The sequence below is a fragment of the Coffea arabica genome, chromosome 11c, assembly GCF_036785885.1.
Source record: "Coffea arabica cultivar ET-39 chromosome 11c, Coffea Arabica ET-39 HiFi, whole genome shotgun sequence".
Classification (NCBI taxonomy): domain Eukaryota; kingdom Viridiplantae; phylum Streptophyta; class Magnoliopsida; order Gentianales; family Rubiaceae; genus Coffea; species Coffea arabica.
Window position 1 is genome coordinate 5,340,822 of NC_092330.1, and position 72,089 is coordinate 5,412,910.

The window sequence follows — 72,089 nt, forward strand, 5'->3', positions numbered from 1 at the left end:
CCACCAACCTTATCAAACTCAGAAGAATCAGCAAGCTTTGCTATTTCCTTATACTACTTGCTTGCTGCGAATTGCCAAATATCAATCTGAAGACTTTGTTTGGAAGCCTGGAACTTTGTTCGACATCCTTGAGGACAAGGATTGTTGCGAGGGGGAGGTATTGTGATGGAGTAGAGAAGCTATCTAAAGATGGAAGCAAGACTTAGGCAGCAGGAACAAAGAACGCGTGAATGTCAGAAGTAGAAAGGCGCGATCACTGGGCAAAACAATTACAAAAGGCGTGAGTAAGCAGAAACCAGGAAGCAAGAACACAAAGGCGTGGATACCAAGAGCTGAAGGCGTGGACATTGGTTCAAGAGGTTGTCAAAAGCGTGGCCGACGAATCACGCCTTTCCTGGGGTTTCAGTTGTTCTAACAGAACTTCAAGCGCGGCAACTTGTAGATGCAACTTGCAGATGCAATAAGACACGTGTTTTGCTTTTATTGGCCTAGTTAGTAATCTGTTAGGATTTGTTAGCTTTATAAGGAGGCCTCTCTGCTCAAGTAGCAGGGGGTTTTTGAAAATCATTCGTCCAGATTCATCTGAATTTGCTGAGGAGCATTTCCTCAATTTTCCCTCCCAAATCTTCCTTCAAATTCTTCCACCTTCTTAGCTAAATCCATTATCTCTGTTCTTGTAATACGTTACCAGAATTCAATTAATGAAAGCTGAAGTTCATTCGCTCACTATTTCATTGATTCATTGTTGACTGATTCCATCTCATTAAGCTTGATTTATTCTGCTTCATGCCAATTCTGGTTCCTCTAGTTTCTGGTCCATAACAGTGGTATCAGAGCTAGCTACGAGCCATTGGGAATGACTAAGAATCAGGACGAAATGAGGAAAGAAATCACTGAGCTAGGGAGTGTAGTTAGAGCTTTTGCTAACAGAAGTGATGGACTAGACCAGGCTGTCAGGATCATGGAGCACAGGCAGGAGAGCACTGAGAAGGCTCTCAAAAATCTGGACCAGAAATACGAAGGCATGACGAGCATGATGGCACAAATGCTGGCCAAATTGAACAATAAGGGAAAGGATACAGAAGGCAGCAGCTCAGAGCTGGACTCAGGTCATCAGGAAGGAGGCAGGAGGAAAGAGGTGCAGAAAGGAGTTTTAGATAGATCTGAGCTCAAGGAAAATAGGACATTCACTAGGCTGCCCAAGGTGGACCTGCCACCATTCACAGGGGAGAATCCCAGGGAGTGGATCAGAAAAGCCAACAAGTACTTCAAAATCAATGAAGTAGAGGAGGAAATGAGGTCTGAGGTTGCAGAACTCTATTTCAGAGATAAGGCAGATATCCGGTTCCATGGTGTATTCAGTAGAAGGGAGGATATTCCTTGGGAAGAACTCTGCAATGCTCTCTGTGAGAGATTTGGAGATGGCTCCCCTAAGGAAGCCATAGAGGAGAACCAACATAAGACATCAGCAAGGGACTATCAAGAAGAAAAAGCTATAAACCAAGTGTTTGATAGATTGGCTCACAACGATTGTGTTATCTCTCAAGGGCTTAGCTATGAATTGATTATAGGAGAGCTAGCTTGGCAACAAGGCTCTATAGACAAGGAAATATTTAACTCTGCTTCACCGCTCCATTGTCCCAGAAATTGGTCTTCGGTCAGCCGCGAGGTAAAGCAAAAGTTCACTGAGGTGAAAATCAATTGGAATCAGTTATCCTGTAGTGGTTATCGGTTTGGAAACTGTTCTTCATATCTAAAATCTATGTTAGCATCTAAACTTGTGAAAATGGATAATGATGAGCAAAAGCATGATGTTGCTGTCAATATTGTTCCTTCGCAACAAAATAGACCACTTGATGACTTGATATTTGATCCTGGAGGCGGTACTAAAATAGCAATGAACAAAGACTGTAATGACTCTAAAATTGGTGCAGTTTCGATGCAAGGTATATTTTACATTGCAATAGTTGAACACCTTGTTTGCTTGATCAAAGGGTTGCCTAAATTAAGTAAGGACTGCAATCCTAATGTTGCTGTGAATGAGTACTGCTCTCTGTCTTCATTTTGGATAGTGAAAAACACTGCACTTGGGGTGAAAAAAGATGCAAATGCATTCATTTTCGTGTTCAACCCCGGTGAGGTTATCTTGCTTGAAAACTTCAGCAATGAACAATTGAAATATGTACAGGAGTGCAGCTTCAAATTGCTTGAAAGAAGATGTCCACAGAAAGGAGAAGTAGAGAAGTGTACAACAGTTATCTATGGTGTCCGTATTTCCATTTGGCAACTTTCTACTCTTGCTATATGTGGTCACAAAAGTAAAATTGTGATTATGCAGGTTGGGGAAAGTGAACTTCTTAATGAGATATCTTCCCAATCTTTGTTATGGTGTAGTCAAATTGACTTTAGTAAGGATAATAGCACATTGGTTTACGGCATATTACCAGCAATAGTGTTTCAAGATAGGGATATCATACAGGTACATGCACCAGTAAAAGCTATATCAGTACTTGCTAATTTCTTGGAATTAAAAGAGGGAACAAATAGGTACTTTGGTCTGCAATTTCTGGCTGGCTTGGCCTGTAATGGCTACATAGGAATTCTCCTATCTGTTTCAAATCCAGGAGTAACAGCAGGACTTCTAACCTTGCTTGGTTGTGTTGATGCTAACCTGCAAGACCATTTGAAGGCAGTAGAGAAATCCCTTGGTTTGCATTATCCGGATCAAGCTGCTCTTGAAAGATTATTTATGGTTGGTGGTGCTACTTCTAGAATTTCAGCTCTTGTTGCTCAGCTAAAACTAATTCCAGGGCCTGACTTTGGGAGTGATGGGCAATTTAAAACTTTAAAGGTGGGAAACATTTTGGAGCCACAAGGCCTGGCTGACCACCAACCTTATCAAACTCAGAAGAATCAGCAAGCTTTGCTATTTCCTTATACTACTTGCTTGCTGCGAATTGCCAAATATCAATCTGAAGACTTTGTTTGGAAGCCTGGAACTTTGTTCGACATCCTTGAGGACAAGGATTGTTGCGAGGGGGAGGTATTGTGATGGAGTAGAGAAGCTATCTAAAGATGGAAGCAAGACTTAGGCAGCAGGAACAAAGAACGCGTGAATGTCAGAAGTAGAAAGGCGCGATCACTGGGCAAAACAATTACAAAAGGCGTGAGTAAGCAGAAACCAGGAAGCAAGAACACAAAGGCGTGGATACCAAGAGCTGAAGGCGTGGACATTGGTTCAAGAGGTTGTCAAAAGCGTGGCCGACGAATCACGCCTTTCCTGGGGTTTCAGTTGTTCTAACAGAACTTCAAGCGCGGCAACTTGTAGATGCAACTTGCAGATGCAATAAGACACGTGTTTTGCTTTTATTGGCCTAGTTAGTAATCTGTTAGGATTTGTTAGCTTTATAAGGAGGCCTCTCTGCTCAAGTAGCAGGGGGTTTTTGAAAATCATTCGTCCAGATTCATCTGAATTTGCTGAGGAGCATTTCCTCAATTTTCCCTCCCAAATCTTCCTTCAAATTCTTCCACCTTCTTAGCTAAATCCATTATCTCTGTTCTTGTAATACGTTACCAGAATTCAATTAATGAAAGCTGAAGTTCATTCGCTCACTATTTCATTGATTCATTGTTGACTGATTCCATCTCATTAAGCTTGATTTATTCTGCTTCATGCCAATTCTGGTTCCTCTAGTTTCTGGTCCATAACAGTGGTATCAGAGCTAGCTACGAGCCATTGGGAATGACTAAGAATCAGGACGAAATGAGGAAAGAAATCACTGAGCTAGGGAGTGTAGTTAGAGCTTTTGCTAACAGAAGTGATGGACTAGACCAGGCTGTCAGGATCATGGAGCACAGGCAGGAGAGCACTGAGAAGGCTCTCAAAAATCTGGACCAGAAATACGAAGGCATGACGAGCATGATGGCACAAATGCTGGCCAAATTGAACAATAAGGGAAAGGATACAGAAGGCAGCAGCTCAGAGCTGGACTCAGGTCATCAGGAAGGAGGCAGGAGGAAAGAGGTGCAGAAAGGAGTTTTAGATAGATCTGAGCTCAAGGAAAATAGGACATTCACTAGGCTGCCCAAGGTGGACCTGCCACCATTCACAGGGGAGAATCCCAGGGAGTGGATCAGAAAAGCCAACAAGTACTTCAAAATCAATGAAGTAGAGGAGGAAATGAGGTCTGAGGTTGCAGAACTCTATTTCAGAGATAAGGCAGATATCCGGTTCCATGGTGTATTCAGTAGAAGGGAGGATATTCCTTGGGAAGAACTCTGCAATGCTCTCTGTGAGAGATTTGGAGATGGCTCCCCTAAGGAAGCCATAGAGGAGAACCAACATAAGACATCAGCAAGGGACTATCAAGAAGAAAAAGCTATAAACCAAGTGTTTGATAGATTGGCTCACAACGATTGTGTTATCTCTCAAGGGCTTAGCTATGAATTGATTATAGGAGAGCTAGCTTGGCAACAAGGCTCTATAGACAAGGAAATATTTAACTCTGCTTCACCGCTCCATTGTCCCAGAAATTGGTCTTCGGTCAGCCGCGAGGTAAAGCAAAAGTTCACTGAGGTGAAAATCAATTGGAATCAGTTATCCTGTAGTGGTTATCGGTTTGGAAACTGTTCTTCATATCTAAAATCTATGTTAGCATCTAAACTTGTGAAAATGGATAATGATGAGCAAAAGCATGATGTTGCTGTCAATATTGTTCCTTCGCAACAAAATAGACCACTTGATGACTTGATATTTGATCCTGGAGGCGGTACTAAAATAGCAATGAACAAAGACTGTAATGACTCTAAAATTGGTGCAGTTTCGATGCAAGGTATATTTTACATTGCAATAGTTGAACACCTTGTTTGCTTGATCAAAGGGTTGCCTAAATTAAGTAAGGACTGCAATCCTAATGTTGCTGTGAATGAGTACTGCTCTCTGTCTTCATTTTGGATAGTGAAAAACACTGCACTTGGGGTGAAAAAAGATGCAAATGCATTCATTTTCGTGTTCAACCCCGGTGAGGTTATCTTGCTTGAAAACTTCAGCAATGAACAATTGAAATATGTACAGGAGTGCAGCTTCAAATTGCTTGAAAGAAGATGTCCACAGAAAGGAGAAGTAGAGAAGTGTACAACAGTTATCTATGGTGTCCGTATTTCCATTTGGCAACTTTCTACTCTTGCTATATGTGGTCACAAAAGTAAAATTGTGATTATGCAGGTTGGGGAAAGTGAACTTCTTAATGAGATATCTTCCCAATCTTTGTTATGGTGTAGTCAAATTGACTTTAGTAAGGATAATAGCACATTGGTTTACGGCATATTACCAGCAATAGTGTTTCAAGATAGGGATATCATACAGGTACATGCACCAGTAAAAGCTATATCAGTACTTGCTAATTTCTTGGAATTAAAAGAGGGAACAAATAGGTACTTTGGTCTGCAATTTCTGGCTGGCTTGGCCTGTAATGGCTACATAGGAATTCTCCTATCTGTTTCAAATCCAGGAGTAACAGCAGGACTTCTAACCTTGCTTGGTTGTGTTGATGCTAACCTGCAAGACCATTTGAAGGCAGTAGAGAAATCCCTTGGTTTGCATTATCCGGATCAAGCTGCTCTTGAAAGATTATTTATGGTTGGTGGTGCTACTTCTAGAATTTCAGCTCTTGTTGCTCAGCTAAAACTAATTCCAGGGCCTGACTTTGGGAGTGATGGGCAATTTAAAACTTTAAAGGTGGGAAACATTTTGGAGCCACAAGGCCTGGCTGACCACCAACCTTATCAAACTCAGAAGAATCAGCAAGCTTTGCTATTTCCTTATACTACTTGCTTGCTGCGAATTGCCAAATATCAATCTGAAGACTTTGTTTGGAAGCCTGGAACTTTGTTCGACATCCTTGAGGACAAGGATTGTTGCGAGGGGGAGGTATTGTGATGGAGTAGAGAAGCTATCTAAAGATGGAAGCAAGACTTAGGCAGCAGGAACAAAGAACGCGTGAATGTCAGAAGTAGAAAGGCGCGATCACTGGGCAAAACAATTACAAAAGGCGTGAGTAAGCAGAAACCAGGAAGCAAGAACACAAAGGCGTGGATACCAAGAGCTGAAGGCGTGGACATTGGTTCAAGAGGTTGTCAAAAGCGTGGCCGACGAATCACGCCTTTCCTGGGGTTTCAGTTGTTCTAACAGAACTTCAAGCGCGGCAACTTGTAGATGCAACTTGCAGATGCAATAAGACACGTGTTTTGCTTTTATTGGCCTAGTTAGTAATCTGTTAGGATTTGTTAGCTTTATAAGGAGGCCTCTCTGCTCAAGTAGCAGGGGGTTTTTGAAAATCATTCGTCCAGATTCATCTGAATTTGCTGAGGAGCATTTCCTCAATTTTCCCTCCCAAATCTTCCTTCAAATTCTTCCACCTTCTTAGCTAAATCCATTATCTCTGTTCTTGTAATACGTTACCAGAATTCAATTAATGAAAGCTGAAGTTCATTCGCTCACTATTTCATTGATTCATTGTTGACTGATTCCATCTCATTAAGCTTGATTTATTCTGCTTCATGCCAATTCTGGTTCCTCTAGTTTCTGGTCCATAACAGTGGTATCAGAGCTAGCTACGAGCCATTGGGAATGACTAAGAATCAGGACGAAATGAGGAAAGAAATCACTGAGCTAGGGAGTGTAGTTAGAGCTTTTGCTAACAGAAGTGATGGACTAGACCAGGCTGTCAGGATCATGGAGCACAGGCAGGAGAGCACTGAGAAGGCTCTCAAAAATCTGGACCAGAAATACGAAAGCATGATGAGCATGATGGCACAAATGCTGGCCAAATTGAACAATAAGGGAAAGGATATAGAAGGCAGCAGCTCAGAGCTGGACTCAGGTCATCAGGAAGGAGGCAGGAGGAAAGAGGTGCAGAAAGGAGTTTTAGATAGATCTGAGCTCAAGGAAAATAGGACATTCACTAGGCTGCCCAAGGTGGACCTGCCACCATTCGCAGGGGAGAATCCCAGGGAGTGGATCAGAAAAGCCAACAAGTACTTCAAAATCAATGAAATAGAGGAGGAAATGAGGTCTGAGGTTGCAGAACTCTATTTCAGAGATAAGGCAGATATCCGGTTCCATGGTGTATTCAGTAGAAGGGAGGATATTCCTTGGGAAGAACTCTGCAATGCTCTCTGTGAGAGATTTGGAGATGGCTCCCCTAAGGAAGCCATAGAGGAGAACCAACATAAGACATCAGCAAGGGACTATCAAGAAGAAAAAGCTATAAACCAAGTGTTTGATAGATTGGCTCACAACGATTGTGTTATCTCTCAAGGGCTTAGCTATGAATTGATTATAGGAGAGCTAGCTTGGCAACAAGGCTCTATAGACAAGGAAATATTTAACTCTGCTTCACCGCTCCATTGTCCCAGAAATTGGTCTTCGGTCAGCCGCGAGGTAAAGCAAAAGTTCACTGAGGTGAAAATCAATTGGAATCAGTTATCCTGTAGTGGTTATCGGTTTGGAAACTGTTCTTCATATCTAAAATCTATGTTAGCATCTAAACTTGTGAAAATGGATAATGATGAGCAAAAGCATGATGTTGCTGTCAATATTGTTCCTTCGCAACAAAATAGACCACTTGATGACTTGATATTTGATCCTGGAGGCGGTACTAAAATAGCAATGAACAAAGACTGTAATGACTCTAAAATTGGTGCAGTTTCGATGCAAGGTATATTTTACATTGCAATAGTTGAACACCTTGTTTGCTTGATCAAAGGGTTGCCTAAATTAAGTAAGGACTGCAATCCTAATGTTGCTGTGAATGAGTACTGCTCTCTGTCTTCATTTTGGATAGTGAAAAACACTGCACTTGGGGTGAAAAAAGATGCAAATGCATTCATTTTCGTGTTCAACCCCGGTGAGGTTATCTTGCTTGAAAACTTCAGCAATGAACAATTGAAATATGTACAGGAGTGCAGCTTCAAATTGCTTGAAAGAAGATGTCCACAGAAAGGAGAAGTAGAGAAGTGTACAACAGTTATCTATGGTGTCCGTATTTCCATTTGGCAACTTTCTACTCTTGCTATATGTGGTCACAAAAGTAAAATTGTGATTATGCAGGTTGGGGAAAGTGAACTTCTTAATGAGATATCTTCCCAATCTTTGTTATGGTGTAGTCAAATTGACTTTAGTAAGGATAATAGCACATTGGTTTACGGCATATTACCAGCAATAGTGTTTCAAGATAGGGATATCATACAGGTACATGCACCAGTAAAAGCTATATCAGTACTTGCTAATTTCTTGGAATTAAAAGAGGGAACAAATAGGTACTTTGGTCTGCAATTTCTGGCTGGCTTGGCCTGTAATGGCTACATAGGAATTCTCCTATCTGTTTCAAATCCAGGAGTAACAGCAGGACTTCTAACCTTGCTTGGTTGTGTTGATGCTAACCTGCAAGACCATTTGAAGGCAGTAGAGAAATCCCTTGGTTTGCATTATCCGGATCAAGCTGCTCTTGAAAGATTATTTATGGTTGGTGGTGCTACTTCTAGAATTTCAGCTCTTGTTGCTCAGCTAAAACTAATTCCAGGGCCTGACTTTGGGAGTGATGGGCAATTTAAAACTTTAAAGGTGGGAAACATTTTGGAGCCACAAGGCCTGGCTGACCACCAACCTTATCAAACTCAGAAGAATCAGCAAGCTTTGCTATTTCCTTATACTACTTGCTTGCTGCGAATTGCCAAATATCAATCTGAAGACTTTGTTTGGAAGCCTGGAACTTTGTTCGACATCCTTGAGGACAAGGATTGTTGCGAGGGGGAGGTATTGTGATGGAGTAGAGAAGCTATCTAAAGATGGAAGCAAGACTTAGGCAGCAGGAACAAAGAACGCGTGAATGTCAGAAGTAGAAAGGCGCGATCACTGGGCAAAACAATTACAAAAGGCGTGAGTAAGCAGAAACCAGGAAGCAAGAACACAAAGGCGTGGATACCAAGAGCTGAAGGCGTGGACATTGGTTCAAGAGGTTGTCAAAAGCGTGGCCGACGAATCACGCCTTTCCTGGGGTTTCAGTTGTTCTAACAGAACTTCAAGCGCGGCAACTTGTAGCTGCAACTTGCAGATGCAATAAGACACGTGTTTTGCTTTTATTGGCCTAGTTAGTAATCTGTTAGGATTTGTTAGCTTTATAAGGAGGCCTCTCTGCTCAAGTAGCAGGGGGTTTTTGAAAATCATTCGTCCAGATTCATCTGAATTTGCTGAGGAGCATTTCCTCAATTTTCCCTCCCAAATCTTCCTTCAAATTCTTCCACCTTCTTAGCTAAATCCATTATCTCTGTTCTTGTAATACGTTACCAGAATTCAATTAATGAAAGCTGAAGTTCATTCGCTCACTATTTCATTGATTCATTGTTGACTGATTCCATCTCATTAAGCTTGATTTATTCTGCTTCATGCCAATTCTGGTTCCTCTAGTTTCTGGTCCATAACAGTGGTATCAGAGCTAGCTACGAGCCATTGGGAATGACTAAGAATCAGGACGAAATGAGGAAAGAAATCACTGAGCTAGGGAGTGTAGTTAGAGCTTTTGCTAACAGAAGTGATGGACTAGACCAGGCTGTCAGGATCATGGAGCACAGGCAGGAGAGCACTGAGAAGGCTCTCAAAAATCTGGACCAGAAATACGAAGGCATGATGAGCATGATGGCACAAATGCTGGCCAAATTGAACAATAAGGGAAAGGATACAGAAGGCAGCAGCTCAGAGCTGGACTCAGGTCATCAGGAAGGAGGCAGGAGGAAAGAGGTGCAGAAAGGAGTTTTAGATAGATCTGAGCTCAAGGAAAATAGGACATTCACTAGGCTGCCCAAGGTGGACCTGCCACCATTCACAGGGGAGAATCCCAGGGAGTGGATCAGAAAAGCCAACAAGTACTTCAAAATCAATGAAGTAGAGGAGGAAATGAGGTCTGAGGTTGCAGAACTCTATTTCAGAGATAAGGCAGATATCCGGTTACATGGTGTATTCAGTAGAAGGGAGGATATTCCTTGGGAAGAACTCTGCAATGCTCTCTGTGAGAGATTTGGAGATGGCTCCCCTAAGGAAGCCATAGAGGAGAACCAACATAAGACATCAGCAAGGGACTATCAAGAAGAAAAAGCTATAAACCAAGTGTTTGATAGATTGGCTCACAACGATTGTGTTATCTCTCAAGGGCTTAGCTATGAATTGATTATAGGAGAGCTAGCTTGGCAACAAGGCTCTATAGACAAGGAAATATTTAACTCTGCTTCACCGCTCCATTGTCCCAGAAATTGGTCTTCGGTCAGCCGCGAGGTAAAGCAAAAGTTCACTGAGGTGAAAATCAATTGGAATCAGTTATCCTGTAGTGGTTATCGGTTTGGAAACTGTTCTTCATATCTAAAATCTATGTTAGCATCTAAACTTGTGAAAATGGATAATGATGAGCAAAAGCATGATGTTGCTGTCAATATTGTTCCTTCGCAACAAAATAGACCACTTGATGACTTGATATTTGATCCTGGAGGCGGTACTGAAATAGCAATGAACAAAGACTGTAATGACTCTAAAATTGGTGCAGTTTCGATGCAAGGTATATTTTACATTGCAATAGTTGAACACCTTGTTTGCTTGATCAAAGGGTTGCCTAAATTAAGTAAGGACTGCAATCCTAATGTTGATGTGAATGAGTACTGCTCTCTGTCTTCATTTTGGATAGTGAAAAACACTGCACTTGGGGTGAAAAAAGATGCAAATGCATTCATTTTCGTGTTCAACCCCGGTGAGGTTATCTTGCTTGAAAACTTCAGCAATGAACAATTGAAATATGTACAGGAGTGCAGCTTCAAATTGCTTGAAAGAAGATGTCCACAGAAAGGAGAAGTAGAGAAGTGTACAACAGTTATCTATGGTGTCCGTATTTCCATTTGGCAACTTTCTACTCTTGCTATATGTGGTCACAAAAGTAAAATTGTGATTATGCAGGTTGGGGAAAGTGAACTTCTTAATGAGATATCTTCCCAATCTTTGTTATGGTGTAGTCAAATTGACTTTAGTAAGGATAATAGCACATTGGTTTACGGCATATTACCAGCAATAGTGTTTCAAGATAGGGATATCATACAGGTACATGCACCAGTAAAAGCTATATCAGTACTTGCTAATTTCTTGGAATTAAAAGAGGGAACAAATAGGTACTTTGGTCTGCAATTTCTGGCTGGCTTGGCCTGTAATGGCTACATAGGAATTCTCCTATCTGTTTCAAATCCAGGAGTAACAGCAGGACTTCTAACCTTGCTTGGTTGTGTTGATGCTAACCTGCAAGACCATTTGAAGGCAGTAGAGAAATCCCTTGGTTTGCATTATCCGGATCAAGCTGCTCTTGAAAGATTATTTATGGTTGGTGGTGCTACTTCTAGAATTTCAGCTCTTGTTGCTCAGCTAAAACTAATTCCAGGGCCTGACTTTGGGAGTGATGGGCAATTTAAAACTTTAAAGGTGGGAAACATTTTGGAGCCACAAGGCCTGGCTGACCACCAACCTTATCAAACTCAGAAGAATCAGCAAGCTTTGCTATTTCCTTATACTACTTGCTTGCTGCGAATTGCCAAATATCAATCTGAAGACTTTGTTTGGAAGCCTGGAACTTTGTTCGACATCCTTGAGGACAAGGATTGTTGCGAGGGGGAGGTATTGTGATGGAGTAGAGAAGCTATCTAAAGATGGAAGCAAGACTTAGGCAGCAGGAACAAAGAACGCGTGAATGTCAGAAGTAGAAAGGCGCGATCACTGGGCAAAACAATTACAAAAGGCGTGAGTAAGCAGAAACCAGGAAGCAAGAACACAAAGGCGTGGATACCAAGAGCTGAAGGCGTGGACATTGGTTCAAGAGGTTGTCAAAAGCGTGGCCGACGAATCACGCCTTTCCTGGGGTTTCAGTTGTTCTAACAGAACTTCAAGCGCGGCAACTTGTAGATGCAACTTGCAGATGCAATAAGACACGTGTTTTGCTTTATTGGCCTAGTTAGTAATCTGTTAGGATTTGTTAGCTTTATAAGGAGGCCTCTCTGCTCAAGTAGCAGGGGGTTTTTGAAAATCATTCGTCCAGATTCATCTGAATTTGCTGAGGAGCATTTCCTCAATTTTCCCTCCCAAATCTTCCTTCAAATTCTTCCACCTTCTTAGCTAAATCCATTATCTCTGTTCTTGTAATACGTTACCAGAATTCAATTAATGAAAGCTGAAGTTCATTCGCTCACTATTTCATTGATTCATTGTTGACTGATTCCATCTCATTAAGCTTGATTTATTCTGCTTCATGCCAATTCTGGTTCCTCTGGTTTCTGGTCCATAACATAGAGCCAGTTCAATTTAAGCATCCATTTATTTTGTTTGATTTTGCCTTTCTTTGATTGCAAAATGGCATCGATTAACAATTTTTCATTGGTTTGATGCCATATTTTTCTGTGTTTTGGTCACTTAGTTTCATATCGCATTTCTTTATGTGAAAACATACTTACTTTACTTTTCATTTTCTTGAAAGCAATTTATTTTGGATTCCTTTTCTTTTGAAGTTCTATGAGATTTCCTTTTTCATGATTTTCCATTCATGCTTTTTGGTTTCGTACGCAATTAATTGTCCAAAAGCCCTTTTAAGGAAAATTCTAAGACTTGTACTTTAAATTTTTTCCCCCTACTCTATAAATTCTAATGAATATTTTTTCCGCTCTTGAATACACAGGTTCTCTGTAGTTCTCTTCGAGTCACCTAGAGGGCAGCCCTCTTTTCTCCAGAAAATATTTGCTGATGTTTTAAATAAATGTAATTCCTCTCTTTCAGTTGAATTAGGTAGTAAATTGGCCACTTATTAGGGTGAACCTGCATTGATTTTTGTCTCCTTAGCATTTTGCGTGAACAGTAAAACCTTTCAAAAATACTCTTATTGGAAAATTTTCTCTGGGAAGGCCGTCTATGGAGACATGTTTATTTAAAAAATACTCTTGTTTAAAATTCCTCTTCAAATTTTTAATGATGCATTTTCTTCCTTTTTTTTGCATATGTTTATTGACTTATTCATAGCATTTCATCAGTTTGAGAAAATAATTCATCACATTAAGAATCTACATATTCTTTTTTCTTATTATATTTTCTAATATTTAATAGTCAAAATTAAATTAAGCCCACAACACATTTTGAAGTTCATATGGATTCAAGATTTTCACCATGTTGATCAATTTATGTTACTCCACATCGAAGTCCAACCATCAGAAAGGCAACTACACAGTGTGCAAGTTTGATAAAATACCTGCTATTTGTTGAAATCTCCTACAAGTGTTTTGTTATCGAGAAAAACCAAAACACATTCATCAAAAAGCCCTAATACATAAGTCAAGAATCCAAACTTAGTCCAAAAACTTAAACCGAGCAAATTTTGGGCCCTTTCTTATATATTAAATACTCTTTTTCCGTCTTTCACACTAATTTGGAACATAACTGTTATTCATAAACGTAACCATGTAGTGTCTCCCATTGAACCCAAGTTTCGTGTTTGCATATTGTATCAAGAATTGCTACCGCAACAAATGTCATACATCTTTGGATTGTTACTGGCAACTCTTATAAATGTTGAAAATATTTGTAAATATTTTTTGAATTTCAAATTAGATTTCAATCAAGGATTAGATTAGACTAGATTAGATTAGTTACTAATTTAAATTGGTTTAGATTCAGTGTGTCTTATCTAATTGTAAACATATAAGTATTAGTGTTAAGGCACACTCAATACGTGTGTAATTTAGAAATAATTATTACTTTTCATGAATTTATAAATTTTATTTTTGCACAAATAAATTTTTATAAGAATTTGTTATTAACAAACTTCAGTTTATGAGTAATTTTTTCTTCATAATTTGATAGTTGTGATACTTAGGGTAGTTATGAGGGGTTAGGTTGGCAAATGTGATTAGGTGATTAAGGTAAAAAATTAGTTCTTCAAAATGTAAAATTGTAAGTTCAATAAATAATAGATGATGATTACACCAACTGCCACTGCTTGCCCATTATATATTGTATAGATAGGCATTGAATCATTGTGAACGAATGAAAAATATAGAAATATTTCCCCAAGTAATATTTCTCCAAAAATATTGAGCACTATTTTTGTAGATCAAGACTGAAGAACGGCAACAATATTAGCTTCTCAGTGGCTGACGAGATATCACCAATTATACATCTGGCACATCTATTAAAATGCAGTAATTCATCTAATTGATATTTTTGCAAGCTTTCAAAAGTTTGCTCATGAAAGAGAGACTTTCTGTGTTGATTTACAACAAAACAAAGTGAGACCGTGAAGTATGTTGTAAAGAATTATATAAGTTAAAAACATGGTTTACTTGAATTTTTTTGAACACTTTTAGAGACTAGTAGATGATTGTCTTTATGATGAATTTGTATTAGATTTCATAGGAAGTCAAAGTGCACGGGGGAAGACCATTCCTTGGAAGATCTTATGGCATGCAACAAGTATGCATACACATAGGTTTATGAGAAATAGAAGGACGAATTATGCATAGGGATGGAACGTATATGGCAAATTGATGGTGAATTAGGAAATCTAGTAATTTACAGAGTTATATTATATGTCAAGATTTCCTATCATCTTGTAACTTATAATTTATCTAGAAATTTCATTTCATGTAGTTGTAAGAAATTTCAAATTGCCGAATTTTTTTGTTTTATGCATTAAAGATATCGGTGACTCGGAATATTCTAATTATATCTAATGAATATATATTGAAGAGGTGGATGAAGACAGCTAAAATAAAAGATGTAAGAATTTCTAGTGAAAGTAGTGTCAAAGGCAAGAATCAATTTCCGTTCCAAAAGTTTATCCTATCTATGCATGCAATTGAAGACAAAAGCCTTTAAAAATGAGAAAGCTTATAAAATTGCCAAAGAAAGATTTTGGAAAATGTCAAAAGAAATCGATGCATGTTGTAAAGGGGAAAAGAAAATGAAAGAAGCTCGTTCAGAAGAAAACAAAAGGATCGATGAATTGAGAGCTTGTTATTGTCTTCCATTCACATTATCAATTACTAAGTTTCATTCCTAAACTAAGATGGAATCACTTTGCCTTGTCGGATGAAATGAATTCGGTCTCAATGAATATATATACTCTTTGCAAGTTGTCTAGTATTTTTCATTGTACTGTGTAATTGCAATTAAATTAATTGTAATTATATGAGGCATTGAATGATGTAGCGTAAATAGAAGTTTAATATTAGTATGTAAGAGCGCTCATCCATGGTTATAGACTCACATAGTAAAAAGCTTGTAATTTTATAAAGAGCAAATTATCTGGATGACCGCCAAATTTTTAGAATCGTTGAGTTTTGACCATTGAACAACTAAAAATCTGGTTTTAATCACTGAACTATCTAAAATTTAGATATTGAGCCATTCCCTTAAATTTAATCGTTAAATATAACATATTTGAGTGTTCGCACGATTCACGAGACAAAAGAAAGAGGCATAGTTAAGGATTAAATTTAATGGAATGACTTGAAATTTAAACTTTGGATAGTTCAGTGGTTAAAATCAAACTTTTAATAGTTCAGTGATAAAATCTCAATGATTCCAAAAGTTCAGTGATCATCTGAATAATTTGCTCTTTTATAAAACCTAATGATTCTATAGTAAGATTTATATCACAAAAGTTGTTTTTAAAGTTGCTGTAATTATGGTGGGTGTGTTGGTAGAAGTGGGTATCAAGTATATTAAATTGTTAGGCCATTACTTAATCAGGCAAGTGCTTAGTGGAGAAGCAAACCATAGTATTATATAATAAAGGGGTCGTTAAAATTGGTTAAATTAATTATAAACTTTTCTTTCTTGTGAGATGGACAATCAAATCAACTCTGTACCTGTAGTAGACCCACGCCCAAGCAATAGGAGTATTAAAACTTCACACCAAATTCACAAAATTAGACGCTATTTCATGGATACTGCATATTGTTTGCGAAAGCGTGCACCTTAGTGAATCAAATCTGCACATTTAAGAAAGAGAAGAAAAAGATTATATTTGGCTAATCTGCTCCTTAAAATCCCTAGTAAGGTTAGGGACCTCTACCATCGCTAATGGCAATTGCACCATATAGTTGTAGGAAGTAGCATATAAATGTAGACTCGAAAACAATAAATGTAAATATTAACATAATAACATGTAAGAACATGACAAAATTTTTGAGGCACGAAATTCAAGAAATGAAAAAACTTATTGTATTTTTACAATGGGTTAAATGTACTAAACCGCCCTTAAACTCTACCCTTAGTTGCGCTCTGCCCCCTTGAACTCATTAAATGAGCACTTAACCCCTCTATTTGATATTTCAAGACAAAAGTGCCCTTACTATTGTAATTTGTTTCTTTTTGGTTTATTCATTCCCTTATTTTTCCTTTTTCACTATGTTCTTTTTTTTTAAATTTTTTTTGTTATTTTACTTTTTTTTTTTTCACTTCTCCTATGTCACTATTTGTTTCACTTTCGTATTAGTATTACTAATTTGTATGCTAATTTTACTATTGTAATTGTCTTTACTTATAATTTTATTTATTTACACTATTAGAAAATTCAAGATAAATTGTATAGCATGGAAAACTAATATATGCCCATTACAATTAACAATTAGACTATTTAAAAAGATATTAGCAAACTAGAACTTTAAATTACTTAATATTTAAATGTATATCCAAAAAAATTAAGGTTACTAATATATTTATTTACTTTTTTATATATAGTTTATTAACCACTATGTTGTCATAATTTTAATTTGTTACTATTGCTCTTAAAAATTAATTTATTCTAAATTCTATACATATTGATTTAAATAATATATAAAGTAGTCTATGCACATAGATAATATACTTTGTTATAGCATAGATTTTATGATAATTACACGTACTACTTCCACTAACAAAAAGTAAAAAATATAGAAATAAATGAATAATAACTTTAAGAAGATTAAAATTAATATATAGATAATAATAGTAAAAAGAACAAAGTAGTTGATCACATGGGGGAAATTAAAAATATAAAGAAAAAGGATAAGTAGAAAAAGAGCAAGAAATGAGAAAAAAAGAAATAAAATAATAATTAATATGGAAGCAATACTTTTGTTCTAAAACATACAATAGGGGTAAAAAACTTATTTGCCGAGTTGAAGGGGGGCAAAGTGCAACTGAAAATAAAGTACAGGAAGGTTTAATTCTTTTAATCCTTTTACATATTATTATGTTAATATCTACATTTATTGTTTTAATATATACATATATTTTGCTAATATTCACATTCCACCCTACACGTATAATTGTCATAGAGACCCTGATATTACCACAGCAGGGTCGAATAAGCGGGATTATGGACAGATACGGTTGGCAATTTTATACGGTTGTTCAGTTAATGTACTTTTTATGCTATATGATATATGCTGTACTTTATATAATTTTATTACACTCATAAATTTTATTTATATACATCATATTATAGATACAGCACACTAACTGCGCCTAAAACTCCATTCTCGAATAAGTGAAGCGAGTATTGACTATTGGTAATAGGCCAATTAATCCCGACTGGAATGAGTGCGACTCTCCATTTACTTTATACCCGAATAATTGAAGCCTGTCGCCCTTGACCTCCAAGGCTCCAATCAAGTTCTTTGTGGAAAAACAAGAAGCCACAGTACTTTTTCCCCATGTACGTACGACCACACCTCCTACTGCCTACATCTACAGAAGATGTCCTTTACAATCCAAGCTTTTTGTCACACAGTCGTTAGATTATCCTTACTCTTCAGTCTTCACGGTACATAGCTGTTTCAGGGAAATCCACGCCACAAAGCTTTATTTCTCTGTTTGATCCCTCCACTTGAGCTAAAGCAACCAAGTAAGTTTTTGTGGTTAATCCTGTAAAACATGGAGTTTCTTCCCCGCCCCCCCCCCTTCTTGGAGAAGATTTCCTGTTTGAATTTTAGATATGTTGATATGGGTTTTATGTTGTTCGACATGGTTAATATAAATTTGTAATCAGATGCGATCATCTTCACTGAGGAATCTTTAGGTGAGTTTCAGAGTTCAGATAGTTCTTTTGCAGATTTTTCTATGGTACAAAGCTTATTAGCTTCGATTAATGGACCTCAATTCTTGGAGATTTCATCTTAGCTTAGTAGAGTCATTTTCAGGTACTCATATACTGTGAGAAATGACTAAATACTACGTATATACATGCATGCATGTGCAGATTAATTCTTATACAAAATATGCAGTGGTCTTTCAAGATATAACAATGATGTCTTTAGCAAGACAGATCATATTTTGAAGATTGCAGAAACATAATTTAAAAAATTTGTGCTTGTAAATAAGACTATTGAAATTTTTGGTGGCAAAAGAAAAATGTATGATTGCAATGTCTAATGCATAATGTGTTTTCAAAGTTTTGAAGGCAATGATTTAGTATCCAAATGTTTTCTTGGGTTGAAAATCATGATACAAGTAAGACTTTTACAATTCTTAGGGACAATTGAGACTTTTGACTTGGCCCCCTTGGTTTTCTATTTATTTTCCCCCATTTATTTTGATTTATTTATATCTCAATTATCTGGGAAAACCATCAGTTTTATTTTACTTGGTTATTATACCAAAAAATCAACTCATTTGGATACCGTTAAATCAATATGTAACATGTGGATATGTGTAGAAGCTGGGAAAATTGTGGTCAATCTAAAATTGCATGGCTGAATGGCAAAATGTTGTTCATTTAATTGTTTCTGAGTATAACTTATCCTAAGTATGTAGTAAATTGCTAAAGAAAAAGAAAAAGAAGAAAAATATAGTAATTTATTGGGGTATTTGATTCTTGAAAATAGCTTTTAAATTTTATTTTTCTTAGGTGAATGAAGGTCCATCTGCCATTTTTTACCACCTTCCTGTCCACGTTATAAATATTCTGGCACAGTTTTGACCACATAAACTTCAGCCATGTTCAGCTAAGTATTTTGCATTAGGCTCTGTCTGATAGTCATAGTCAAACACAAAACTTGAAATTTGTGTCGAGATTTAGCTTTTTCAGTAGACATTATGGTATACATATTTGTGTGATCCAACATGTCTTGCATTAGGAGTTTTTGGCAATGTGTTGAGGGATTGGTTCCCTTCTTCCTGTGTTTGTGCATATGGCGTGATACAAGGCTGTAATTGCTGGTTAGAGACTATTAGCTGGTGGTACCTTCAGGTAAGGACAGAGAAAGTACTCTCAGATGGCAGCTTGTTCTTTTTCTCTGTTCTTCTGTAATTCCTTAATTTAGTAACATGTCTATTTATATATTTCTTAGTATTTACATGGACCGCTTTCAGTACAGTGTATGAATATTATGGTAGTGAATTTCTGGTTTTAGAGTTAAATTTTGCAATCCATTCTGGTTCTTATATGCTAAAATCTCACACATAGAGTTTGTCATGTAATCAGAGATGAAACCTCACATGAGTTTAACACGTTATCATTTCTGTTCATAGATGCATTTTGGTGACAAAAATATGGTTTCTGGTTTGCTTTTCGCTTGTTCTGATTAAGTTAATTCAACCTGGCATTTACTCTGCTCTTGTTGATTGACATGCTAAATGTTTATAACATTTCTGAGCAGGACAGCAGTGAGATTTGGGAAAATGCTGGCGTTCCTCATTCATATATTGAAACGAATTTGTTGTGTTGAAGATGAAGAAAGGGAAATCAATCAATACCAGAATCTGAAGCAGAGCCACTATGATTTTCGGAGAGTTCCAATTATTGACTCTTTTCCAGGGTCTTGCAATTCTTTGGTGCAAACAACCACCCCCTCCAGAAGCAACGAAGTCTATAATGTCAACAAATCAAGGTCAACCTTTAATGAATATTTGGTTCCTAGTAAGCTATCTAGAAACGAGGTTAGTAAGTCTGTGACTAGCTCTACAAGTACTGGAATTGGTAACAAGAATCTGATAGTTGCATCTGAATCCACTTCACCTTCTTCCGTACACCATGCCAAGCAACCTTCCATTACTGCCGGGCCGAGTGAAGTACTGAAAAGCCCTGCTGAAATTACTCAGAACCGAAACAATTTATCATCTTCTATGGACCACAATCCTCAAATTTGCAAGAGAGACGCCACTATGCCAACTGAACAGAAATTGTCCCCTGGTGTATCTTCAGCTTCTTATAAATCATTTCCGTCTTCCACAAAATTGCCTCATTTACAATCCTCCAAGCTGTCACCATGTGAATCTGGGACCAAGAAGCTCCACTCATTCCTTGAAACAGATTCACCATCATCTTATACTAAGCTTGCTGACTCTTGCTCTCAAAAACCCCCTCCCTTGTCAACTAAGCCGGTCCTGTCTCTGGTGTCTACAAGCTCTATCAGTCTGCAGACAAAGACTAAGTATGTTTGGGTAGAAAAGGGTGTGTCATCCACATACGTGTTTCCAAAGGGTATTAGAGATTTGATTGAGAAAGACATTGTCCCAGGAGTCCTCAAGCAGCCTTTGTCTATGTCAACATACATGGATTACTTTCAGGCTCTGTTGTATGCTGAGGACTGTCACCTGGAGGTAATGGAATTCAGCAGTTTTCCTACTAAATTTTGAGCTAGTTTTAAATCCTGCTTCTTCTACATACCAATAACTTAGAGGCTGAATGTAGATATTCTTAAAAGATGGCTGTTTAGTACTTTTCTGATTTTGACTGTTGTCACATTCCCTTAGGAATCAAATGCATCTCAAAGGATAAAAATTGAATGACTTTGAAAATGTGTTGCATCTCAAGTATATAGTTTGCGTGGATTCTAAAGGTTCTATACTGCTCCTGTAGATTCACATTCTTTGTGTAGGTTTTTGGAATTTCCAGTAACTAGTAAGAGAATAAATGCTTACAGGCCTTGCAGACCAGATCTGTCAGTTTTAAAAATTTGAGGAAGACATCATAGTTTACAAGCCCTGTAAACAGACCTTGTCAGTTGTAATCCTTTTTGTATCTCAAGTATAGACTTATTATGGTAAATGAACTCTAGTCCTTTCAGCATAGTATGCTTGTTTCTTGGATCTCAAAGTGGGGTACTGTGTTGGACTTTTGTTTCTGGTTGTTGTAATTGCATATGTTGGCAGCTGGCAACTAGCTCTATGATTAGACATTTTTGATAATTCTGCATAAGCTTGCCCACAGTGACCAATTCTGTTTCAGCAATGTTTTAACTTATGCCTGCTTTGTGAATGGGGAATGTTTGTGTTCAGACTTCCACTTTTGACTTGCCTTATAAAGAATTGAGGTGAATAAAATTTTTTACTTACAAAATTTACTTGATTCTGACATCTAAGGTCATAAAAAACTGATGAAATTTTTCCTGTGCGTGTACACAAAGTGGATATCCTAAGAATTTTGAGTTTTAAACCTAACTTCAAAGAGGCACTTTAAATATTAATTTGACCAATCTGTCCAACTTATTTGATCTGCTTGTAGCATAGGTTAGTGATATATATGCTGAAGGTGCTTTTTACAGTTCCAGGGACCATCCCTCTCGGATACACACCAAGATATTATACTTGGCTTTTGAACCTTAGGTTGATTCACCTTCTAAACTTGGGAGAATGTGGCTTTTGCAATTTCAATTTTCTCTGGTTGTAGAGATTAATTTCACACATGTAATGGACATGAAACCTTCTTAATCAACCTTGCTCAAACTTATCTTTGTTACAAAATCCATGCTTAGACAAGTACAAAGCAGGATTCTGAAAATGTACTGCAATGGACCAGGGCAAACTTCAAAGTGCCCTGATACTGACAGAAAGATGGATTCTTGAGAATCAATGAATATCCTATCTGCAAGTCTATTCTTTTCATGCTTTAACAACTTCCAAGTTCCTAGAGAAATATGTTGCTGTAGCACTACAATTTGTCCTCTGACATGCACAAGTATCCACAATAATTTTTTTCAGATCTTTCAAAATGCTATTTACGTGTAGTGGATGTTTCACCATTCTTTGTGGCTTTACTCTCGACCTGGAATTCCTCTTTCAAAAGTTTTATGTCAATTTATACTTCAGGTTTCAGTATGCCATCCATTACTCTTTTGCATGTTTTATTATTAGTTCTTTCTGAAATCACTCAGGTGATTGGGAAGTATATGTATAACACTTTTCGCAAGTATTGTCATTGAAACAGTTTCACCAAGTTTACTGCAAGCTATAGACACTGACGAAAGCCTATTTATGAGGATTTACTTCATTTCTGACACATCAAGTGTCTACTAAAAATGTGGCTTTGCCATTTGTAGCGGAATTTGATTCTTTCTACTCAGTAATAATCTATGAAAGCTTATTCTCAAATATCAGTAAACAATGATCTGATGGAAAACTATAAGAAACATTCTCCTCAAATATCAGTAAACTTTCTACTTTACAGCTACAATGGAAGAAAACTCCCATTCGTATCTTGTATTTTCTTTTTGGACCTCATTAAGCTGAATCATTTGTTTTCTATTGATCAAGTATTTGTTACATTATTCATCATTACTTTATAATTTAGGCTTGCCAATTATATTGTGTGTTGTAAGAATTCAATTTTGCTGATACAGTATACTTTTGCATCATCTCACAGAAATGGGATGGATTTGAGGTGAAGAATGTCAATCTGGAGTTGCATGAAGCGTCAATATACATGAGAAAAAGAAAACATAAAACCTTGGAGGAATCTGACCTGAAAGATGAAAAGACCTTTGTTGCATTTGAAATTGACGAGATACCTGAAAGGAGGCCATTTTTGCTATCAAGAGATTTTGTTTCCGTACAGCCTTGTAGCAGGAAAATCGAGCCATTTCAGGTTAACTTTTAAAACTGCTATTATATTGTGGTGAAAATTCTGACTGCATAGGGCAAGTAGTTTCTGAAATTTTCTTAATGGAAGCTTTGAGTAAGTAGCTTCTTTCTAGTTGGAGTTATATTAAAATTAAAACACACATATTTACGTATACAATTATGTTTATCTGCAGAGTGAGTCGATTATATATGCAACCACCCTTGTTTAGACAAAAGTATGATCATTCAATGCCTACTTGACCATTTCAGAACGCTAAATAATTTGTCATGTTTTTAAGGCAACTCCTTGACAATTTTCACAAGAACCTCAAGTGAATTCAGTAATATCTGTAGTATCTAATTCTCCATGAGAAATAGTGCTGCTCGTAGATAAGCCATTTTTTATATACCATTCTAAGTGGTGATACCATAATAATATGAATTTGACTCTTGATTCTGCATAATTGAGATTTGTATTTTGGTTGTATCAACTCTATTCTAGCATGCATTAGGCCATTCTGTTCTCTCTATCTGCCATCACCATATGATCCTACTTAGGTTGAAGAGAAACAAAGTAAAATTTTGTGGAAAAATGACGGGTCCTTTTTGGCTACTACAAAATGGATAAGAACTTGCATTACATCTTTCAAAACATTGTTTAGATATTGAAGGAGAGAGCATTAGCGGATCTTTTATTAGTTGAGGGAAGGAAATCATAAAGAAAAGAGACTCCAATTCAAATGAATCTTAGTGCAGTGCAAGGTATTGTATCCACCCCGGTTCCGAGACATATATGAGTACACGTCTGACTGGTTTTTCTTCAACCAGGTGGTGTTATGGAAATAACCTACAAAGCTACTTGAATTGGTTAGTTTGACCTTTATATCAAAGAAGACATGCTCTGAAGTACTACTTGGATTGAACGCCTGTTTACTTGTCTTATCAAATTGCTTCTTGTCATCTGGTCATATTTCTTGCTGTAATCATGTTTACTCTGTTATAGGGTGTCATTTATCGTGTGGTAAAGAGCAACCTTGTGTTAGCTGAATTTGGAAAAAGTTTTTACTCTCAGCATCGCCCAGAGTGCAAATATGATGTAAAATTTTCATTTAATAGAGTTTGTTTGAAAAGGGCTCACCAAGCAATTGCAGATGTGTCATCTGCTTCATTCAGGAACTTTCTCTTTCCTGATTTACCACCAGAACATGAAGTTCTTTCTACACAGCGTGTGGACAACAGATATCAGAAAGCTAACTTCGCTGTTCATCAAATATTGAGGCTTCAGGGTGCACCTCCCTATCTCGTGGAGGGACCAATGTGTATTTCTGAAGGTGGTCATTTATCAAGAACTGGAGTGGTAATTGTAGAAGCAGCACGTCAGATTCTTCGCAGTGATCCATCGAAAAAGATTCTTCTGTGTGCACCTGTAAACAAAACATGTGATCTGCTCCTGAGAGGACTCAAGAAAGAGATGTCGGACTCTGATATATTTAGGGCCAATGCTGCATTCAGGGAGGTGGACGGGATTCCTGTGGATATATTACCCTCTTGTCTTTACGAGAGACAAACAGAGTGCTTTTCTTGTCCACCGCTTGAAGAGCTTCGAAAATTCAAGATAATTTTATCCACTTTCATGAGCAGTTTTCGGCTGCATAGTGAAGGAGTAAAGGCGGGACACTTCAGTCACATTTTCCTGGTTGATGCCTCATCTGCCACTGAACCAGAGACAATGATCCCTATAGCTAACTTTGCTAATGATAAAACCATTGTTGTGGTGACTGGTGCACCAAGAAACCGTTCTGGTTGGGTTCGCTCAAAAATTGCGAGACAGAATGGACTGATGATTTCATACTTTGAGAGGCTTCGCGAGAGGGAGCTGTACAAGAAACTTAATCCAGGGGTAATAATGCAGCTGGAAGACAACTCAAATGAAAGATTTAGGTCTCTACCAGCATTTGGGATATAAAATTACTTTGTTAATTGCAGACCAACTGGAGTTGTATATATTATGTTGGTAACGTGTGAAAGTTGTATTTTTACCAAACTGCCTTTTATAGCTAAACTGTTGGATTTCTATAGAATGTGCTAGTTTTTATTGGTCCGAGGAGTTGCATTTTCTTTTGGCTGGATGATAAGCGATAACCCTTTCTTCTACCTGTAAGAAGCAGCTGTTTATGATTACCAAAGTTTATTGGGATAATATCAGAATCCTCCCTTGAGATTTTTCTAATATCACTTGATACCCTTAAAGTTTTAAAAATATCACTTACCTCCTGTATTGATTGTAAAAAGACTATATTAACCATCATTTGATACATAATTCACATATCAAATAAATAGAGTTCAAAAATAAAAAATAAAAGAAATGAAAGTCACTTTCTTATCTTTTCTTTTTCTTCAACATTCTCTCTTATTCATTTTTTGGGTGACTATGCAATATTTCATTTGTAAATTATAACAAATTAGATTTTATTTATCTTTTATTTTTTATGATTTATTTGCTTATTTGAGTTGATTTTTATAATGATCAATACAATTTAAAGGTTTAGACACAAGTTGAGAAGAAATTGGGAAAAAAATATAAAGTTCATAAGAAATCGATTTTGAGCATATAGAGTTAAATTGGTGCAAATGTATTATTTTACAAATATCTTTTTTGTTTTTTAAATTTATATTTTTATGAGCTCTAGCATTATGATGTAGTAATACTACTAGATATTGTTTTTGAGGTGATGGTTTTTTTGAAGTAAACAAAGTGGTTCAGAAATATTTTTATTTAGCAAATAAAAGGGAATTTTAGGATTTTTAAAAATTTTGTTGTACAAATAACAAAAGTAAGGGAGGTAAGTGACATTTTTAAAACCTTAGATGTAGACACCAAATTTTTCTAAAAATTTTTTTTGTAGATTTTTATTGTATCTTTATATTATTGGTTAAGTAATATTTTTTATTTTTTGTGTTATTTTTGTAGGAAAAAGAAGAAGTAATGGGATTTTAAAATATTATTCATATTTTTAGCCCAATCCAAAAGAAAAAACCCAATCCAAAATTTCATCCAAAATCCAACCAAAAATTTCCCAAAATCCAAACAAAAATTCTCCAAAAGCCTAAGAACAAACCCAAGCAAAAAGCCTGAAGCAAAGAGGCCCTTTGGCCTAGTTTCAGTTTTAAAAAAAAAATTTTGTTACGAAACAACTAAAAGTGTGGATGTCCCTTTGTATTCTCAAAAGAATTAATTCATGATTTATGGCTACATTATGTATAGAAGTTACAATCCATAAATCTATTTATGTAGTGGAGAAACTGTTTCATGGGTTTCCTTATATTCTTGTAGTAGTGGGTGTTTAATAGAATTGATGTACCTTTAATCTTGTAGTACCTATATATGGAGGTACACTGACACCCTTTGTGAGTACTTTTATATTTTGTTGGAATATCAGGATATCATTCTCTATTTCTCTACTTCTTTCTCTAATATCTCTATTCATACTATAGTAGTTTATTAGTTTTACAACACGTTATTAGTACGAGTCTCTACTTTTGAGCAAAAGGTGAAAACGGAGACTCTACCTTGAACAAAAGTGAAACACAAGATTTTGCCGAAATTCTACCTGTAATTCTTCAAGTGACTGCTGAGAAGAAATAGATGTCCCCGTGGACTGGGTTAGCCAAAAAAAAAAAAAAAGAGAGAAAAAATGGATGTCAAATATTTGGGATTAAATAATGGTGATGATGACATTTGTCTCACTGATAATGCTACTACACACACTATATTGAAAAATAAAAAATATTTTTTTTATTTAAAAATGGGAGAAACAAATGTTAATACCATCAGTGGTAGTACAAAATTGATTGAAGGCTCCGGAAAAGCCACTCTATTTCTCCCTGAAGGGACTAAAATTATCGTAAATAATGCACTACTTTCTCCCAAGTCTCGAAAAAACTTATTGAGTTTTAAAGATATCCGTAAAAATGGATATCATATCGAGATAATGACTGAAACAAATAGTGAATTTTTATTAATCACGAGTATCATTTCTGGACAAAAATGCGTAGTAGAAAAATTATTTTCTTTTTCTTCTGGCTTATATTATGCACAAATTAGTGCAATTGAAATTCATCACCTAATAGACCAGAAGTCTACTCATCCCAATGATTTTATGGTTTGACATGATCATCGCGGACATCCTGGATCTATAATGATGAGACGAATAATTGATAATTCATATGGCCACTCATTGAAAAATCAAAAAGTATTAAAAACCAATGAATTCTCTTGTGTTGCTTGTTCTCAAGGGAAATTAGTTATTAGACCATCACAAGTTAAAGTTGGGAATGAATCCCCTACATTTCTAGAACGGATTCATGGTGATATATGTGGGTCTGTAGATCCATCATGTGAACCACTCTATTTCTCTTTTAAGGGAATAAAATTGTCGTAAATACTGCACTACTCTCTTCCAAATCTCGAAGAAACTTATTGAGTTTTAAAGATATCCGCGAAAATGGATATCATATCGAAACAATGACTGAGACAAATAATAAATTTTTATTCATCACGAGTATCATTTCTGGGCAAAAGTGCGTAGTAGAAAAATTATCTTCTTTTTCTTCTGGCTTATATTATGCACAAATTAGTGCAATTGAAATTCATCACCTAATAGACTAGAAGTCTACTCATCCCAATGATTTTATGGTTTGACATGATCATTTCGGACATCCTGGATCTATAATGATGAAACGAATAATTGAGAATTCACATGGCGACTCATTGAAAAATCAAAAAGTGTTAAAAATCAATGAATTCTCTTGTGTTGCTTGTTCTCAAGGGAAATTAGTTATTAGACCATCACAAGTTAAAGTTGAGACTGAATCCCCTACATTTCTAGAACGGATTCATGGTGATATATGTGGGCCTGCAGATCCACCATGTGAACCATTTCGATATTTTATGGTACTAATTGATGCATTAACTAGATGGTCACATGTATATTTATTATCTACTCGCAATCTGGCGTTTGCGAGATTGCTTGCTCAAATAATTAAATTACGAACACAATTTTCAGATTATCCAATAAAGAAAATTCGTCTAGATAATGCTGGTGAATATTCGTCACATGCTTTTGACAATTATTGTATGTCCATTAGAATAACTGTTGAACATCCTGTAATTTATATTCACACACAAAATGGTCTAGCCAAATCATTCATTAAATGATTACAATTAATTGCTAGACCATTGTTGATGAAATCTAAACTTCCTTCATCTGCTTGGGAACATGCTATATTACATGCAGCAACACTTGTGAGAATTAAACCGACAAGTTATTACTTATTCTCCCCTACAATTAACTTTTGGTTATGAGCTCAATATTTCTCATTTACAGATATTTGATTGTGCGGTTTATGTTCCAATTGCACCGCCCCAACGTCGTAAATTGGGCCCCCAAAGAAGATTAGAGATATATGTCAGCTATGAATCACCTTCAATCATTAAGTATATGGAACCATTAACAGGTGATTTATTTACTGCGAGATTTGTAGATTGTCATTTTGATGAATCACATTTTTTGACATTAGGGGAAGATAAAAATCAACCGAAAAAGGAAATTACTTGAAAAATATCATTGAATTTCCTTGATTCTCTTACTAAAGAATGTGAATTAGAAATTCAAAAGATTATACATTTGCAAAAAATTATAAATCAATTACCGAATGCATTTAATGACTCCAGAAGAGTTACTAATTCACATATAACTGCTGAAAATGCTCCGATTAAAATCAATGTCCTTGAAGGACAAATTACAAGTGCTAATGAGTGTAAACCATGCCTGAAACGTGGGAGATCTCTTAGTTCCAAAGATAAAAATTCTCGAAAGAAAAGAGAAGTAGATGAATCAACAATTAGTGACAAAATTCAACCTCCTAAAGAGGTTGCTCCTAAAGAGCCAATTCTTGAAAAAAATGAAATTATAGAAAATTCAATAAATTTTGTCACTTCAAGGAAAAATTGGAAACGAAAAGAAATAATTATTGATAGTATTTTTGCATATAATGTAGCATTTGATATTATGGCAGAGGACGAGGATCATGAGCCTAGATCGGTTGATGAATGTTGACGGAGAAATGATTGGCCAAAATGGAAAGATGTGATCCAATCTGAATTGGACTCACTGGATAAAAGAAAAGTTTTTGGACCTGTAGTCCAAATACCTAAAGGTATAAAATCAGAAGGATATAAATGAGTATTTGTGAGAAAAAAATGAGAAAAATAAAATTGTAAAATATAAAGCAAGACTTGTAGCCCAAGAATTTTCACAAAGGTCTGGATTTGATTACGATGAAACGTATTCACCTGTAGTGGATACTATCACATTTAGATATCTTGTGAGTTTTGCAGTACATGAAAAACTAGATATGCGTCTAATGAACGTCGTTACTGCATATTTATATGAAAATCTTGAAAATGATATTTATATGAGAATCTCCGAAGGATTCAACATGCCTGAAGCATGCAAATCAAATCTTAAAAATATTTATTCTATTAAATTACAAAGGTTTTTGTATGGGTTCAAACAATCTGAACGTATATGGTATAACCGTCTCAATGAATATCTAACTAAAGAAGGTTATACCAATGATTCAATATGTCCATGTGTTTTTGTCAAGAAAAATAGATCAAATTTTGTGATAATTGCTGTATATGTTGATGATCTAAATTTGATTGAAACTCCTGAAAAGATTCAAAATAGTGTTGAATATATAAAGAAAGAATTTGAGATCAAAGATTTTAGAAAGACAAATTCTACCTTAATTTACAAATTGAGCATTTGAAAGGTGGAATTTTTGTCTACCAAACTGCTTATACCCGGAAGGCATTAAAGCGATTTTATATGGATAAGGCACATACATTAAGTACTCCAATGGTCGTCAGATCATTAGATCCTAATAAGAATCCTTTTAGATCACGAGAGAAAAATGAAGAGATGTTTAGTCCTGAAATACCATATCTCGGTGCAATTGGTGCACTAATGTATCTTGCTAATTGTACAAGACTTGATATATCATTTGCAGCAAATTTATTAGTAAGATTTAGTTCCTCGCCCACAAGACGACATTGAAATGGTATTAAACATATTTTTTGCTATCTCCAAGAAACAATTGATTTTGGTTTATTTTATTCAAATAAATTCAAACCTGAATTGGTTGGTTATGTTGATGCTGGGTATTTATCTAACCCGCATAAAGCAAGATTTCAGACTGGTTATCTATTTACATATGGATGTACAGCTATTTCTTGGCGATCTACAAAACAATCGTTAGCTGCCACTTCATCGAATCATGTTGAAATAATAGCAATTCATGAAGCCAGTCGAGAATATGTTTGGTTAAGATCAATGACCCACTATATTCGGAAGAGTTGTGGGTTATCCTCCGAAAAAAAAATCCTCCAACTATATTATATGAAAATAATGCAGCTTGTATAGCCCAATTGAAAGGAAAATATATTAAAGGAGATAGAACGAAACATATTTCACCAAAATTCTTTTTTACTCATGATTTGCAAAAGAATGGTGAAATTGACGTGCAACAAATTTGATCAGATAATAATTTGACAGATTTATTTACTAAAGCATTGCCAACTACAATATTCGAGAAATTAGTGAACAATATTGGAATGCGACGATTAAAAGATCTCAAATGATATTTGTATCAGAGGGAGAAATTAATACACAAGAATAGTGTACTTTTTTTCCTTCACAAGGGTTTTTGTCTCGATGGATTTTTCCCTGGTAAGGTTTTAACGAGGCATATTCTTTGTGTAATGGACGTCCAAGGGGGAATGTTATGAAACAACTAAAAGTGTTTATGTCCCTTTGTATTCTCAAGAGGATTAATTCATGATTTATGGTTATATTATGTATAGAAATTACAATCTATAAATCTATTTATGTATTGAAGAAACCGTTTAATAAGTTTTTTCATATTCTTGTAATAGTGGGTGTTTAATAGAATTGATATACCTTTAATCTTGTAAAACCTATATATAGAGGTACATTGACACCCTTTGTGAGTACTTTTGTATTTTGTTGGAATATCAGGATATCATTCTCTATTTCTCTACTTTTTTCTCTAATATCTTCATTCATACTATAGTAGTTTATTAGTTTTACAACATTTTTTGCTGCTTTACGCACGCATGCTGCGAACCAACATGCAGTACAGAGGGGCAGCTGGTTATTTGGCAACCTAAATTCGATTTTGCTTCTTATTTTCTGTCCCCTCCCCCCCCCCCCCCCCCCTCACAAAGATTAGCAAGTATTTGGACACATCATCATCAAGAAACCATCAAGAAATAGATGGAAAAATGGATCCAATGAACCAAAAAAGCCACATAACCCATTTTCTTTAAAATCTCAACCATTCATCTTAGGTTATAGGCTTTTTTGTCCCATATAAATAGAAGATAATGCAGCTTTAAGGAGGAGGGAGGAAGGAAAAACAACAAAAAAAGAGAAAAATAAAAAAGAAAAACAAAGGAAAGAAAGAAAATTTTTTTTGGGAAAATTTTTAGAAACAGGCTGGTTTTTCAGCCCCCTTTAGATGGGATTTTCTCCGTCGATTAGGCTTCATTTTGGGGAGATTTTGATTTCTGCACAAACTAGGATATTAATAGAGCAAGTTTCATTTAGAAAAGTTTCGAAAAAAAACCTCAAAAAATCCATAGAATTAAGCCCTCAAAGTTGCTACTTTACTTCACCGGCGTTTTCTACAAATTCCATTCGAAGCTTCATCAAATCCGCTTCCATTCCCGTTTCCTGGCTTCAATCCTGTCCAAAATCATCTTCAGGTACTTCCACGAATTTTCCTTGTTTGATTCGATGTTTAAGCAAAAGATTTGAGGCTGTTCATGCAAGTTTCTGTTCAAGAAAGCTAGATCTTTATCTTACATGATTTTTTAACTTTTTGGACCTTGTTTGATGTTTGATTGAATCCAGAACATTTCCACTTTCCAGCGGGTCAACCCACCGAAAGTTTCTTGCTATTTTCTCTTCTGTTTTTGCTCCAATTATTTTGGTTTTGTTTTATTATGTTTGATTTATTAGGGAATAAATTGGGTGTGTGTTTTTGGATCTAGAAACCCACTTGGGATTTTCGGTGACATGTTTCTATGCCAACCCAATGCCACCAATAATATTGCGTCAAGTGTCTTGTTATTATTTACACTTGTGTTAAACCAAACCAAGTTGAATTATTAGAAAATTAAAGTGTAAATAATAACAAAACACTTGGCGCAATACTATTGGTGACATTGGGTTGGCATAGAAAACATGTTACCGAGAATCCCAAGTGCTAGAAACCACGCCAACAATTTATTTTTGTTTGGGTTTGTATATGGGCTTAGATCCTTAAACCAACTTTTTTTTTTATTTGGTTTGATAAAATTAGTGGGCTAGCCTTTTTGTTAATAGAAATAATCTCTTTTTGTTGTTTTTGGCCCAATGGGTTAAGGCCCCAAAAGAAAATAGAACTGGCCCAAGACTTGTTTTCTGATAAAATCAGAAACGAAATTTTGCAATTTGGTCCTTAATCTTTTAAGTAGTTCCATTGTGACCCTAAAATTTTGAATTTCTTTCAATTAGATTCTTAATTTAATTACATTTCGATCCACAAACTTTATCTTTATTCAATTTTGACATCTAATTTTTTAAAAATTATAATTTAATACCAAAAACTTCTCAATTTTTTTGCAATTAGGTCCCTAATTTTTTATCTCTTAATTACAATCGTTTATCTCCTTTAATTGTTAATCATGCTTTATTTAATTAGTGAATTTTAGAAATTTTATGTTTAGTTATATTTCTTTAAAATAATAAAATGAATTTGCTATATATTTATATTTTCTTTTAAATTATTAATTAAATTGGTGTCTTAACTATTTTGTTAGTTTTGAAGTGTAAATAAGATAAACTCTACTGCATTTAGCCATTACTTCAAGGGAGGTACCCTCTATTATTTTTTGTTAATATCTTTTTTATGTGCTTCTATTGCATGTTTTAAATACTTTTTCTTTTATTTACTCATTTTATTCATTTTAAGCTTTCAATTATTTAAGTTTGATATTTATTTGGGAGGCATTTAAATGTGAAGTTGTAATAGATAGGTCTTCCCTTTTTGCCCAAGAAAATGTATTTAAATAGACAAATGTAATAGATAGGTTTATTATTCTCAAAAATTCCCCTTCTAGATTGTAGTTAGGGTCCCCAATATAATAGTTAGTTTTTATTTGCTTGCATGCTTGTGTGTTTATGTGTTTATTCGCTTTCTCTAGGGTTTTGCATCTAGATATAATGCCTATGTACTATGTGCTCTACATGCTTTATGTGTCTATTCGCTTTAATTATGTTTTACATACTTTATTTATTTATAATAAATGCATGATGTCACTACACTAGTCCAATACTAGTTGTGACTTTTCTCCTCAATTTCTTACTAGTCCAATGTTAGTGAAAACTTGTAGAAATGGACTAATCCAATACTAGACTCTTTAGACCATCGATATGCTAGATTCATGATTTTGTGTGACATTTATCGCTTCTCACATATATTTTTTTTATTTTTAGGATTTTTTTCATCATTTGCATGATATTTTTCCTACTATTATTCTCTTACCCTCTATGTGTTTAAACCATATCATTTAAAATTGCATCTCATTTTAGGAAATTAGAAGTAAACTAGTTCATTTGCTTGTTTAGAATAGAAGAGTCACCCTTCGAATATGGGAAATGAACGAGCATGACTTTTTAATCTTAGCACGCTATCACCCCTTTATAAGAAAGAAAATTAAGTCACGAATTTTAGTCTCTCATACTTGTTATATTGCATTCCCTCTTCTAGTCATATATATTTATCTATATATTATAATTTTTTTTGAGTCTCATCTTTTGCAAATTCATGACCTCTTCAAGAGATCATTTTTGAGATTCACAATGAATGTAATTTGTACCAATTAAACTTTAAAGAGCTATTTCGTCTCTCTCGATATCCTCTAAGTTTAAGTTTGCATCCATATAGAAGAATCTAAAATGTGATAAGTTTTATAGATTAGATTAGGAAAATTTTTGACAAAATTTTACAACTCACTTTGGTTAAGTTGAAAGTGTGCCTTAGATCAAAATCTTTGCTTTCCCTTTTTTCAACCGTGACTCGCAAACTCTTTTCTTTTATTTTCGGAAACCTGGAGTCGTCTAAAAAGGTTTTATTTACTTCTTTTCATTTTCAAAAATTTTGGATGACTTAGTATACCTAAACTCGATACCAAATGGTGACTCTATTTTTTTCTAAAAACCCATTTTAGACTACTATTTTGGATCCAAAACGTCTCCATTTATATGTCCCATTTTTATGCCCTTTTTCATTATTTTCAAAAATAAAATCAAAAATTCATTTTTAACTTTCATTCATTTTTATTTCAAAAATAGGGTGCGACATTAGGGGTGCCCAGTGATATTAAGAGAAATCTCAAGAGAGGCTTCTGATATTATCCAAAGTTTTGCTTCTGGCTAGAACTATTTCAACTTGCTTGTGTGTGTGTGTGTTTTAAATATATAGTTCAGTTGAGCGTATTAATGTGTAGCACATGTATGATTAGATCCGTATTCCCTCACAGTCCCCCCCCCCTCCCACAACAACCCTCCTCTTCCCCTTCCCCTTTATACTCCTCCAGAATAATAATCAAGAACCAATTCAATGTTAAGTATCCATTTATTGTTTGATTTTGCTTTTCTTTGATAGCAATAGCATCAGTTAACAATTTTTTTTTGTTTTCGATAAAATGTTTTTCTCTTTTTTTTTTTGTTACTTAGCTTATATCTTTACGTGAAAAACAAATTTACTTTGGTTTTCATTTTCTTGAAAAGAAAGAACAGTGGATTCCTTTTCTTTTGAAGTTGTATAAAATTTCCTTACTTTCATGATTTTCAATTTATGCCTTTTGGTTACATTTGCAATTAGTTACCCAAAAATCCTTTAAGGAAAATTATAAGACTTTAATACTTCAAAATTTTTGTCTTATTCTTTAGATTCTAATGAAGTATTTTTTTTTTCAATATTTTGAATACTCCGGTTTACTTTCTTCTCCTTCTTTTTTTTTTTTTTTGGTCAAACACCGGTTAACTTTCTTTGCTTCTGATTCAAGGCGTGTCGACAAGGACGTGATAACGTACAGCCCAAACTCCTAAGGCTTTTGAAAACTTCTAGAAGGTCCTGGAAAAGCTTTTACTCGTTTGCTGGGGAGCAGCAAGAAATATTAGGCTGCTGCTGACCTTTATTCGTCGTGCATGATGCATGGTCGCTAATTAAGTGGATGTGAACTATAACCGTTTAATTCGGGGAAATTTCTAAATTCTACCTGGTGCATCATTAATCTTGGTCGTTGGCCAATTAATTCTTCATCTTCATTTATGCTATGTTTTCATACTCGAACCGGCTATCAACTCAGTCGAACTCAGGCGCATCAGGATCAAAGGGTTGAATCGGATTCGATCGAGGGTCAAATTAGATAACGTCATAAATACATACATACATATATATATATATATATATATATATATATATATATATATATATTCATTTCTCTGCAAACCAAATTTACAAAATATAACAAAATACCCATCTACAACTCATTAACAACGATCCAAATTCATATCCAATTCACCAAATTCATCCTTAACTCTCAAAATTCACAAAATAAAAATCTCATACATGTTCGATCCATGACACATATAAATCTAAATAAATCCAAAATAGACCTTGATGTTGATTCTTCATTTGTTGGCGTGGAACGTGAATCCAAACCTTTCATTGTCCTGTAAGTCCATAAACATTGAAACAGTCCAGTGACTTTAAAAAAAAAAAAAAAAAGTAAAGTAATGTAGGAAAATTTAGAAGGCAAATGTGTGTCGAGATGTAGAAGAAAAAAATCTCAGTTACTGTGCAATCTAAAGAGTCTCTTGGCTTGAAAATCAGTGAGAAAGGAAGAAATCAGGCTCAAAAGTCATACCAGCTCACACCCCCAGGTTAACGATGAACCTAACTAAATATGAAGTCCGAACCCCCCATGTTTGATCAGCACAACATCTGATTTCTATCCTTTTAATCAATGAGCTGAATTTTCTTCTTAAAAGGCATCTAAACTTTAAATGCCAAATCACGAAAGTTAACAATTTCTTCATACTGCATGACCATCATACATAGGAGAAAGATATTAACCAAACACTGTCACAATTTCATCATATTGTCTCTTTCCTACGCATAAATTTTTTACCCAACATGCCTAATTTATTGACCAAACACTGTCACTTCATAATTCCATGAATATACAACAAAAACATGACTCAGATCCCATTTGGGGTTGTACTAGCTTTTTAAAAAGTACTTCCATAGTAGATTTTTAATAAAAGTACTTTTCAATTACTTATGTGCTTTTAAATATATTGTTTGGAGACGTAGTTCAATAAGTACTTATTGTATTGAATAATGTGTAATTTAAAAATTTTTGAAAGTATTTATCTCTTTAATTGATTCATAATATCTAATAAAATGATTAAATTTGATGTTTTATTTTTTAAATCACAAAAGCTACTCTAAGACCACATTTGGGGTTGCAGTGTTTTTGGTAGAAAAGTACTTTTAAATGATAAAAGTACCTTTAAAGCATTTGGTAAACATCATCCCATAAAATTAGGAGTAGAGTTTTTAGTGTTTAAAACACTTTTAGCAAAAGTTTAATTTTGGTGCTTTTAGAGTAGTTTTTGTGATTTAAAAAATAAAATATCAAATTTAATCATCTTATCTAATTTTATGAATCAAATAAAGAGATAAACACTTTTAAAAATTTTCAAATTACATATTATCTAATACAATAAGTACTTATTAAATTATATCTCCAAACAATATATTTAAAGCATTTAAACAGTTAAAAAGTACTTTTATTAAAAACTCTACTATGGAAGTACTTTTTAATAAGCTAGTACAACCCCAAACGGGCCCTACAAGTATCAAATTTGATCTTTTGCTAAAAGTACTTTTAACACTAAAAACTCTACTTTGAATTTTATAGGATGATGTTCACTAAACACTTTAAAAGTATTTTTACTACCTAAAAGTATTTTTTTATCAAAAGTACCGCAACCCCAAATGCGGCCTTAGTCATTTTTTCCCATCATTCTTGTTACATGACGTATCTTGTTTGCATGTTTATGTTAATTCAATTAAGCCTAGAGTTGTAAATGAGTTGAATCGAATAAAGTATCTTATGTTTGAATTCTACTCGTTAAACGATTCGAACAAGGTTCGTGTTCATTCGCTAACTTTCGAACTCCAAACCTGTGTTTGTGTTCGGCTGATTAAGCAAAATTCGAGTTTATGTTCGACTTGTTTAACATAAATGATCCGTCTGCAGACAGGTTCGAAAAGCTCGTATCTAGATCGATTTTTTAAAGCCCTAAATATGCCATACAAATCATTAATCATTCTCAAAAATAATTAAAGCACTAAATGGCTAAATTCCATTATTCACTAACTACATAATCAACATTCACATAAAAACAACAAATAAAACAAAGCAATTTGTCCTCCAAATATAAAAGTCCAGTCATAAGACAAGTACAAATTAGCATCCACTTCACAATTTAACTGCTACTACATCCAATTTATCTATCCACCTGAATGCTTCAGCCACGGCAAAGAACATGGAGTAGCAGGACCAAATTCATTGCAGTTGAAAGACTTAGGTGGCATAAGGCATGCGAATTTTTCAATAGATTAAGGGTGCACGGTTGCATTCATTCTATTTTGGCGGCTAATTGACTTCTACTTGAGCCTGAGAGCCTCCCCTCAACAGGAATATTTTGCTTTTAGCTCGTTCAAATAAGACTTTTTTTCTAAAATTATTGGTCGACATCTCAAATAAAGATTAAGTAGCTACTTTACTCCGTGCTCTCAAAAACCTGCTTTACAGAAAAATAGCATGTGAATTCATAATTTCATGGTGACAAACATATGTACTATGAATTACATCAAGTAAAAGGTAAATACGAAGTATTTGTAAGAAACAGGATGGCAAGGACTGAGCAATAAACTTTTTCCTTGTTACACTATGTAAAAACGGAATGTCAAGGACCAAGCGAGAAACATTTTCCTTTCACATTTTTGTGAGAACGAGATGACAAGGACTAGACCAAAACTATTTTCCTTTTACAAATTGTAAAATGGTTTGGAAAGGGCATATTATTTTTTAACGAAGTGCTGTTGCTTTTCTCCTACACACTAGCTTCTTAAAGACTGAATGTGTGGATTACATTGATTAATTAGCCAACTTTTCCTATAAGTAAATCAATTCTTAAAGAATGAGTATTTTCTCCACTGTCTTCGGATTTGATTCTCGTACTTTACGATTGGAGGCTTGAAAATTGAAACTCAGATCATCACAAAAAAACGTGTCAAATTGTGCATGCGACCAAACATGCTGTCCCCCACTGTCGGTAGTCAGAGGACGGTTTCGTCTAGGAAATGGTGCAACCGTCCCTGAACGATTAATGGCCCTGATTTGGCCTCAAAAATTTGTGCGGCTGAAATTACAAGTTGTAACTCGATTTCCACGCCATGTGTGGATCCCACAAAAATTTGCTCTAAAGTTACGCGATGTGCAAAAAAAATAACACGATGTACAAAGAAAGTTACGCGCAGTTAATAATGACCAAAACTGCTTGGGACGGTTGCACCGTGCCCCGAGTCCGTTACGTCTACGGTAGAAAGTTCACTTTTCTGCCCATAGTAGGCAGAAGCAATGCAAGGAGGCCAACTGTGCTTTGTGGGAGCGCAAAAAGCAGGATATCTGGGCACAGTGGCAAAGTCGGTGAAAAATATAATATATTTTAAAATCACAATAAAAGTCTTTTTAAAAATTTGTTCATCATCTAATGCCCAATACTTATATTTGATAAATTAAAATAGTTAATTAAATATTATAACATAAGATAAACAACTATATGTGATTGAGTTGATTGAATAATATTTTCTTTTTCTTTTTTTTGGCATTTCAACTAGTTGTCAATTAAGTTTCAATTGAAATAAAAATTTTATAATTATTTAAATTATTCAATAAAATTATCAATTTAAGATGAACACAAAAATAAATACATTAAGTTGTATTATTGAAATATTTGATTTACTATGAAGGAAAGACAAGAAGAAATAGCAAGAAATTTTTTAAAATTCATGTGAATCCTTTATATTGTTAATCGCCTTTATTTGTTATTGTAATCACAATGCCTAACCATAACCGATTGAAATTCATATCCACAAGTCGTACAACAATTTGTGTTATACTGTTTACAATTAAATTTACTATATACTCAAATTAAAATTCTCTTTTTTTTTTACTAAATTTTCTTTTACATATGATTTATGTGTTATCATTTATTTGTAATTAATTTAACGAAAAGATGCTCTTTAGGCTAAATAATATGTTTTGACAATGTGGGTTACTTTTAAGTATTTTAATGAGATTTAGAACACATTTTTTATGCATTTAATCTAATTCACATTTATTAATGATCCACGACCATACATATTGATAGATCGAATTGCTATTTATTTGCTGAATAGACAGATTGATTGAAAAAATCATGACTATAGTTAACAATAAAACACTCTGAAAAGACCACATACGACGAAGCGTATAACTTGTACAAATCTTTCCATTTTCTAAGTCGATCCGATCCATTCATTCGTAGAGCTATTCACTCGATCGCAGACATTTCTGGAACACCTCTAACAGAGGGACAAGTAGTCAATTTTTATTTCATTTGAAATATAATTATTTAAAACTTAAGGGACCGTATTGATTAAATTTTCAAATATTAGGAAAAAAAAATAAAAAGTCAAACTTTTGACTAATTCTAACTTGATTTTGACCGTTAGGAGTTTTCTATTAGTTGCCTTAAATTTGCACTAAAATAAAAATTTTGGGACATTTATTTTGGTCAAAATATCAGAAACTAGTTTAACTCATAGACCAAATCATGGGGAACCAAAATTGCACATCTTCCTTTATTTTAATCATGTTTGATATCCCAACTCTTCCTTTTATATTTATGCTTCAATTATTTCAAATATCAAACTAAATTAAAAAGTAAAAACTACCACAATATTTATTTGGACATGTACAAAATTTAGTAAAATAATGTTGAAAATTTCACCAAATTTCTGTTACAACAATTTCATCTATCTTTCTGTACCTTTGTTTTCCACATTTATTTGACATTCACTTTTTCGCTCTTCACTTTTCATTGGGATCCACATCTTCATTGGAGTGTTCACAGAATATTTTCTAAGTAATGAATATTAGATGATGAACAAATTTTTAAGAAAGCTTTTATTATAATTTTAAAATGTATTGCAGTGCCCGGTACATTATTTCTCTTTCGATCTTTGTGCGTCCCCACAGAACACAGTTGGCCTCGTTGCATTGCTCTGCCCACGGCTTTCCACCGTAGACGTAACCGTCAGGGGACCAACGTCGATGTACACCTTTTTCCGTTACTTAGGTTATGATAAAAGTGGGAATATTCCGTATTGATTTGCTCCATGCACATCACTAATGCCCAATCATCAGGTAATACACAAATAGAAAAGTTCTTAGATATTGCGCTTTACCTTTGTCCGGAAAAGGTATCAAATCAAAGTCGAATTATTTGCTTGAGAACTGAAAAATAATAACTTAATGTCGACATTTTCAATAAAAGTCAAAACATATTACTCTATCGATCGATGGCAAGTGTCATTCATTCTATTTTATAATATTTCAAAATTCAAACACTAGCTTACTTAAATCAGATGGGGGGCTTCTGCAGTCACTCTATTTTTTTTCAAGTCTACGAGTCTCATGTCCGAGTGATGAAGATCGTTTTCAACTTGTTTGACTTGATGGTTCGTTCTCTTCTCAATTCCTTCGCAGATTCTGTTATGGTCTCCCAATTGTGCAGCTACCCAAATTAAAGAATATTAATGGTTGGCACAAATTGACACGGAGGGAGTTAAAAAAAAAAAAGGAATAAACAATTCAAAGACAAACTTTTGTAAAACAACTTGACTCTTTTATCTCTGAATCCGCCAACCTGCCGCCAAATCTTGTCTGTGGATGGATGTTCAGGTGTCTCGACCACAAGTTGGCAGCAGCCCTGCACTCCTATGACCTGTTTCAGAATTCACATATAACTATATATATCCACAAAAGCTTAAGAAAACCCATCAAAATAAACTAAAAATTTCCAAAAGAAAGAAAGAAGTACAAGTCTTGAGCGGAAGGACTTTTATGACGAGCCCTCCAAAGATGAAGAGGGCGATAAATATCAGCTTGGATCGGTAATCAACAGGAAAGACCAACACAACCGGAATAACGGCGAAGAAAATTGAGACTTGGCCCATGAAACTAGATGCCTCGGGGTGATGGCGTTGTAGTATAATAGATGCCCAATAAGCACAAAACATCAGCAGGATAGCCATGCATGACAACGGGAAGGTTGCAGGTACTGGTGCAAGGGTTTGAAAATATTGCAAGGCTATGCCAATGCTAATGGTGGTAAAACAAGGTCCAATCACCGCCGGCAGCCACTGCAAGTTCGTCATGTTATTGTCATCAAGATCATCACCATCATCAGGTTGCCGGTCGTCTGCAGGCAGGTGCTGCTGCCCCTCTATATCAAATCCTGCACTAGGCTCCGGTTGGGTGGTGGGCAACTCTAGTTGAACTGGCCTGTCCGGGATCAGCCGCTTGGGCAGCTTGATCATACTGAAGAAGAAGTAGAGAACGTAGCTGAATATTGGCCACATTTTTTATCAGGGAAATGTTTATAAACTGTATGATCAAAACTTCGGCGCTTTTTTTTTATAGGGGTATGGGAATGGCTGGTGAATGGTGACAATGTCCGCTGTCTTTTTCGATAGGGCAAATTCGTAAAATTTAGGCAATTGTCGTCGCCTCGTCGGGGACTGGACTGGCTCACACCGTCAACAAACGATGTGGGACCCAGATAAAGGAATAGGAAGCCTCTACTAAATACTAACTAGCATTCACTCATTCTATTTTTAATCTCGCCACGTGTCTTTTTTCTTTTGACAAGAAGTTCATCAGCAACACCTAAATTAACCCCACAAGATATAACCAAAAGGCAATTGCTGACTTCTGGTTGCACCCATGGAACTTAAGTACTACTCACTCACATTCTCAACAAACGATGTGGGACTCAGGAAAAGAAACAGGGGAACTTCTACTGAGTACTAACTAGCACTCACTCACTTTGTTTTTAATCTCGCTACATGTCTTTTTTCTTTTGACAAGAAGTTCATCAGCAACACCTAAATTAACCCTACAAGATACAATCAAAAGGCAATTGCTGACTTCTGATTATACACATGGAACTTAAGTACTATTCACTCACACCCTCAACAAACGATGTGGGATTCAGGAAAAGGAATAGGAGAGGTTCTACTAAGCACTAATTAGCACTCGCTCACTCTATTTTTAAACTCGCCACAAGTCTTTTTTCTTGATGGATAGTTATTGACTCATTGTCGCTAACTCTACTTTATCGAGTCGGCTCGGCTTACGGCTCTGTTGCTCGGGGCTCTGTTGCTCGGGACTTTACGGCTCTGTTGTCATAAAAAAGATCGAATACGTGTAGTTTCCGTGTGAGCATGTTGACCAGGACTTTAACATTTTTGGATAATATCCTTTTAACTTCCTTGAAAGAAATATATATTCCCTCGGTCCGGTTGCTAAACTGCTGAGAAATGCTAAAAACTGAGGCGCTCTTTTTTAATAGGGGGATGGGAGTGGTTGGTGACAATGTCGGCCTGTAGCACTGCACTAATGTATGAGCATCCTCTAGAACAACATCATTGATCACTCACTAGCCAAAGTCAATAAACAGATTTTCCAGTCAATATACAAAGTCAAGTTGATCACTCAATGATAGTGTTACACAAATGAATGAACATGCTCCACAAACAACATAATTGATCACTGATTAACCAAATTCAATAATCATATTTTCCAATCAATATACAAATTCATCCATTCAATATAATTGATCACTCATTAATAGGGATATTAATTCTTCGTTTTTAATTCTCTTTTACATTATTAAATCCTCATCCTTTACCGTATTCTATGCTATCCTTACCAATGACTCCAATTTAACTGTGTACTTACCGTTGTTTTCCTATCATCATCTATTTTTTTCATCATATTGTCTCCTTCCTACGGTAAAATTTTCTCACCCAACATGCCTAGTTTATTAACCAAACACTGTCACTTCTTAATTCCATGAATGCGCAACAAAAACATGACTTAGAGCTCGTTTAAGGTTGCAGTAACTTGTTGAAAAATACTTCCCTATTAGAGTTTTTAACAAAAGTACTTATCGACTATTTAAATATTTTTAAATATATTATTTGGAAACATAGTTCAATAAGTATTTATTGTATCGAATAACGTGTAATTTAAAATTTTTTAAAAGTATTTATCTTTTTATTTGGTTCATAATATAGGATAAAATGATCAAAATTTGATATTTTATTTTTTAAATTACAAAAACTACTGTAAAAGTACCAAAATAAGTTTGCTAAATGAACTTTTAACACCAAAAACTCTACTCTTAATTTTATGAAATAATATTTACCAAACATTTTAACAGTACTTTTACCACCTAAAAGTACTCTTGTACTAAAAGCACCGCAGCGTCAAACAACGAGGCCTTAATCACTTTCTTCCAATCATTCTCCTTACATGACGTATCTTGTTTCCTTTCTTCACTCGTCTAGCATCACAATTAAACACAAGGCATTTATGTTAATTCAATTAATAAGACTAACACCCATAATTACAGTACAAACATTAACTTTCCGTTTGCAATTTTATCGTCCATACAACATTCTACATTGTTCACGATCTATTTGCTAGTAGGAGGTGCATTGCGCGGTAGAGATAAAAATGTGTATGCCTAGTTTAGTATAAATAGGTGTGAAATACTATACTAAGGAAATACCTTTATATCCAAGGACATTACTACTATTTTAAAGATAAGGAAACAGGAGTAAAAAAAATGTAACACAAGGCCAGAAGAATCAAGAGATTACTGCTAGCGCACTTAGCAAACAATCTACCCGTAATTAAAGTTTACAAAAGAAAGAGCCAATGTCTTGAAGGACAGGTTTAATTAAAGTTCCCAAAGAAAAAAAAAAGGCTCATGAATTGAAGAGGTTGCCCTCTCCAGTAGGCAACTCTGAATCTCATCCAACAATCCTTTAACATAAGCAACCAAAAGTGAAGAATCCATTGATATCCCGAAATCTTTTCCTTGTTTTCCAGGAATATCTCTTCTGGAAATGACTACAGTCCCACTAGACACATCACGAGGTCCAATCTCAATTCTTAGAGGTACTCCATGCAAAGAAAAGCTAGGTAAATTTCAAAGCACAATTGTATTACATTCAACTGTAAAATAGTATTCTTGAGATCCACACACATAACTTTCAAATATGGAATTGTTAATAGCAACAGTAGACGTTTCAAAATTGAAACTTCATTCCCTTCCAGAAAACAAAGCCAACAATCACTGAAATAGCTCTCGTTGAGCTGGCCTTCAATAGATATCACTTCACTTGTTAATTATTCAAGCCAGTCTTCCAAAAGCTTTGGTTGAGCAAATCACAAATGGAACCTAACCACTCAAGTTGATTTTTTTTTTCAAACTAATTTTAAACAATACCTCTAGATGCTCAAGCGAAGTGAAGTAAGGTGACAAGTCTTAAAAGTAACCATGTTTGGTGAGATTTTTTAGAATTAACCTTCAGGAATATTAAAGCTCCAAGGAAGTTAGTTACTTGTGCCCTATGCTTGTTTGTTTAGACGTAGTTCTGCACCCGTTAACATTCTAAGAAAGAAAAATCATTTGAAATGTTTACATGGCCATGTATTTGGAATTTTCCTCTTCCTAAATTTCTCTTATTTTTACTCATTCTTTGGTGGGAGAAGTCCAGTGGCAAGCTAGATACCAGGCAAGATACAGAACATCTACAGAAGCAGGCAAACCTTGATCTTCCAAAAGTTGTATTTCCATCCAGGTGTTCTCTGATCAAAGTCATCGACCTTGACCTTTATTCCAGCTGCTTGCAGAGTTTCTTTCACTGATGATGTAGCATTAAGAACTCCAGTTCTGTCATTGCTTTCTTCCATATTGGGGCAATCAAAACCTGAAATCAGTTAATAATAAGAGCTATTCCATCTCAAGAAAGACAATTTTTAATGCACATAGCAAGGAAAATGGAAGGGCTAACAAAGCAGAAAGTTGTTACTTCACTGCACTGATAAGTCCAATTTCTGGACCAAAATCAAAACAAAAGTTGCAGAACTAATGTAAAATGATAGAAATACAAAATCTGTTGAAGTTTAGGAAACCAAATAAGGATCGAAAAAATCAGCTTTGCGAAAATTAATCAGTCCATTGAGTTAAAAACACTGCATCTATCCCCAGCCTCCATTCATTCTTATCTTCTGGGCATACACATTAGCTAATATTAGTAAAACAACCAAAAACAAGCAATACGCTTAGAAACAATTAATCAGTCTCTATCAGAAGAAGATTCTTCTCTCCATGTATGTAATGAATATGAAAATTAATAAAAAGAGAAGCTCTTGTGCAACAAAGATTTGAAAAAAGTTCAAGTCCAACTTAGGCATTTGATAAATCACAGTTAGCACTCAAGACCAGTACAAAGTCACATAAACTGGTAACGCTAAAAGCAAAACAAGCAAAGGCTAACGTAAAGCAGATCACAGGCAAACATTAGTATAAGAGAAATAAAATGAAAAACCAGTAAAAGACCTTTTTGAATACCTGTACAGGTGCCACCCTAGGTGGAAGCATTAAGCCAAGGTCATCCCCATGAGTCATGATAATACCTCCAACAAATAGCGTTCTAATAGCCCATGATGTCTGCCACACATGTTGCCTTTGTCCATTTTCATCTGTAAATAAACTAAACAAGCAAACAGACTGTTTAGGGAATTGCACCTTTCATATTTCAAATACCAAAAACAGAACAGAAAAAAATTGATGCAAAACAACTATATCTGTAGGATATTTTGCAAAAGTGTTCAGCAATGAAAAAAGCTCAATAAATTTTAAAATCATCATCAATTACACCAATTGCACAGCTTATAGAAAATCACAGAAAAGGTAAAATGGCAAACAAAAATTTTCTCAATACACAATACAAAACGATGACAATCAACTTTTTAAGTTGCATACAAGCAATCATCTGGAGAAACGAAGCAACAAGGTCAAAAACATTCTGTTTTTAAAATATAAAAAGAAGAACACCCCAAGGGATCCTTTTGGGGTTCCTGAAACATACACCAGAAAACCACTTAATGCATAGCATTTTTGGCGAAGAAAATCAAATCTTCAGACCAAATTACACAGACTAAACTAAGTTTAGGAAACACCGTACCTGAGTCTAAAGACTTAGACTGGTGTTTCACTAAAAAGAATGGTCTTGTCATCCTTAACCTTAATCTCATGATGTTTCCATTGTCCATGGATAGTATTATACTTGAACATATATGTCTACAATTTGTGCATGGCAAAGGATCACACAGTTCATAAAAGCACATAACTACAGATCCAGACCAAACTTGATCAACAACTACACTTTTTTTACTATCCCGACGAACTTTTACGCATCTCCTAATTCCTAAAGAAGAATCGCATAAAATTTCAATCTTGACTCATAATTAACTGCAATAACAAGTGGTTGTTGAACTTGCCATGTAATCAATGGTGATAAATGGATCATTAACAGCAACAAGTTCTACATCCAATCTTCCGACCGAATTACACAGACTAAACTAAGTTCAGGAAACACTGTACCTGAGTCTAAAGACTTAGACTGGTGTTTCACTGAAAAGAACGGTCTTGTCATCCTTAACCTTAATCTCATGATGTTTCCATTGTCCATGGATAGTATCATACTTGAACATATATGTCTACAATTTGTGCATGGCAAAGGATCACACAGTTCATAAAAGCACATAACTACAGATCCAGACCAAACTTGATCAACAACTACACTTTTTTTACTGTCAAAGCGACGAACTTTTACGCATCTCCTAATTCCTAAAGAAGAATTGCGTAAAATTTCAATCTTGACTCATAATTAACTGCAATAACAAGTGGTTGTTGAACTTGCCATGTAATCAGTGGTGATAAATGGATCATTAACAGCAACAAGTTCTACATCATCCCTCTGCAAGATGACTCTAGCAACCAAACGTCCAGTTCTTCCAAAGCCTGTTAGACAAGTTCTACATCATCTATGGCTTTAATTGAGATTAATTTTTTGAGAAAAAAATTATGTAGAAAATCGGAGAAGTATGGAAGAAATATTGGTCGGCCGGTAAATTTGATGAGAGAAGAGACGGAGGGATAGGGAAGGGGAGCGTTTACCAAGCCCTAACCCCCAATGGTGCAAAAATCAGAGGAGGAACAGAAATCAGAGAAGGAAAAAGATGAAGACTTTGATGGTTGTAATCCTCGAGCCACAAGCCAACCTTCAATTGATGTGATTTTCTCTGCTTCTGCACATCTTAGACTGGATCCGAAGAATAAAGAACCTCTGGATCTGGCGGAAAAAAGAACAAATGGAAAGAAGAACCGGTAGGCTGTCGAATTGCTAAGGAAAGCAGCCAGTTTCCCGAGCCAATTGAAATGCGGTGGTAGTGGCATGTTGACAAGATACCCGCATACTCAGCAAAATATTACTAACGAATAAAGAGAGACCAAGGGAAGCAAACACCCAAAAACCTTTAGCGCAAATGAGTAATTTCACGGTTAGCAAAATCACAACACCTACCTCTGCTGCTGTGATAGAGCGTTACTAACAACTATCATTACCAACCCTCAAACTCACAAGTAACAACTCGCATTTTTTTTTTCCAAACAAAGAAAAAGAAAAAGACAGAGGGCCCATCACCAGCTCCACCTCAGCATTGGCCAATCTCCAGCCGCCACATGGAGGACGACCATGTTGAGGTGTGAGGGTGGTGTTCATGCTTATATTATATGTTTATGATGATGATGATGATCAATGAGCCTTTTTTCCCCTTTCCTTCGTTGCCATTTTCTTTACATAAAATACAATCTATTGAACTAAAAAATCTGTAAGGCAAATTAAGTACTTTTTTTTCCTCACCACCTCTTAGTTTTTCTCGATCAATATTCAATAAGCCATCTAGCTTCCAATGCCCTCTATTTATCTCCCAAAATTTACACGTGCAGTTCTTCAAAACATAGCACTCTAATACTAGTCGTTGAGTTGCTCCCACCCATGGTCGGTATACTTTATTTCCACATTGATTGGTCTCGTTATTTCCATCATCAACTAACACTAAAATTTAATTCTCGAATTGTAACCCAGCTTTCACCTAAATGACCAATGATTGATGATATCTTGTCATTCAATCATTTTCAACTGATTACATTCGCGAGGAGGACGAGATAGATTGAATGGCTCGAGAAAGGGAGTGTAAGTGCGGAATCTCGAATTTGAACCCTTTCGCTTATACTATTGAAAAATAATAATATTCCCTCGATCTCATATATTTAGTCATGTTTGAATATATATGTTTTTTATGTATAATACACTCCATCAAAAAATTTTTATTTTATTTCACTTTTGCCGTTAATCATGTGTTGGTCAAAGTAAAAAGTAAAAAACAATCACATCACATTTGTCTTTATGCATCATTAATGAAGGGCATAAGAAAAATTTTAAAATATAAAATAATTTAAAATGTCAAATATAACAAATATTTTGGGACAGAAAAAAAAAAGAAAAAGTACGACACTCTCAATGGAACAGGGTAATATATCAAACAAACGTGGGTCCCACTACATGTCACATGTATACCTGTACAACCTACTAACCGTATTGGCTTTCGTGTGATCCCACGTGTGGTTTTTAGCCAATACTTCCGTACTCCTTTACCGATCCACCGGCCCACACCAGGATATTCCAACTACCAAAGTTAGAAAATTCTAAACTACCCACGTTGGAAAGTTCCAAAAGTAGTGGATAAACAGTACCAGATGCAAGATGTGACAGTCATGAGTTAACATCCGACAAAAGTACAAGAAATTAAGTAAAAGTCAACATACAAGAAAGTCCATCCCCAAGAAAACAACCAAGAAAGTGACCACGTTTCAAGAAGTCCAACCCGAGAGAGTATCTCCCCTTCCCAAATTAAATTTGCCTTCTGCAAGATAATTTGAACAATAGCAGGAATTGTCAAACTTAGCAATAGCATCAATGTTCTATAAGACATGCTCAATGTTCTATATTTTGCTCGAATTATAAATATATTTTTTAATTTATATTTTATATTTTTAACTACATTTTATCTTACATACATTACATCACAAAAAGTGTTACAGTAATTATTTCAAATAATATTTCAAATTTTGGATAGGGAATTATTTGAAATATTATTTGAAATAATTACTGTAGCACTTTTTGTGATATGATGTATATGAAATAAAAAGGTGAATGAAAATATAAAAATGTGAGTTGAAAAATATATTTATAATACAAGCGAAATATCATTTGAGATATTGGAACTATCCAAACAAACAATACTAGTATTGTATCCAAACACATTTAATATGCTGAACAAGCCATTGTTTGCAGAGAAAACGAAGATGAAGACGAACAGCTTCCCCTCAAAACTAATTTACACTAAAAGGAAACACCTTTAATTGATTAATTATTTAGCATGTGAATTGAGAACCCAAACCAAGAACTTATATTGGGGATGGCTCCGGATTGTTGCAGGATTAGTTTAGTAATTTGGTATTTCTTTTAGTAATTGATTTTAATCAGTGTCTTAGTGTTTGTATAGTGCATTGCTTACTAGTGTTTTATATGATGTAGTAGGAGTTGGGAAACTCCAGAGTAATGCTTTCTTGTAAACTTCATAAAAAGTGTCATTCTGCACCACCCCCCCAGATTGAAAAAGAAGAAAAAGACAAAGAATGTGTTAAAATACAAATATTAATATTCCTGACATAAATATGATAACCCAATATATTCGTGCCAAGATTAGTAAAATTTGATTTGCAAAATTATGATTCAAGATGTTGCGAAATAAAAGGAGAACAGAAAAATAGACAATTTTGTTATTTAAAAAAAAAAAAAGCATTAGCATGTGAAATTTATGTCGAAGTATAACTTCTTTCACAGTTTGTGCTGTGCTAAAAATGGAGAAACATGTGGTTTGTTTGGATACCTCAATTATCCCAAATAATATTTCGCTTGCATCATAGACACATTTTTCAACCTACCTTTTTATATTTCCAACCACCTTTTTATCTCACATACATCACATCACAAAAAGTGCTACAGTAATTATTTCAAATAATATTCCAAATAATACACTATCCAAATAATATGATGAATTGGTTTTTAGAGCTTTTCGGGACAATTTTTTTTTAAATTTATCTACTATAGTGAGTTTTTCTTTTTTTTTAACAGTTCAAAGCAATGGCATTTTAGTCTCATTTAATAAATTGAACTGTAGAACAGTAGAAGGGATCAAAGTGCAAAAAAAAAAAAAAAAGAGCACAGTTAAAAAGTAAAGTGAAAAATATGGTAAGCTTAACTTGCAGGATCAAGTTGCTATTAGCCCTCGACAAATAGCAACTTGAGTTCTGACAAAGTCGGTAAAGAGAGTTGGAATCTACGGGGAAGTTTCCTCGAGTAGCAAGTGGGTCAAGAGGGTCCGAAAGGAAACTACAGGGAAGGTTCCTCTTTCCAATGCTCGTTTAAATTCCATACTTCCCACGCTACCAATAGTTGGCCCCTTCCCCCGTGAAAATATTGTCTGGATCACAAAGAAATTCCCCGCCCCATTAATGCTAGTGTCGGTAAATGTTTACTTAGATTTCCATCCTTGCCGTTGATTTTATATTCGCCTCTTCATTATCATTCTATAAAATTCATTCATTTTATGTTGGCCTTTAATAATCATTCTTTTTTTTTTTAAATCAAAGCAATAAAATTTCATTAACTTTTTAACAAATTCGCCGTTAGAAATGGTACAGTAAAGTCCGAAGAAGCTCTTCTCCAGAAAACACGATGACGTATGAATTTTGTATTCTTAATTAACATACAGCAATTTTCTTATGACTCTTACTCACCCATGAAATACTAAATACCTCTAGATTAGTTTCGTGCCCCGTCTTGTTCTCAATGGCAGAGCCTAAGCTAGATAAATCAGCATCTATACTTGAATTCCTAATTCGATTTATGACAGTTTGCATATCCCCTTCAAACTCGAAATCTTGGGTGTGTTTGGATTGGTAATTTTTTTTAAAAAATTGTTACGTTTTTCGTGGACACATTTTTCAATTATTTTTTTATTTTACATATATTAAATCGCTATATATATATATATATTACAAAATGTTTAAAAAAATGCAATCCAAACAAAGCTTGGTTTCCAACTGATAGCCCAACTAATAATTTCAGCTTCTTCTAGCCAAAAGACCTCATCAACCAATTGATCATTCCATGTGCCCGACGTCAACAAACTAGAAACTTTTGCATCATGGTCCAACCTATTTTGTGATGAATATGAACTTTATTTAAAAGTAGGTAGGTGGTCTAGGAATCGATGGACTCTTCCATATACCAGTTGACCTCCAAAACGCACTCTTATTCTACATCCCCAACTTAAGAAGTGCCTTCTTACCCTCCACTAAACCTCTCCAATTGAAGGAATGTCTAGAGTGTAGATCTTCTTCAAGAAAATCTTGATCAGGGAAATATTTATTAGACTTTAAAACTTGAAATAAAATAGAGTTTTGGTTGGTTACCAATCTCCAGGCTTATTTAGCCAGCAATGCTAAATTAAAAGCTTTAAGAATATTCCTAAAACCAAGAGCCCCTTACTGCTTACCTACACATAAATTATCCACTTGGGATCCTCGGTTATAAGTTTCCTGTGCCAATCTAATGTCACCTCTAGCATTGTGCCAAATGTCCTGTTATTATTTGTACTTTAATTTTCTAATAATTCAAATTGGTTTGGTTTAACAAAATTTTTCTCTACCTCTGCAACTTTAAACCAAAATTAACCGACCGGTCTAATTTCACTTGGGATACTTTTGCACGCCAACCACTCAAGATCGGTTGCTTTGGGTAAGGAAAAAGTAAAAGATAACCCTAAACAAAATTGCCGCACCGATGTCCAATAAGTTGAAAGTTGAAGAGAGGTCTTGAATGTTGTGTCACCACTCCAATAACGTCATCTTGGTCTCTGCACCTATTCTTGCAGAAAGTTTGGTCTGAATTGTGGCAGCGTTCCTTTTCCCTACGTCCCCGAGTTAAACTGCATCCCGATCTTCAGATCCTCTGCACTTCCCGGTTTTCAGATATCCGTGGAGGCCGACCAGATGAGGATCAAGAATTTTTGTTAAACCAAACTAATTTGAATTATTAAAAAATTAAAGTATAAATAATAACAAGACATTAGGCGCAATGCTAGAGGTAGCAATTAGGTTGGCACAGGAAACTTGTAACAGAGAATCTCAAGTGTAAATTATCCCAACCAGTCCAATGAATAAGTACTCTTCTATCCTCCTTATCCCCTCACCAAAAATCTAGCCCTCATTTGTTGACTTATCCCAACAAGTCCAGTGAATAACTCTTCCATCCTCCTTGTCCCCTCACCAAAATCTAGCCATCATTTGTTGAATATCCAGCAGGCCATTATCCGAGAAACTGAAGAATGACATCGCATGAGCAGGAATTGCTGCTTGAATCACAGCCTTCAATAAAATTTCTTTTCTTGCTTGAGATAATTGCTGCTTTTTCCAACCATTAATCCATTGCAGAACCCTTTCTTTGGTAGAGAATTAAAGACCTCGCGTTTAGATCTCCCAACTATATATAGCAGGCAACCCCAGGTACTTTTCATGTGGTTATATATGATTCATTGATTTATATCCTTATCATACTAAAATTAATGCTAATATCGATCAGTGTTTACTTCCCATGCCAATGCCTTTTACTTTTGACCATTATTGTTCTAATCTACATGATATATTTCCTCCGTGAAAAATTTGAGAGGCTCTAATTATCATCTGCAATCCCTTAGAAAAATTAAAAGTTGAACAAGCATTTCAGTACCCATTGTTACGAAGAAGTAAAATTCAGATCAAAATAGGCTGGGGTGTGACTGTGCTTAGCCTGACCTGGTAATAAACATATGGGAGAAAAAGTAGAGCATGCTCTTATTGGTACAGTGTGAAGACTTGATCGCCTTTTGATTAATTTGGAAACGGCCAGTAAACTACTTGAGTCATCTACTTTTGCTCACTGAATTTATTCTTAATCATCCATTTAACTTTTGAAATGGTATACTTTTAGTTATGTCAAATCTAATTTTAGGGTTCCATTTTTGAGGGAGGTGAGGTAATCTCATGCTCGCGATGGGGATGTGATGGTTAAAGTTAACCTCTAAATTCAACAAAAGGCCAAAAGTATATATATATTTTTTTCTAAAATTAAATAAGTCGACATTTCAAATAAAGATTAAGTAGCTACTTTACTCAGTGCTCTCAAAAACCTGCTTTTATAGAAAAATTGCATGTTAATTCATAATTTCACCGTGACAAACATATGTACGATGAATTACATCAAGTAAAAGGTAATTAAATACGAATTATTTGTAAGAAACAGGATGGGAAAGACTGAGCAATAAACTTTTCTTCTTTATTGCACTAGGTAAAAACGGGATGGCAACTAAGGACCAAGGGACAAACATTTTCCTTCCTTTCATTTTTTGTGAAAACGAGATGACAAGGACTGGACCAAAACAATTTTCTTTTTTACAAATTGTAAAATGGTTTGGAAAGGGCATTTTATTTTTAACGAAATGCTGTTGCTTTTCTCCTACATACTAGCTTCTTAAAGAATGAATGTGTGGATTAACATTGATTAATTAGCCAAGTTGTCCTATTAGTAAATCAATTCTTAAAGAATCAGACTTTGTTTGGATAGGAGTTTATTTAGATGATTTATTTGAAATAATTACTGTGACATTTTTTGTGATATGATATATGTGAGATAAAAAGGTGATTGAAATTTGTGAAATAAATTATTTTTTTCAATCATCTCAATTCAAACACACTCTAGCAGTGTCTTCTCCACTATCTGTCAGATTTAAGATTCGATTTCCAAACCTTACAATAGGAGTGGAAAAGATGTGAAGAAGAGTGAAAGGATTAAAAAGAAAAATACAGAAAAAAAAGATTGTTTATGTTGGCTAATACCTCTGTTCACTTTAGGGGGATAGATATTCAATAATGAGACTCGACTTAATTCACAGGCGACAAGCAGCAGCTTATGAGGTCTACAACTGGTACACGTAGCGACAGGTTGAAAATTAAAACTCAGATAATCACAAAAAACGGGTCAAGTTTTGCATGTGACCAAAACATACTGTTGTCCCCACTAGTTGGGATCCACTGGTGTCAAATTCAGTGTTAATTTTATTAATCATGTGATAGTAGAAGAAATTTAAATAAATAATATATAATAAATTAAATAAATAGAACACTTGACATAAATATAAAAATGACACTGAATTATCATTGAAAAAATGACATTGAATATCCCGTGTGTGCCGTCCCCACGGTGGCTAGTTAAAGGAACGTCGACCACGTTTACTTTTTGAGTCAAAGGATACGACAAAAGTGGGAACATTCTGTATTGCTTTGCGCATCACTAATGGCTAATCATCAAGTAATACAGACAGAGATATAAGTTCTAGGTATTGCGCTTTTGACCTATGTCAGTAAAAGAACAATGCCATCAAATCAAATCCAATTATTTGCTTGAGAAGAGAAAAATAATAATAACATAATGTCAACATTTCCATAAAAGTCCAAACATATTATTATTATTCTGTCGATCCCAAGTGTCGTACTTGCTATATTTTATAATATTTTAAAATGTTATTTTGTCGAGAAACTTAAAAAATGCCCTTTAATGTCTTTTTTCAATGTAGTACATTCATTTAATTATATGTACGTTGTTATTTAAATTTGAAATTAAATCTATAAAAGTAAAATTGAAAAAAATATAAATATTGCAATTAAATCACTATTTTTATAAAGTTGAATTTCTGAAACATAATAAACAAATTGACACGGAGGAAATAAAGAAAAAAAAATAAACATTTCAAAGACAAACTTTATACTGCAAAACAACGTGACACTTTTATCTCTGAATCCGCCACCCTGCCCCCAAATCTTGGCTGTGGATGGATGTTCAAAGCACTCCTATGACCTGTTTCAGAATTCACATATAACTATATATCAACAAAAGCATAAGAAAGCCACCAAAATAACTAAAAATTCCCAAAAGAAAGAAAGAAGCACCAGTCTCGCGCGGAAGGACTTTTATGGCTAGCCCTCCAAAGATGAAGACGCCAATAAATATCAGCTTGGCTCGGTAGTCAACAGGGAAGACCAACACAACCGGAATAACGGCGAAGAAAATTGAGACTTCGCCCATGAAACTAGATGCCTTGGGGTAATGGCGTTGTAGGTTAATAGATGCCCAATAAGCACAAAACATCAGCAGGATAGCCATGCATGACAACGGGAAGGTTGCAGGTACGGGTGCAAGCTTTTGAAAAGATTGCAAGGCTATGCCAATGCTAATGGCGGTAAAACAAGGTCCAATCACCGCCGACAGCGACTGCAAGTTCGTCATGTTATTGTTATCAACGGTGACTCGATCATGAGGATCATCACCATCATCAGGTCGCCGATCGGCAGTAGGCAGGTACTGCTGCCCTTCTATATCAAATCCTGCACTACGCTCGCGTTGGGCGGGGGGCAACTCAGGTTGAATTGACTTCTCCCTCTTCCACAGGCGGAGAAGGTGTCCAATGACTGTCGACAGCAACGGCAAGTTCGTCATGCTATTGTTATCAACGGGGACTCGATCACGAGGATCATCACCATCATCAGGTTGCAAATCGGTTGTAGGCTGGAGCTTCTGCTCCTCTATATCAGATCTTGAACTAGGCTCGATTTGGGAGGTGGGCAACTTTAGTTGGGCCGGCCTTTCCGGGACCAGCCGCTTGGCTGGTTCGATCATAGTGAAGAAGAAATAGAGAACGTAGCTGAATATTGGCCAAGTTTTTTTCTTTTTTTTTTTTAAATCAGGGAAATATGTTTTAGCTGCTGAGAAATGATCAGAACTTATGAGAGTATTTATAGGGAGGGATTTCAATTTTGATAGAGGGGGATGGGAATGGTTGGTGACAATGTCGACTTTCCCACCAAACAGTCGCGGAACAGGGTCTGTCTTTTTTGTGGGAAGGGGGGTGGGTGGTGTTGGGGGAGTGGTGGGAAGGGTGGAAGGGAGGGGAGTGGTGGCGCGGAACAGGATCTGGCTTTTGGAGAGGGGGCAAGGTAGGCTTAAAAGTTAGGGACATGGGCTTTCCTAGCAAATGGTGGCCGAGCAAGGATCTATTTATCGAGAGGAAAGTGGTGCATGCCCGCTGCTGTTCAGCTCCTTCCTCTGCCATTGCCACCAATTTACTGTTTCTTTTAGAAATTTAGACGCTTGCCAAATTACCGTTCTTCTAGAAATTTGACTGCCAAATTACGGCCACACCACATGGGTTGGATTACGCAGAAAAATGCATTCAAAAAGCTCCGTTAATTTGGACATGCATAATGCGAATTACAAAATATGTCTTCATTTATGATATTGGTTGGGAATATTTTCTGCTACATGTTGTTCTGCACCTGCAGTTGGGCGTGCAATCTGAATTTTGTTGTGACCCGGCAAGTTGCAAGTGGCCAGTTAGACTGTGAAAGCAAAATACAGTCTACTTTGTTGACTTTGGTTACCGCTGCGTGGCTTGGGACTTCTTTTTTTCCGGAGACGAGAGGAAAGTGGTGCATGCCCGCTGCTGTTCAGCCCCTTCCTCTGCCATTGCCACCAAATTACTGTTTCTTCTAGAAATTTAGACGCTTGCCAAATTACCGTTCTTCTAGAAATTTGCCTGCCAAATTACGGCCACACCACATGGGTTGGATTACGCAGAAAAATGCATTCAAAAAGCTCCGTTAATTTGGACATGCATAATGCGAATTACAAAATATGTCTTCATTTATGATATTGGTTGGGAATATTTTCTGCTACCCGTTGTTCTGCATCTGCAGTTGGGCGTGCAATCTGAATTTTGTTGTGATTCGGAGGGGACTGAACCATCACCGGATCAAACGGATATACAACACACCCGCTTAAATTTTTTGAAACAAACCACTTAAATGTGACATTTTGGTGGGAGGCAAGGCCCACCAAACTAAGTGGTGGCCACCAGCCTTTGGGCTGGTGGTTGCGTGGCTTGGGACTTCAAAGAGGTCGAATTCGCGTAGATTCCTAGTGCAGCAACGTTGACGATGACTAACGTTTTTGGATAATATCCTTTTAACTCCCTTGAAATGACTTTTATATATATATATATATATATATATATATATATATATATATATTTAGGGATAATTTTAGAAACCTCCCTTGAGGTTTTCGGCAATTACAGAGAGATCTCCTCAAGTTTCAAAAATTACACCTACTTTTCTTGATTTTAAGGTTTATGTAACAATATAGACCCAATAGCCTATAATTTTTTACAAATATCCTAAAATACCCTTCTTCTAAAGAACAAGACAAAATAAAATAAGGTTTTAATTTTTAACTTCTTGTACATGGCATACTCATTAAAGCAAACAGAGTGTAGTGACTCCAACTTATCTCAAAATTCATTACTTGTTAATTCTTGCCTAATGCAACTCACTACTACCACTAGGTCCACTACCAATACTAAACCAAAAAATGCCTCTATGTCCCTAAGAACATAATTCATCATTGCTTTAGCACTCTTAAAAATAGAAACAAAATTCTACCTTCATAGTAAAATCACAACCAATAGGTAAATAAAAAAGGGAACCAATGAGTTTTTTTAATTGCTAGATTTTTTTTTGCTTAACAAACATAATAGTCACTTCTTTATCTTCCAACTCTCAATTTCATTTTTTTCCCTATATCACTGCCACTTTTTTCATCTTTCCCCAGTTTGACAATAAAATTCATAGTCTACACCTTGTTAATTTGGTAACTTCAATTGACTAACATTTGTAAAGAGTAAAACTATTAAAAAAAAGAAAGGGTCTAAAATTTTTGTTGTAAGAGAGAGACAAAAAGACAAAAAAAAATACAAATAAATTTTGAAAATGGTAAAAAAGTGATAGTGGTGTGATTAGTAACAATGGAGTGCGGTATTTGGTGAGAGGGAGAAGCACTTGTAGGCAATGTTTTAAAACTCGGACCGTCAATTGAACTGGTGAAGTGAAAGGGTCGAGGTTCAACCGGTCGAACCGATTCAACATCGGTTCAATGAATTTTTTTAAAAATAATTTATATAAATATATATATGCACAAAATAAGACATGCAATAGACTAATTTAAAACTTTATATGATGAAAAGTTTACTATTTTTGAATAACTTGGATTTTCAAAAATAATTTTTTAAATTATAAGTTAAAACAAATAAATTTCATTTTAATTTCAATTATATCTACCAAAATAATCTTAAATCTAACCCAAAAATATCACAATATTTTGAAATTATACAAAATTCACGTCTATGAGAATTTGACATTGTGAACTTAAATTTTAATTTACGTCTTTGGGATTTAGAGATTGCAATTAAAAAAAGAAAGTTTGGAGTTCGAAGGAAGTCAAGAGAATCGAAATAGAAATGCAAACTTGATAAGAAACAAAAAATGAGATAAAAGTGAGTGGTTGTAGCATTAAATAATTTGGGTTAAAGAACAATAATTCTTTTTTAACTTTTTTCAATTTAATGGACAAAAACAAAATTAAAAAGATGGAAGAAAACATCAATAAATTAAAACTAAAGAGGTTTGATTAAAAAAGGAGTGACAAAAAAAAGAGGAGAGAGAGAGAGTGTGTGTGTTGAAGATTAAAAAGAAAGAGTAATGAGAGAATGAGATTTTGTAAGAAAAATGAAAAAAAAAGAAATATGAATGTTTGTTTTATATATATAAGTTATCAAAAAAAATAAATAAGATATGATGGTGCAATGGTTACTATATTGGTCTTCTTTTACAAAAGTCTTGAGTTCGAATCTTGATAGAAGCATTCCCCAAAAAGGGGAAACTTGAAAGCCGGTTCGATCCGGTTCAACAGTTTTCACGGTTTTGATCGGGTTTGACCGATTTTCTGACAAATTCAACACTACCATAGAACCCGGACCGGTGCCATGGCCAGTTCGCGGTTGAACTGGTTGAACCGCCCGGTCCGATCTGGTTTTCAAAACAGTGGTTGTAGGAGTAAAAGAGAGAATAGTATGAAAGTGGAATGGAGGGAGGGAGAAAGAGATGAAAATTAGAAAATTGATGGAGATTGTTCTTTGAGATTAGAAAATTACAAGTAGGATAATAAGGAGTATTTTTCGACTTTAAATGTCCCTTTATGAATTAACTATTAAGTGGGGGACATATTAGTATTTTGATTGGACCAAGGGAGGTCTATGTAATTATTGGAACTTCGGGGGAGCTAAGTGAAATTGTCAAAAACTTCAAGGGAGGTTTCTGAAATTATCCCATATATATATATATATATATATATATATATATAAACACATATATTAGTCGTTCCATTCATAAAGAGATGACTTATATTTTCTTTTTATTTTTTTTAGCACAGGAGGGATTGAATTTAAGAAATGAAGATGAAACATGTTGAAAGAGGTTAAATTCATGTAGTTTCCCACCACGTTGATGAGGATTAACATTTTTGGATTAGGATTTAAGAAATGGGGAAGGAATAAAAGGAATTGCATCTAAACCTCTAACTTCAGAAATCTCAACCTTAACCATTAAATGAAGGCCTTATCAGCAAGAAATGACATCTAAGTTTTATCAAGCATAATCAACAAAATATTATGGCAGGAATAACAAAGTATATTACGTATGCATATTACATGAAACTTATCACAGAAGCCCAATTAAAGATTTAGTAAAAAAAATAAGTTTGGAAAAATTAGGCATTAAATCATGTTGTAGTGGTACATGTCCTTGACAAAATTATGGAATTACAATTCCAGGTTTCACCTATATTGAAAATTAATTTTAAGTTAGACATTTGAATATCGCGTATTAGACTAATTATAATTTTATCAACTTATTGATATTACATGCATGTATGTGAAAGTAGTATAATATAAGTTACTTTCAGCGACTCATAAAATACATATTAATCTGAATAAAAATCTTAAAACTTTAACATAAATTGAATCATTACTCGTGAAGTATAATACATTAAAAAATTTTAGTTTGACTATTTTTGATATATTTAAAAAAACATACATGACAGAGGAGTTCTTTTTTAATTATAATCGCTGAGGTGTAATATAAGTTTTTACTACATATGTTGTCAAATACTATTGAATACATAGCATATTAACGAAAAAAAGTTTTAGAAAAGCTTAGCAATATTAAAGTATTCTTATTTCCAATATCTGTAGCCAAATTTCTAAACATATTTCAATTATAGGTATGATTTTGTATGCATAATTTTGCTAAACTTGTACTTTTTTGCAGAATATGTAAACTCAGCCAAGGAAAGAGAAGAAAAATTGCCTCTTTCTTCTTTCTCTAGTTTGAAATTCTCCTAGCTCGTTAGTCAATTAGGATTTTTCTTGTCAATTTATGTGTTGAGATCTTGACTATAAGTTAGCACTTTTTTTAATTTAAGCAGTTTCGCATTTGAAGGTTCGGGTTAAAGGAGCGCGTGTGGATCACTATTAGAGGCCGAGCACGTATGCAGGTTCAATGCATCTCTTAAAATTTTCCCTACATTAAATCTCCATCAATTTAAGAACATTTTCGCTTATTGAGATAGTCTTAGTTATGTGAAATTAATCACGATCTACTTCAAAGAATCAAGCTCTTAGTTATAGGAAATTATTATTTTTCTGCTGCAGAGGGATCTGATGTGAATTAAGGATGAACCTGTTCGGCTTTGGAATTAAACTCCGAGCCCCAGTCCAAGAAACCATTATAGGGTTATTATTTCATATCATTTCTTTAATAATTTTATATATTTTTATAATTATTTTCAAGTTGGTTTATCCACGCTTGTTGATAAACTTTAACGACATATTATTGTTGGTTTATCCACGGTTTCTGGAGCTAGTTCGAGGGTTTTCTTGGTTCTTTTCTTTCTGTTTTTTCAATCTCATCTAGAACGTCTACTGTTTTCTTGATATCGCTTCAATGTCGTAATAAAACACCAAATGTTAAATCTAAAAATTACCAAAAACTTGAATCTTTTTTGGACGGTGGTATACTGCCAAGTACCTATGGTCGTCGGTTAGATGCCAAATCGAATCAACAGCCAACATCACTATCCACAGCCCCCCGCCTCTCCCCCTTCCCCTATTCCCCATCCAACAAGTGAACAAATTAAAAAGATTCAAATTTCGTGCTCCTGTAGGTCCATCTAGTACAGAAATGTTATCAAAAATTGATGCGCATTCTAGCCCATTCTAGTGGCTGAAAAACGCTGGTTTGATCTGTAATATTCCGCCTCACATTAAGAAGTTAAATGCCATGAAACAAATCTATGTGCTGTGTCTGAACACTCCATTCTTTGGTCTAACGATGACAAAATCCAGAAACAAATGTATAAGTTGTGTCCGAACACTCAAATTCTTATTTAGAATATCCATTTTGATCCAACGATGACAAAATTCAAATAGTTGGATTTAGTTGCTGAAACCAAGCATAAAATTCAAATAATTAAGGGCAAATTACACTTTATCCCCTGTGATTTAGTATTTTTGTACATAACCCCCTATGGTTTTAAAAGTTATACATAACCCCTCATAGTTTGGATTAAAGTGCTAAAGTAACGGAATTTGTAATCCATAACCGAGTCACCTAAAATATAAAAAATACCCCTATGTAAAGTTGAAAATTATTTATTAACCACAGGGAGGTTATGTGTATATTTTGAAAATAATAAGAGATTATATGGTAAAGTATTAAATCATAAGGGGGTTATATAGTAAAATATAAAATCATACGGGGCTAGTGCGTCATGTATATTATGTTTATATTTTTTGATCATTTCAGTCATTTTAATTTTTAAACAAGGGCAATTCCTATATTTTTAAAGATTCCATTACGAATAATCATTTTCGTTATTTTGATATTTTAATCCAAATCATGAGAAGGTTATGTATAACTTTTGAAATTATAGGAGATTTATATACAAAAAAATATAATTTAGGGGTAAAATGTAATTTGCCCAATCATTAAACTTAGTTGTTGAGACTGTGATCGTGTCTTGGACATGTGAGTACACTTCTCTAAATTGCGTTAACGAAATGCATGAAAACTCCCTCCTTAGAGATTACGGTTTTCTCACTTGCAAGGCAGTCATCGCGCCCCCAAAACACGAGCAACATCGTGCCTGAAAAGAAATAGCACGTGCTATGCTACGATGGTTAATCGAACATCACAGTCGTATGATGTACGAGCATTAATAAAATTTTGCATTTTATTTGAGACAGTAAGAAATCCCTTATTAAAATGGCAAGCGCAGCTGAACAAAAGAAAAATAAATGGGCCGACGTTTGGTTCGGCCCAATTGACTAATTAGATGGGGGGCTTCACTCCGAACTTGAAAGTACCGTGAGGCTGGGCCTTGTTTGTGGACATAACTGTTGAAATTGATTGGGCCACGACTTGGCCCAACTGCTCCACAGAGATATTGTAGCCCACTTGGGATGCAGATGGGCCTGGGTCAGATCCTGGATCTGATCCATCATCATGACGGCCCATTCCAATTTCGGAGATTGAATTACGGATCTGGCCCAAGGACGTTCCAGGCCCAATTAAGAGATGATTGGTGCTGGGTCTGACTATTGCAGACGTGGAACGACAAAGTGCAGGCTGCTTCAGTGCATAGTTGCAATGCCACATGTCCACGTCTTCTTCGGTGAAGAGATCGGAGAGTATGTGCACTCTCGGTGATCGGAACTGAACCTTGTCTGGTACTTTTGCGGTTGCGAGCTTCATGTACGCCTTTATCTTGCAGAAATTGACTCCACTCTTGATGTTGGAATCTTCGAGCTTGTACTTGGCCACCCACGGACACTTGTCATCGTTCAGTGACGAATACGAAGTGCCGTAGTAATGGAGTATGATCGGGCATGTGACCGGAAATACGTATTCGGCCTGCAACTGATCCTCCCCTTCGACTCTCGTGTCGAAGATGAGCACCCGCACCTTGCCGGTGCTGTTGATCGGAATCTGGGGAGTATACCTGATTTCGCAGTGGTCGATTAGCATGGAGAGCCTACGCACCCTTTGGATAATTGTCGAGGAGAACGCAGGGAAGGAGATCCTTATGGTCTGAGCATCTGATGATGCTCGTGCTTCCATGACATCTGATTTGTAGTATCCAACAATGGATTGATCTGTTGGTATCTCCATTGAAATGTTCACGTGTTCCTGAAGTTGATGGAGGATAGATGATGAGGAAGGAAGTGTTTGTGTTGTGTTGGTTAAACGATGTCGTTTATATAGAAGGATGTGTGTTGGAACTGTTGAGGACCTCTACCCAGATGACGTCAGCCAACCCAATAGAATGACATCACTCAACCCATTACAAAGTATCTGTTGTATTGGGTAGACTGGGTTGAGTGGGACCCTTTAATCGGACGGTCCGAGCGTCTTATAATATTACCACAATGCCATTGGGTTGAGCTGATCTCAACCGTCCAGTTTACTCTTGGGGGGTGACGTGGCCCCTCCATCCGCCGTCCACGTGTCCGCCTCGAGCGTCTTTGTAATATTATAAGACGCTCGGAAGACCCCTATATAAGCCAACCCATTCTACCCAATACTAGGGATACTTTGCATTGGGTTGGGTGACGTCATCAGGTTGGGGTGAGATTCAAGATGCCGAGAGCACCTTCTTCCTTCTTCATAAACGCAAAGAACATATTCCTGACCTATCCCAGATGTGTTCTTCCCAAACAACAAGCATTAGATGCAATTAGGAACATGCAGTTTCCTACTTCCCCCATTTACATACGGGTTGCTCAAGAAACACATGAGGATGGTTCTCCTCATCTACATTGCCTCATCCAATTTGAAGGTAAATTTCGCACTGAATCTGCTAGGTTCTTCGATATCATATCTCCCTCCTCAAATTCGATGTTCCATCCGAATGTTCAAGGTGCCAGGAATTCATCAGCAGTTAGGGATTACATATCCAAATACGGTGATTTCGTCGAATGGGGAGAGTTCCGGCCAGATGGCCGGAGCAGATTCTCATCTGACAAAGCAGATGAGGTATATGCCGCTGCGCTTGCCGGGCAAGATAAGGGAATGACCCTCAATATCATCAAGAGGGGCGATCCTCGATCGTTCATTATCCATTACGACAAGTTGTCCAGCAATCTGGATAGAATATTCCAGAAGCCACCAGAACCATACGTGGCTCATTTCCAACAGTTTGAACGCGTTCCTTCTTTCTTGACCCATTGGGCCGATGCGAATGTTACTGGGCCTGGTAACAGACCACACAGGCCCATGTCCATAATAATAGAAGGCCCAAGTCGGACTGGTAAAACATGCTGGGCAAGAAGTCTCAATTCTCAGGCCCACAATTACTACGCAGGCCATATTGATCTGGCCCATCACTCTGATGATACATGGTACAACGTCATAGATGACGTAAATCCTCAATTCCTCAAACACTGGAAAGAATTCCTGGGTGCACAACGAGATTGGTCGTCCAATTGCAAATATGCCAAACCCAGGAAAATCAAAGGGGGAATTCCAACAATTGTGTTATGCAATCCTGGTCTCAATTCTTCATATGACGTCTACTTAAGTGCACCAGACCGTCAGGATCTTCTTAACTGGACGAAGGAGAATGCCGCATTCTACTTCCTACAACAACCTCTCTTTGCACTCACAAACCAAGAGCAGGCACCAATTGTCCAAGAAGTCGAAGAATTGGACAACAACAATTGAGTTCCCGTTGGACTGCACACTCAGCATTTCTTGATCAGATGGGTCGTTCAGATGCTAACTGGGCCAATTAATTTCTAGTGGGCCTCACACCAGGCCCACGTCAATGTAATCGAAAATGTTCTCAACTTCTTCATCCAGTGGGCCGTTAACACTGGCATTGGGCCTCGCACCAGACCCAATAAATAATTTCTCAATGTATGGCACAAAATGTAATATCTCAATATGTAACCATTAATATTAGGATCAGGGCATGTCTAGTTTGTACGCATATTGTTTAAGGATGAAATCAATTGAAGCGGAGCATTTCATTTCATTCATGCGCATCTGTTACACGTGTCACTGCTGCATTGAATCCCTATGCATTACATACGTACGCATACTAGCATGCTATACGGTATTCTACGTTACATTTATACGTATCTTCCTGTGCATGTGGGCCCCACTTCGTCCCCCAATGGAGGGGGTTTCACCGGATCCGGGCTTCAGTCCATCCTCCTCAGCTGCTCCCGGTGGAGCTGCCTTCATCCGCGGCCTTGTCCGAATCCGACAGGGTTCCCCTGAGATTCTCGACCGCCCTGAACAGCAGGTCCAGTTCGCAGATGAAGCGATGGCTCCCCATGCGAAGTGCGAAGTACATGCCCAGGAGCACCATGTGCTCCATGCCGCAGTCCCTCACGACCCTGAAGAATCCCCCCATGTCCCTCATGTTGGCCATTTTATTTCGTCGGCCCATTTATTTTTCTTTTGTTCAGCTGCACTTGCCATTTTAATAAGGGATTTCTTATTCTGACGAGGTCACACAAAACATAAAATGACAGATATCGATATTTATTAACCAGTGAGCAGCCACGGACAAGGGATTCAAGTCCCTCTTTGAACGATGAATTGGAGGTTCAAATCTCATCTACAATAAAAAAAAATTCAAAAATAGTGTCAGAACACTCCTTGATCTAGTCAGATATATATATAATTGTACCTCGAAATGAAAAGGACATAGCCCATAAGGTAGACACAAGAGGCTGATCTTACTACCTCTAATGATGAGTGGTTTTTTTTTTTTTGTTGACATGTACATTTAAATAATAACTAACTTACCATGTAAATACCATATCATAATTATTTTTTTCTGCATTTAGACACTTCTTAAGTTAAACTTGACATTTAAAAAAAAATTTAATAGCTAGTATCCATTTAGCACCCTTTCGTGTACACTTTGTTTGGATGTTACATTACTTTTCTCCACTAAAATCTAGAAAAGAAAAAGTCATACTAGTACTATTTATTTCTACAAGTAACCTTTTAAGGTCAAAAGTAGACCATATTGCTTCGCTAGAATTTTATTGTTCCACAGGTCCAGTTCATGGCTAGTTGTCTACGGGCACTCTCTTTCTTTTCTTTCTTGGTCAGCAGTTTTACTTTTCTCATTAGTATCGAGTTCAAACGTAAGTGACTCTACCAGAGAAAATATGTGCTACGCTGAATTTTTTCCCCTCTGGTATAGCTGACAGCTGTCGATTTCTTTCCTCTACCTACCTATTATTATATCATATATATATATATATATATATATATATATATATAATAAAGTCGTATTCTCATACTTATCCCTTCATATTTTCTCTTTCTTACGTGGTTTAACGAGACGGCAAGTAGTTTCCTACGTGGCTTGCTCCTTTTTTGTTTGGATATATATCAATTCTTATTTCCTATAAAAAATTTTAATATTATATGATTCTTATTTTCTATCCAAAAAAGGAACTGGAAGGTAATACGATATAAATAAATGAGACATAAATCTCTTCTATTAGATATATAGGAATAAATGATAATATATTTTTTATAATGTCCTATTTTTTTTTTAACAGTTTCATCATAGATCCTTTTTATTTTAAGATAATCTACCCATATATAAAACAACATATAAACAATCTAGACATGGAAATTAAAGAAAGTTAGCCCGAGAAAGTTTTTACAAGACTCACAGTCCCCATGCATAATTGATGTACAAAGCGAAATGGCACTTCATCTGATTGAAAAATTCTGAAAAAGTCCATAAAGAAAATAGAGTGTCATCAACCAAAAAAATAAAATCCCATTATCATAGCTAAAGAAAGATGAGATAAAACATTAGATATTTGTTGAAGTTTTGCACCCCGAAAACCCCTACCCGACTCTCCGTCCGTAGTGTCCTCCAATCCAAGAGAAAGGCCTCCGTCCATAGTGTCCTCCGCCGTCTTTTTTTTTTTTAATATATTTCTGCTAATAATTCCTTAGTCACAATACATCTCTGCCCAGACGGTGGGGAGTATTTCGTGCGTGGACCCATATCATAGGAGTCCATACATTTAAAGGACTCGATATAGTGGAGGTGGTCTTTTAAGATCGGTAAAATCTATCCTGATAATGCATTTGTAAATTTATACGTACAGGTTCATATACGTGCATAATACGGGTCACATAAGGTCATATTTCATACCCAAAGTTATTTGGACGATTATGGTTTTATTTCCTATAAGAATTCTTAATATTATAGGATTCTTATTTCCACCTAAAGTTACGTACTTTAAGCAACTTAAATTAAGATAAACATATTTTTAATGCTCTTATCAATATCTCTTTGTATTCTTATCAATTCTTATTTCCTATGTCTACACTGCATATAGCCTCTAATATATTGATTTCAAACATCAAATTCATAGTTAGGTATTTCCAGTGCAAGCGGTTGGCATATTAAAGTATCGATTTTGGATTTTCACTCCTCTTAATTATCAGGTACATCTTCTTTCAATATATATATATATATATATATATATTTAAAAAGGCATGTTGATCTTCAATTGTAAGAGCTTAATAACATATTTTGAATTTTGTTTTTTTTGTTTTATTTTCTATTTGTTTTGTATGAAGACATAGGATTTAAACAAGTACTTTCATTGTTATTTTTGTAGGATTTTTCTAACATGTTTGTTAATTGATTTTTGTGATCATATACTACGATGTTTGTTAATATGCCTTCAGGAAAAACAACCAAAAACAAAAGGTACTGAAAAGTTATGCGATATAAATACAAGAGACATAAATATCTCTATTAGATATATCTGCAAATTCATTAATTAATTAAAAGACTCTGGCCGTTTGTTTAATTATAATCTTTACGTATTGTTATACACAAACTTGAATGCGATAAATCATTTATTTTTTTATACTTAGTTATCCTACTTTGCTATCATGCAGTGATAATAGAAAATCAATAAATGCTGATTTGCACGGGCAAATCGAGGAGAATGTTCAAACAGAAAAAAAATAAAAACAAGTTTCTGAATAGTAGAATATTATTTGATACTATTTACTGCACTTTTTATTTATTTTCAAGTTTTTGAATGTTATGGTATTGTTGAATGTTATTTTTTCTATTTTTGAAATATTATTCACTGAATTAGATGTTCAAATTTATATTATAAGAATACTTTACATTACAACGCGCACATAGTAATATACTTAAGACAAGTTATAATAGATTATACATTAAATATGTATTTTATATCGACAATTTTATAAATTAACTAAAATTTATTATTTTTTGACGATTCCCGTTCAACGAACGGGTATAAAACTAGTTATTATATAAAAGAACAACTTAAGTTGTCCATGTATTGGCAAGTGTCAAGCTCTTATTGGAGGAAGGAACTTTGTTTTATTTATTTTGGACCTTAAAGAATGATAAATGTCTATTTGAGACTTAAGTTGTCCATGTATTGGCAAGTGTCAAGCTCTTATTGGAGGAAGGAACTTTTTTTTATTTATTTTGGACCTTAAAGAATGATAAATGTCTATTTGAGACTTGATCTTACAATTGAGAATTTCCACTTTTTTGATATAAGCAGTTTCGCATTTGAAGGTTCGGGTTAAAGGAGTTGCGTGTAGATCATTATTAGAGGCCGAGCACACATGCAGGTTCAATGCATCTCTTAAATTTTTCCCTACATCAAATCTCCATATCAATTCAAGAAGGTTTTCGCTAATTGAGATAGTCTTAGTTATGTGAAATTAATCATGATCTACTTTAAAGAATCAAGCTCTTAGTTACAGGAAATTTTTATTTTTCCGCTGGAGAGGGATCTAATGTAAATTAAGGATGAACCTGTTCGGCTTTGGAATTAAACTACGAGCCTCAGTCCAAGAACACATCATAGGGTTCTTATTTTATTTTATTTCTTTAATATTTATATATATATATATATATATATATATATATATATATATATATATATATTTATACCTATTTTCAAATTGTCATCGTGTCAATAAGGGAACACATGAATAGGCCAAAGAAAAGTAGCTCGAGCGTTGGCTAACTCAAGAGCTCACGCGTAATGCAAGTTGGTTGGGTGTTCACATCTCCATGGCTAAACCTGCGGCAAAAGAGAGCCTTAATGATTTGTTTCAATCTGACGCAGATTAGCCTTGGATCCAGCACTGGGTCCTATGGCTGCCTGGATGCAAATTTTGACCAAATGTTTTACTTGTTGATTTGTTTCCTTTTTGAATTTAGATACTTTTATCTACGAATAGACGTAGCCTAGCGTCTTATTGATAAACTTTAACGACATATTATTGTTGGTTTATCCACGCTTTCTTGAGCTAGTTCGAGGGTTATCGAAGGCTCTTTTCTTTTCTTTCTGTTTTTTCAATCTCATCTAGAAAGTCTACTGTTTTCTTGATATCGCTTCAATGTCGTAACAAAACACCAAATGTTAAATCTAAAAATTACCAAAAACTTGACTCTTTTTTTGGACGGTGGTATACTGCCAAGTGCCTATGCTCGTCGGTTGGATGCCAAATCGAATCATAGAATATCCATTTTGGTCTAACGATGACAAAATCCCAAACAAATGTATAAGTTGTGTCCGAACGCTCAAATTCTTATTTAGAATATCCATTTTGATCCAACGATGACAAAATTCAAATAGTTGGATTTAGTTGTTGAAACCAAGCATAAAATTCAAATACTTAATGGTAAATTACACTTTACTCCCCGTGGTTTAGTATTTTTGTACATAACCCTCATATGATTTCAAAAGTTATACATAATCCCCTTATAGTTTGAATTAAAGTATCAAAATAACGAAATTTGCAATCCACAATAGAGTCATATAAAATGTCAAAAATACCCCTATGTAAAGTTGAAAATTATTTATTAATCACAGGAGGATTATGTGTATATTTTGAAAATAATAAGGAGGTTATATGATAAAATATTAAATCATAAGGGGATTATATGGTAAAATATAAAATCATACAAGGTTAGTATGTCATGTATATTATATTTATATATTTTGATCACTTCAATCATTTTAATTTTTAAACAAGGGCAATTTTGATATTTTTAAAGATTCCGTTACAAATGATCATTTTCGTTATTTTGGCATTTTAATCCAAATTATGAGAAAATTATGTATAGTTTTGGAAATTATAGAGGGATTATGTACAAAAAATACTAAATTATGGGGGGATAAAATGTAATTTGCCCAATAATTAAACTTAGTTGCTGAAACTGTGATCGTGTCTTGGACATGCGAGTACACTTCTCTAAATTGTGAAAACTCCCTCCTTATGGAGATTATGGTTTTCTCAATTGCTAGGCTGTCGCGCGCCCCCCAAACATGAGCAACATCGTGCCTGAAAAGAAATAGCACGTGCTACGCTATGATGGTTAATCGAACATCCACGTTTATTCTGACGAGGTTACACAAAACATAAAATGACAGATATCGATATTTATTAACCACTAAGCCGGCATCGCAAAGGAACTTAAGTCCCTCTTTGAGCTATAGATAAGAGGTTTAAACTCATCTATAGTAAAAAAATTCAAAAGTAATGTCAGATCATTCCTTGATCTAGTCAAATCTGTATATAATTGTACCTTGAAATGAAAAGGCCATAGCCCATAAGGTGCAGACACAGGGGCTGATCTTACTACCTCTAACAATGAGTGGTTTTTTTTTTTGACATGTACATTTAAATAATAACTAACTTACCATGTAAATACCATATCATAATTATTTTTTTCTGCATTTAGACACTTCTTAAATTAAACTTGACATTTAAAATATGGGTTAATTGTAGTTTGCACCCTCGAACTATCATCGAATTGAAGTGTGCATCCCAAACTTTTAATTGCAGCAATCTAGTGCCTTCAACTATCCATTTTTGGCACATTTTGAAATCATGTTAAATCAGACCAAAAAAGAAGTGATGTGACCAATTTACCCTGAACTTCCAAAACTACCCTATAGGAGCCAAATTTATAGGAAACCATATAGTTTATCCCGCCTCAGCTTCATTTGAAGTTATGCTTTTCTTTCCTAGTCGCTTATTTGTCTCTCTTAGATGCTCAAATACTACTTTTGTAGCAAAAAACAAAAGAAGACATTATTATTTAAGTGTTAGATCTTACTGTGTTTGAATAGCTTGATCGGCTGGCAAGACAAAGGCTGAGAAAGAGTAGTGTTGAAATCAAAGGACAAATCCTTCTTATTCGAAGTTGAAATAGGTAATACAATTTTTTGATTTCATGCATGGTGTCTGCATGAAGCTACTGCTTTGGATTTGTTCATTTTGTTGTGAATCTAGACATACGTGTTGGGAATATGACTTTTCGATTTCATGCATTGGTTATAGGTTTACCAATGGTCCAATGGAAAAAAAAGTTATTGTTCTTGTAGATAATATTTCCTTTGTGCATGTGTCTCGTGAACATAATATATTATGATTTGATTATGTAATCAAGGACTTGGAACCATAAACAAGTATATTAATTATAATTTTTATAGCTACTGTTTTCAGTTTGTGTGTGTGCATGTGTGTGTGTGTGTATATATATATATATATTTGTCTTTGCATGTAGA

General features: G+C 35.2%; 4 protein-coding genes and 1 long non-coding RNA gene across 11 annotated transcripts; 3 read left to right on the forward strand and 2 right to left on the reverse strand.

Annotated features, from left to right (window-relative positions):
- The first annotated feature begins 17,713 nt into the window (after positions 1 to 17,713).
- Positions 17,714 to 24,992, forward strand: LOC113716320 (probable RNA helicase SDE3). Of its 3 annotated transcripts, XM_027240604.2 has the most exons (5): positions 17,714 to 17,957; positions 19,189 to 19,301; positions 19,711 to 20,653; positions 22,695 to 22,916; positions 23,895 to 24,992. In XM_027240604.2, the coding sequence occupies exons 3-5, from the start codon at positions 19,733 to 19,735 to the stop codon at positions 24,855 to 24,857; spliced, it is 2,106 nt and encodes a 701-aa protein (XP_027096405.1). In that variant the 5' UTR covers positions 17,714 to 17,957; positions 19,189 to 19,301; positions 19,711 to 19,732; the 3' UTR covers positions 24,858 to 24,992. The 3 variants fall into 3 exon arrangements, with proteins under 3 accessions (XP_027096405.1, XP_027096406.1, XP_027096404.1); XM_027240605.2 differs by lacking the exon at positions 19,189 to 19,301; XM_027240603.2 differs by lacking the exon at positions 17,714 to 17,957 and having other exon boundaries at positions 17,976 to 19,301.
- Positions 24,993 to 31,430: 6,438 nt separating this feature from the next.
- On the forward strand, positions 31,431 to 35,346 carry LOC140016670 (uncharacterized). Its single transcript, XR_011822874.1, has 2 exons — positions 31,431 to 31,742; positions 35,091 to 35,346. It is a non-coding gene; the product is annotated as an uncharacterized lncRNA (long non-coding RNA).
- Positions 35,347 to 40,630: 5,284 nt separating this feature from the next.
- On the reverse strand, positions 40,631 to 47,884 carry LOC113716308 (uncharacterized). 5 transcript variants are annotated; one of them, XR_011823334.1, is made up of 7 exons: positions 47,571 to 47,884; positions 47,210 to 47,310; positions 45,856 to 45,997; positions 45,051 to 45,211; positions 41,248 to 41,747; positions 41,031 to 41,151; positions 40,631 to 40,941 (listed from the first exon to the last, which is right to left on the reverse strand). XR_011823334.1 is itself a non-coding variant. In XM_027240589.2 (7 exons), the coding sequence occupies exons 4-6, from the start codon at positions 45,101 to 45,103 to the stop codon at positions 41,105 to 41,107; spliced, it is 600 nt and encodes a 199-aa protein (XP_027096390.1). In that variant the 5' UTR covers positions 45,104 to 45,211; positions 45,856 to 45,997; positions 47,210 to 47,310; positions 47,467 to 47,881; the 3' UTR covers positions 40,631 to 40,941; positions 41,074 to 41,104. The 5 variants fall into 5 exon arrangements, 2 of the variants coding, with proteins under 2 accessions (XP_027096390.1, XP_027096389.1); XR_011823333.1 differs by having other exon boundaries at positions 45,856 to 45,986; positions 47,467 to 47,883; XR_003454113.2 differs by having other exon boundaries at positions 47,467 to 47,881.
- A 7,285-nt stretch (positions 47,885 to 55,169) lies between these two features.
- LOC113715374 (uncharacterized) lies at positions 55,170 to 56,188 on the reverse strand. Its single transcript, XM_027239557.2, has 2 exons — positions 55,462 to 56,188; positions 55,170 to 55,369 (listed from the first exon to the last, which is right to left on the reverse strand). Exons 1-2 carry the CDS (start codon positions 56,186 to 56,188, stop codon positions 55,275 to 55,277), a joined length of 822 nt encoding a protein of 273 aa, XP_027095358.1. The 3' UTR covers positions 55,170 to 55,274.
- A 7,910-nt stretch (positions 56,189 to 64,098) lies between these two features.
- Positions 64,099 to 65,181, forward strand: LOC113715859 (uncharacterized). Its single transcript, XM_027240159.2, has one exon. The coding sequence runs from the start codon at positions 64,099 to 64,101 to the stop codon at positions 65,179 to 65,181; it is 1,083 nt and encodes a 360-aa protein (XP_027095960.2).
- The last annotated feature ends 6,908 nt before the right edge of the window (positions 65,182 to 72,089 follow it).

Bases quoted from the DNA above. Each gene is read 5' to 3' on its own strand.
- LOC113715374 (XM_027239557.2), bottom strand. From the start codon at position 56,188: ATGATCGAACCAGCCAAGCGGCTGGTCCCGGAAAGGCCGGCCCAACTA. The intron at 55,370-55,461 runs GTGCTTCTTTCT...ATTCTGAAACAG, and splicing joins AGTCCTTCCGCGCGAGACTG to GTCATAGGAGTGCTTTGAAC.
- LOC113716320 (XM_027240604.2), top strand. From the start codon at position 19,733: ATGCTGGCGTTCCTCATTCATATATTGAAACGAATTTGTTGTGTTGAA. The intron at 20,654-22,694 runs GTAATGGAATTC...ATCATCTCACAG, and splicing joins CTGAGGACTGTCACCTGGAG to AAATGGGATGGATTTGAGGT. The intron at 22,917-23,894 runs GTTAACTTTTAA...ACTCTGTTATAG, and splicing joins GGAAAATCGAGCCATTTCAG to GGTGTCATTTATCGTGTGGT.
- LOC113715859 (XM_027240159.2), top strand. From the start codon at position 64,099: ATGCCGAGAGCACCTTCTTCCTTCTTCATAAACGCAAAGAACATATTC.
- LOC113716308 (XM_027240589.2), bottom strand. From the start codon at position 45,103: ATGACTTTGATCAGAGAACACCTGGATGGAAATACAACTTTTGGAAGA. The intron at 41,748-45,050 runs GTTTGCCTGCTT...CTTCTTCTTCAG, and splicing joins ACAACTTTTGGAAGATCAAG to TATGATCAAGCTGCCCAAGC. The intron at 41,152-41,247 runs GTACTTCTTTCT...ATTCTGAAACAG, and splicing joins AGTCCTTCCGCTCAAGACTT to GTCATAGGAGTGCAGGGCTG.